This window comes from Oncorhynchus keta, chromosome 35 (genome assembly GCF_023373465.1).
Source record: "Oncorhynchus keta strain PuntledgeMale-10-30-2019 chromosome 35, Oket_V2, whole genome shotgun sequence".
Taxonomy (NCBI): domain Eukaryota; kingdom Metazoa; phylum Chordata; class Actinopteri; order Salmoniformes; family Salmonidae; genus Oncorhynchus; species Oncorhynchus keta.
Window position 1 is genome coordinate 3,043,546 of NC_068455.1, and position 69,796 is coordinate 3,113,341.

The following is a 69,796-nucleotide window of genomic DNA, read 5'->3' on the forward strand; positions in this document are numbered from 1 at the left end:
GGCTGGGACACAGCCAGTAGATTAAGGGTGGGACACAGCCAGTTGATTATGGGTGGGACACAGCCAGAGGATCAGTGTGTCCCCCAAGGGATGGTTGAGCCAGTGGTTGAGCTATATGGGCAGAAAGCTTCAATTCTTGTTTATCTAACTGCACTGTCCAATTAACAGTAGCTTTTACAGTGAAATAATAACATGCTATTGTTTGAGGAGAGTGCACAATTATGAACTTGAAAATGCATCAATTAACCAATTAGGCATGTTTGGTCAGACTTGATACAACATTTTGAATAGTAATGCAATAGATCATTGGATCAGTCTAAAACTGCACATACACTACTGCCATCTAGACACCAAAATCTAAATGGCCCCTTAAACTGATAAAATACACGATGGCCTTTCTCTGGCATTTCAAGGATGATGGAACAAAAAAATTCTTTTTTTCTTTGCATTATCTTTTACCAGATCTAATGTGTTATATTCTCCAACATTCATTTCACATTTCCACAAACTTCAAAGTGTTTCATTTCAAATGGTACCAAGCATATGCATATCCTTGCTTCTGTTCCTGAGCTACAGGCAGTTAGATTTGGGTATGTAATTTTAGGAGATAATTGGGGGAAGAAAAGGGGTTTGATGAAGAGGTGAGCAAGGGGCTGGCAGGTCGGATGTCGTTCCTCCATGTCTCTGGCCCACACTCCAGTACACTAGGTGGCGGTCATGCAACATAACGTTGGCCAACCGCCGATAGACCCCACCGAAGTAGAATAACTATTCGCCGATGCCGAACTTCTGCCACCGAAAGGTAAGACAGTTGCATATTTCTCACTGTCACAATATCCAGCATTGTTTTTTTTACATTTCTCCATCGTTGAATGGAGTGCAATTGTCGACACGGTATTTCCTGTATTTGGTCAGAAAGCTGAACGAGGAAAGAATTACAGAGAAAAGAACGCCACAGTAGTCAGTCACTGGGATACATACTGTAACGACCCTGGGTTTATTTTTAGCGGAGGATATCGACTCGATGCTTTTGGGGCACAGTCGACTTCGGGACAGAAGGTTGAGAGTTCGCGACCTGCTCCTTACTGTTTCATGACAATTCTGCCAAATACATTATTACCTCTAAAGTATACATTGTTGCCGGGAAATCTACCCCATCTGAATTTAGGCTTTGTTTACGTTTATTATTATTATTATTATTATTTTTTATATCTTATCTTCTGAAGTGCATATCTTAAGGCACTTCCGGACTTCACGTCTGTTATAAAATGCAGTTACTTATTCATTTTCTTCAGCTCCACAGTTAACAAAAGTGCTACTGACAAAAAAACGAAATAACAACATCCAATACAGCAACAGACAACATTAAACGGTCGGCCCATCTCTGGTCTATTCAACGAACTCACTGTGAACGTGGACTGATTTATTATCCTTCAAATCTATGGTTATTATTTAGTCAGGGATATATTGAAAATGTTTCACACCATTTAGGCTGCAATGAATTATCTCTCTCTGACTGTTACCTTTATGTAACTATGCAAGTCAGTTAATTAAGAACAAATTATTATTTTCAATGCCGGCCTAGGAACAGTAGAGAAGATATCTAAATTAACTGGCTTGTTCAGGGGGCAGGACGACAGATTTTTACCGTGTCAGCTCAGGGATTCGATCTCGCAACCATTCAGGTCCAATGCTCTAACCACTAGACTACCTGCCTCCTCTACACTCTAACCACTAGACTACCTGCCTCCTCTACACTCTAACCACTAGTCTACCTGCCTCCTCTACACTCTAACCACTAGACGACCTGCCTCCCTACACTCTAACCACTAGACTACCTGCCTCCTCTACACTCTAACCACTAGACTACCTGCCTCCTCTACACTCTAACCACTAGGCTACCTGCCTCCTCTACACTCTAACCACTAGACTACCTGCCTCCTCTACACTCTAACCACTAGGCTACCTGCCTCCTCTACACTCTAACCACTAGGCTACCTGCCTCCTCTACACTCTAACCACTAGGCTACCCTGCCTCCTCTACACTCTAACCACTAGACTACCTGCCTCCTCTACACTCTAACCACTAGGCTACCTGCCTCCTCTACACTCTAACCACTAGGCTACCTGCCTCCTCTACACTCTAACCACTAGGCTACCTGCCTCCTCTACACTCTAACCACTAGGCTACCTGCCTCCTCTACACTCTAACCACTAGGCTACCTGCCTCCTCTACACTCTAACCACTAGGCTACCTGCCTCCTCTACACTCTAACCACTAGGCTACCTGCCTCCTCTACACTCTAACCACTAGACTACCTGCCTCCTCTACACTCTAACCACTAGGCTACCTGCCTCCTCTACACTCTAACCACTAGACTACCTGCCTCCTCTACACTCTAACCACTAGACTACCTGCCTCCCCTACACTCTAACCACTAGGCTACCTGCCTCCCCTACACTCTAACCACGAGGCTACCTGCCTCCTCTACACTCTAACCACTAGGCTACCTGCCTCCCCTACACTCTAACCACGAGGCTACCTGCCTCCTTTACACTCTAACCACTAGACTATCTGCCCCCTCTACACTCTAACCACTAGACTACCTGCCTCCCCTACACTCTAACCACTAGGCTACCTGCCTCCTCTACACTCTAACCACTAGGCTACCTGCCTCCTCTACACTCTAACCACTAGGCTACCTGCCTCCTTTACACTCTAACCACTAGGCTACCTGCCAACTCTACACTCTAACCACTAGGATACCTGCCACCTCTACACTCTAACCACTAGACTATCTGCCCCCTCTACACTCTAACCACTAGGCTACCTGCCAACTCTACACTCTAACCACTAGGCTACCTGGTCCTTCTGTAGCACAGTTGGTAGAGCATGGCGCTGGTAACGCCAGGATAGTGGGTTCGATTCCCGGGACCACCCATACGTAGAATGTATGCACACATGACTGTAAGTCGCTTTGGATAAAAGCGTCTGCTAAATGGCATATATTATTATTATTATTATTATCCTCTACACTCTAACCACTAGACTACCTGCCTCCTTTACACTCTAACCACTAGGCTACCTGCCTCCCCTACACTCTAACCACTAGACTACCCTACCTCCCCTACACTCTAACCACTAGGCTACCCTACCTCCCCTACACTCTAACCACTAGGCTACCCTGCCACCTCTACACTCTAACCACTAGGCTACCCTACCTCCTCTACACTCTAACCACTAGGCTACCTGCCACCTCTACACTCTAACCACTAGGCTACCTGCCCCCCTACACTCTAACCACTAGGCTACCTGCCCCCTACTCAATGTTAGTGGTGGCTGTTTAACAGTCTGATGGCCTTGAGATAGAAGCTGTTTTTCAGTCTCTCGGTCCCGGCTTTGATGCACCTGTACTGACCTCGCCTTCTGGATGATAGCGGGGTGAACAGGCAGTGGCTCGGGTGGTTGTTGTCCTTGATGATCTTTATGGCCTTCCTGTGACATCGGGTGGTGTAGGTGTCCTGGAGGGCAGGTAGTTTTGCCCGGTGATGCGTTGTGCAGACCTCACTACCCTCTGGAGAGCCTTACGGTTGTGGGCGGAGCAGTTGCCGTACCAGGCGGTGATACAGCCCGACAGGATGCTCTCGATTGTGCATCTGTAGAAGTTTGTGAGTGTTTTTGATGACCAGACAAATTTCTTCAGCCTCCTGAGGTTGAAGAGGCGCCCACTGCGCCTCCTTCACAACGCTGTCTGTGTGGGTGGACCAATTGAGTTTGTCCGTGATGTGTACGCCGAGGAACTTGGCATAATGACTGCCTTTGTTTCTCCTGACAGAGAGGCCTTTGTTTCTCCTGACAGAGAGGCCTTTGTTTCTCCTGACAGAGAGGCCTTTGTTTCTCCTAACAGAGAGGCCTTTGTTTCTCCTGACAGAGGCCTTTGTTTCTCCTGACAGAGAGGCCTTTGTTACTCCTGACAAGAGACCTTTGTTTCTCCTGACAGAGAGGCCTTTGTTTGTCCTGACAGAGAGGCCTTTGTGTCTCCTGACAGAGAGGCCTTTGTTTCTCCTGACAGAGAGGCCTTTGTTTCTCCTGACAGAGAGGCCTTTGTTTCTCCTGACAGAGAGGCCTTTGTTTCTCCTGACAGAGAGGCCTTTGTTTCTCCTGACAGAGAGGCCTTTGTTTGTCCTGACAGAGAGGCCTTTGTTTCTCCTGACAGAGAGGCCTTTGTTTCTCCTGACAGAGAGGCCTTTGTGTCTCTGACAGAGAGGCCTTTGTTTGTCCTGACAGAGAGGCCTTTGTTTCTCCTGACAGAGAGGCCTTTGTGTCTCCTGACAGAGAGGCCTTTGTTTCTCCTGACAGAGAGGCCTTTGTTTGTCCTGACAGAGAGGCCTTTTTTCTCCTGACAGAGAGGCCTTTGTTTCTCCTGACAGAGAGGCCTTTGTTTCTCCTGACAGAGAGGCCTTTGTTTGTCCTGACAGAGAGGCCTTTGTGTCTCCTGACAGAGAGGCCTTTGTTTCTCCTGACAGAGAGGTCTTTGTTTCTCCTGACAGAGAGGCCTTTGTGTCTCCTGACAGAGAGGCCTTTGTTTCTCCTGACAGAGAGGCCTTTGTGTCTCCTGACAGAGAGGCCTTTTTGTTTCTCCTGACAGAGAGGCCTTTGTTTCTCTGACAGAGAGGCCTTTGTTTGTCCTGACAGAGGCCTTTTTTCTCCTGACAGAGAGGCCTTTGTTTCTCCTGACAGAGAGGCCTTTGTTTCTCCTGACAGAGAGGCCTTTGTTTGTCCTGACAGAGGCCTTTGTGTCTCCTGACAGAGAGGCCTTTGTTTCTCCTGACAGAGAGGTCTTTGTTTCTCCTGACAGAGAGGCCTTTGTGTCTCCTGACAGAGAGGCCTTTGTGTCTCCTGACAGAGAGGTCTTTGTTTCTCCTGACAGAGAGGCCTTTGTGTCTCCTGACAGAGAGGTCTTTGTTTCTCCTGACAGAGAGGCCTTTGTTTCTCCTGACAGAGAGGCCTTTGTTTCACCTGACAGAGAGGCCTTTGTTTCTCCTGACAGAGAGGCCTTTGTTTCTCCTGACAGAGAGGCCTTTGTGTCTCCTGACAGAGAGGCCTTTGTTTCTCTTGACAGAGGCCTTTGTTTCTCCTGACAGAGAGGCCTTTGTTTCTCCTGACAGAGAGGCCTTTGTTTCTCCTGACAGAGAGGCCTTTGTTTCTCCTGACAGAGGCCTTTGTGTCTCCTGACAGAGAGGCCTTTGTTTCACCTGACAGAGAGGCCTTTGTTTCTCTTGACAGAGGCCTTTGTTTCACCTGACAGAGAGGCCTTTGTTTCTCCTGACAGAGAGGCCTTTGTGTCTCCTGACAGAGAGGCCTTTGTTTCACCTGACAGAGAGGCCTTTGTTTCTCTTGACAGAGGCCTTTGTTTCACCTGACAGAGAGGCCTTTGTTTCTCCTGACAGAGAGGCCTTTGTTTCTCCTGACAGAGAGGCCTTTGTTTCTCCTGACAGAGAGGCCTTTGTTTCTCCTGACAGAGAGGCCTTTGTGTCTCCTGACAGAGAGGCCTTTGTTTCTCCTGACAGAGGCCTTTGTTTGTCCTGACAGAGAGGTCTTTGTTTCTCCTGACAGAGAAGCCTTTGTTTCTCTTGACAGAGAGGCCTTTGTTTCTCTTGACAGAGGCCTTTGTTTCTCCTGACAGAGAGGCCTTTGTTTCTCCTGACAGAGAGGTCTTTGTTTCTCCTGACAGAGAGGCCTTTGTTTCTCCTGACAGAGAGGCCTTTGTTTCTCCTGACAGAGAGGCCTTTGTTTCTCCTGACAGAGAGGCCTTTGTTTCTCCTGACAGAGAGGCCTTTGTTTCTCCTGACAGAGAGGCCTTTGTGTCTCCTGACAGAGAGGCCTTTGTTTCTCCTGACAGAGAGGCCTTTGTTTGTCCTGACAGAGAGGTCTTTGTTTCTCCTGACAGAGAGGCCTTTGTTTCTCTTGACAGAGAGGCCTTTGTTTCTCTTGACAGAGGCCTTTGTTTCTCCTGACAGAGAGGCCTTTGTTTCTCCTGACAGAGAGGCCTTTGTTTCTCCTGACAGAGAGGCCTTTGTTTCTCCTGACAGAGGCCTTTGTTTCTCCTGACAGAGAGGCCTTTGTGTCTCCTGACAGAGAGGCCTTTGTTTCACCTGACAGAGAGGCCTTTGTTTCTCTTGACAGAGGCCTTTGTTTCACCTGACAGAGAGGCCTTTGTTTCTCCTGACAGAGAGGCCTTTGTGTCTCCTGACAGAGAGGCCTTTGTTTCACCTGACAGAGAGGCCTTTGTTTCTCTTGACAGAGGCCTTTGTTTCACCTGACAGAGAGGCCTTTGTTTCTCCTGACAGAGAGGCCTTTGTTTCTCCTGACAGAGAGGCCTTTGTTTCTCCTGACAGAGAGGCCTTTGTTTCTCCTGACAGAGAGGCCTTTGTGTCTCCTGACAGAGAGGCCTTTGTTTCTCCTGACAGAGAGGCCTTTGTTTGTCCTGACAGAGAGGTCTTTGTTTCTCTGACAGAGAGGCCTTTGTTTCTCTTGACAGAGAGGCCTTTGTTTCTCTTGACAGAGGCCTTTGTTTCTCCTGACAGAGAGGCCTTTGTTTCTCCTGACAGAGAGGCCTTTGTTTCTCCTGACAGAGAGGTCTTTGTTTCTCCTGACAGAGAGGTCTTTGTTTCTCTTGACAGAGAGGCCTTTGTTTCTCTTGACAGAGGCCTTTGTTTCTCCTGACAGAGAGGCCTTTGTTTCTCCTGACAGAGAGGTCTTTGTTTCTCCTGACAGAGAGGCCTTTGTTTCTCTTGACAGAGGCCTTTGTTTCTCCTGACAGAGAGGCCTTTGTTTCTCCTGACAGAGAGGCCTTTGTGTCTCCTGACAGAGAGGCCTTTGTTTCACCTGACAGAGAGGCCTTTGTTTCACCTGACAGAGAGGCCTTTGTTTCTCTTGACAGAGGCCTTTGTTTCTCCTGACAGAGAGGCCTTTGTTTCTCCTGACAGAGAGGTCTTTGTTTCTCCTGACAGAGAGGCCTTTGTTTCTCTAACAGAGAGGCCTTTGTTTCTCTGGCAGAGAGGCCTTTGTTTCTCCTGGCAGAGAGGCCTTTGTTTCTCCTGACAGAGAGGCCTTTGTTTCTCCTGACAGAGAGGCCTTTGTTTCTCCTGACAGAGCTCTGTCTTTGTGTCTCCTGGCAGAGAGGCCTTTGTTTCTCCTGACAGAGAGGCCGTTGTTTCTCCTGACAGAGCTCTGTCTTTGTTTCTCCTGACAGAGAGGCCTTTGTTTCTCCTGGCAGAGAGGTCTTTGTGTCTCCTGGCAGAGAGGCCTTTGTGTCTCCTGGCAGAGAGGCCTTTGTGTCTCCTGACAGAGAGGCCTTTGTTTCTCCTGGCAGAGAGGTCTTTGTGTCTCCTGACAGAGAGGCCTTTGTGTCTCCTGACAGAGCTCTGCCTTTGTTTCTCCTGACAGAGAGGCCTTTGTTTCTCCTGACAGAGCTCTGTCTTTGTGTCTCCTGGCAGAGAGGCCTTTGTGTCTCCTGACAGAGAGGCCTTTGTTTCTCCTGACAGAGAGGCCTTTGTTTCTCCTGACAGAGAGGCCTTTGTTTCTCCTGACAGAGAGGCCTTTGTTTCTCCTGACAGAGAGGCCTTTGTTTCTCCTGACAGAGAGGCCTTTGTTTCTCCTGACAGAGAGGCCTTTGTTTCTCCTGACAGAGAGGCCTTTGTTTCTCCTGACAGAGAGGCCTTTGTTTCTCCTGACAGAGAGGCCTTTGTGTCTCCTGACAGAGAGGCCTTTGTTTCTCCTGACAGAGAGGCCTTTGTTTCTCCTGACAGAGAGGCCTTTGTTTCTCCTGACAGAGAGGCCTTTGTTTCTCCTGACAGAGCTCTGTCTTTGTGTCTCCTGGCAGAGAGGCCTTTGTGTCTCCTGGCAGAGAGGCCTTTGTTTCTCCTGACAGAGAGGTCTTTGTGTCTCCTGGCAGAGAGGCCTTTGTGTCTCCTGGCAGAGAGGCCTTTGTGTCTCCTGACAGAGAGGCCTTTGTTTCTCCTGACAGAGAGGCCTTTGTGTCTCCTGACAGAGAGGCCTTTGTGTCTCCTGACAGAGAGGCCTTTGTTTCTCCTGACAGAGAGGCCTTTGTTTCTCCTGACAGAGAGGCCTTTGTTTGTCCTGACAGAGAGGCCTTTTTTCTCCTGACAGAGAGGCCTTTGTTTCTCCTGACAGAGAGGCCTTTGTTTCTCCTGACAGAGAGGCCTTTGTTTCTCCTGACAGAGAGGCCTTTGTTTCTCCTGACAAAGAGACCTTTGTTTCTCCTGACAGAGAGGTCTTTGTTTCTCCTGACAGAGAGGCCTTTGTGTCTCCTGACAGAGAGGCCTTTGTGTCTCCTGACAGAGAGGTCTTTGTTTCTCCTGACAGAGAGGCCTTTGTGTCTCCTGACAGAGAGGTCTTTGTTTCTCCTGACAGAGAGGCCTTTGTTTCTCCTGACAGAGAGGCCTTTGTTTCACCTGACAGAGAGGCCTTTGTTTCTCCTGACAGAGAGGCCTTTGTTTCTCCTGACAGAGAGGCCTTTGTTTCACCTGACAGAGAGGCCTTTGTTTCTCCTGACAGAGAGGCCTTTGTTTCTCCTGACAGAGAGGCCTTTGTGTCTCCTGACAGAGGCCTTTGTTTCTCTTGACAGAGGCCTTTGTTTCTCCTGACAGAGAGGCCTTTGTTTCTCCTGACAGAGAGGCCTTTGTTTCTCCTGACAGAGAGGCCTTTGTTTCTCCTGACAGAGAGGCCTTTGTGTCTCCTGACAGAGAGGCCTTTGTTTCTCTTGACAGAGGCCTTTGTTTCTCCTGACAGAGAGGCCTTTGTTTCTCCTGACAGAGAGGCCTTTGTGTCTCCTGACAGAGAGGCCTTTGTTTCACCTGACAGAGAGGCCTTTGTTTCTCCTGACAGAGAGGCCTTTGTTTCTCCTGACAGAGAGGCCTTTGTGTCTCCTGACAGAGAGGCCTTTGTTTCTCTTGACAGAGGCCTTTGTTTCTCCTGACAGAGAGGCCTTTGTTTCTCCTGACAGAGAGCCTTTGTGTCTCCTGACAGAGAGGCCTTTGTTTCACCTGACAGAGGTCTTTGTTTCTCTTGACAGAGAGGCCTTTGTGTCTCCTGACAGAGGTCTTTGTTTCTCCTGACAGAGAGGCCTTTGTTTGTCCTGACAGAGAGGCCTTTGTGTCTCCTGACAGAGAGGCCTTTGTTTCTCCTGACAGAGAGGCCTTTGTTTCTCCTGACAGAGAGGCCTTTGTGTCTCCTGACAGAGAGGCCTTTGTTTCTCCTGACAGAGAGGCCTTTGTTTCTCCTGACAGAGAGGCCTTTGTTTCTCTTGACAGAGGCCTTTGTTTCACCTGACAGAGAGGTCTTTGTTTCTCCTGACAGAGAGGCCTTTGTTTGTCCTGACAGAGAGGCCTTTGTGTCTCCTGACAGAGAGGCCTTTGTTTCTCCTGACAGAGAGGCCTTTGTTTCTCCTGACAGAGAGGCCTTTGTGTCTCCTGACAGAGAGGCCTTTGTTTCTCTTGACAGAGGCCTTTGTTTCTCCTGACAGAGAGGCCTTTGTTTCTCCTGACAGAGAGGCCTTTGTGTCTCCTGACAGAGAGGCCTTTGTTTCACCTGACAGAGAGGTCTTTGTTTCTCTTGACAGAGGCCTTTGTTTCACCTGACAGAGAGGCCTTTGTTTCTCCTGACAGAGAGGCCTTTGTTTCTCCTGACAGAGAGGCCTTTGTTTCTCCTGACAGAGAGGCCTTTGTTTCTCTTGACAGAGGCCTTTGTTTCACCTGACAGAGAGGCCTTTGTTTGTCCTGACAGAGAGGCCTTTGTTTCTCCTGACAGAGAGGCCTTTGTTTGTCCTGACAGAGAGGCCTTTGTTTCTCCTGACAGAGAGGCCTTTGTTTCTCTTGACAGAGGCCTTTGTTTCACCTGACAGAGGTCTTTGTTTCTCCTGACAGAGAGGCCTTTGTTTGTCCTGACAGAGAGGCCTTTGTGTCTCCTGACAGAGAGGCCTTTGTTTCTCCTGACAGAGAGGCCTTTGTTTCTCCTGACAGAGAGGTCTTTGTTTCTCTTGACAGAGAGGCCTTTGTTTCTCCTGACAGAGAGGCCTTTGTTTCTCTTGACAGAGGCCTTTGTTTCACCTGACAGAGAGGTCTTTGTTTCTCCTGACAGAGAGGCCTTTGTTTGTCCTGACAGAGAGGCCTTTGTTTCTCCTGACAGAGAGGCCTTTGTTTCTCCTGACAGAGAGGCCTTTGTGTCTCCTGACAGAGAGGCCTTTGTTTCTCCTGACAGAGAGGCCTTTGTTTGTCCTGACAGAGAGGTCTTTGTTTCTCCTGACAGAGAGGCCTTTGTGTCTCCTGACAGAAGGCCTTTGTGTCTCCTGACAGAGAGGCCTTTGTTTCTCTTGACAGAGGCCTTTGTTTCTCCTGACAGAGGCCTTTGTTTCTCCTGACAGAGAGGCCTTTGTGTCTCCTGGCAGAGAGGCCTTTGTGTCTCCTGACAGAGAGGCCTTTGTTTCACCTGACAGAGGTCTTTGTTTCTCTTGACAGAGGCCTTTGTTTCTCCTGACAGAGAGGCCTTTGTTTCTCCTGACAGAGAGGTCTTTGTTTCTCCTGACAGAGAGGCCTTTGTTTCTCTTGACAGAGGCCTTTGTTTCTCCTGACAGAGAGGCCTTTGTTTCTCCTGACAGAGAGGCCTTTGTGTCTCCTGACAGAGAGGCCTTTGTTTCACCTGACAGAGAGGCCTTTGTTTCACCTGACAGAGAGGTCTTTGTTTCTCCTGACAGAGAGGTCTTTGTTTCTCCTGACAGAGAGGCCTTTGTTTCTCCTAACAGAGAGGTCTTTGTTTCTCCTGACAGAGAGGCCTTTGTTTCTCCTAACAGAGAGGTCTTTGTTTCTCTTGACAGAGGCCTTTGTTTCTCCTGACAGAGAGGCCTTTGTTTCTCCTGACAGAGAGGTCTTTGTTTCTCCTGACAGAGGCCTTTGTTTCTCCTAACAGAGAGGCCTTTGTTTCTCCTGGCAGAGAGGCCTTTGTTTCTCCTGGCAGAGAGGCCTTTGTTTCTCCTGACAGAGGCCTTTGTTTCTCCTGACAGAGAGGCCTTTGTTTCTCCTGACAGAGCTCTGTCTTTGTGTCTCCTGGCAGAGAGGCCTTTGTTTCTCCTGACAGAGAGGCCGTTGTTTCTCCTGACAGAGCTCTGTCTTTGTTTCTCCTGACAGAGAGGCCTTTGTTTCTCCTGGCAGAGAGGTCTTTGTGTCTCCTGGCAGAGAGGCCTTTGTGTCTCCTGGCAGAGAGGCCTTTGTGTCTCCTGACAGAGAGGCCTTTGTTTCTCCTGGCAGAGAGGTCTTTGTGTCTCCTGACAGAGAGGCCTTTGTGTCTCCTGACAGAGCTCTGCCTTTGTTTCTCCTGACAGAGAGGCCTTTGTTTCTCCTGACAGAGCTCTGTCTTTGTGTCTCCTGGCAGAGAGGCCTTTGTGTCTCCTGACAGAGAGGCCTTTGTGTCTCCTGACAGAGAGGCCTTTGTGTCTCCTGACAGAGAGGCCTTTGTTTCTCCTGACAGAGAGGCCTTTGTTTCTCCTGACAGAGAGGCCTTTGTTTCTCCTGACAGAGAGGCCTTTGTTTCTCCTGACAGAGAGGCCTTTGTTTCTCCTGACAGAGAGGCCTTTGTTTCTCCTGACAGAGAGGCCTTTGTGTCTCCTGACAGAGAGGCCTTTGTTTCTCCTGACAGAGAGGCCTTTGTTTCTCCTGACAGAGAGGCCTTTGTTTCTCCTGACAGAGCTCTGTCTTTGTGTCTCCTGGCAGAGAGGCCTTTGTGTCTCCTGGCAGAGAGGCCTTTGTTTCTCCTGACAGAGAGGTCTTTGTGTCTCCTGGCAGAGAGGCCTTTGTGTCTCCTGGCAGAGAGGCCTTTGTGTCTCCTGACAGAGAGGCCTTTGTTTCTCCTGACAGAGAGGCCTTTGTGTCTCCTGACAGAGAGGCCTTTGTTTCTCCTGACAGAGAGGCCTTTGTGTCTCTGACAGAGAGGCCTTTGTGTCTCCTGACAGAGAGGCCTTTGTGTCTCCTGACAGAGAGGCCTTTGTGTCTCCTGACAGAGAGACCTTTGTTTCTCCTGACAGAGAGGCCTTTGTTTCTCCTAACAGAGAGGCCTTTGTTTCTCCTAACAGAGAGGCCTTTGTTTCTCCTAACAGAGAGGCCTTTGTTTCTCCTAACAGAGAGGCCTTTGTTTCTCCTGACAGAGAGGCCTTTGTGTCTCCTGACAGAGAGGCCTTTGTTTCTCCTGACAGAGAGGTCTTTGTGTCTCCTGACAGAGAGGCCTTTGTTTCTCCTGACAGAGAGACCTTTGTTTCTCCTGACAGAGAGGCCTTTGTTTCTCCTAACAGAGAGGCCTTTGTTTCTCCTGACAGAGAGGCCTTTGTTTCTCCTGACAGAGAGGTCTTTGTGTCTCCTGGCAGAGAGGCCTTTGTGTCTCCTGACAGAGAGGCCTTTGTGTCTCCTGACAGAGAGGCCTTTGTTTCTCCTGGCAGAGAGGTCTTTGTGTCTCCTGGCAGAGAGGCCTTTGTGTCTCCTGGCAGAGAGGCCTTTGTTTCTCCTGGCAGAGAGGCCTTTGTTTCTCCTGGCAGAGAGGCCTTTGTTTCTCCTGACAGAGAGGCCTTTGTTTCTCCTGACAGAGAGGCCTTTGTTTCTCCTGACAGAGCTCTGTCTTTGTGTCTCCTGGCAGAGAGGCCTTTGTTTCTCCTGACAGAGAGGCCTTTGTTTCTCCTGACAGAGCTCTGTCTTTGTTTCTCCTGACAGAGAGGCCTTTGTTTCTCCTGGCAGAGAGGTCTTTGTGTCTCCTGGCAGAGAGGCCTTTGTGTCTCCTGGCAGAGAGGCCTTTGTTTCTCCTGACAGAGAGGTCTTTGTTTCTCCTGACAGAGAGGTCTTTGTGTCTCCTGACAGAGAGGCCTTTGTGTCTCCTGACAGAGCTCTGCCTTTGTTTCTCCTGACAGAGAGGCCTTTGTTTCTCCTGACAGAGAGGCCTTTGTTTCTCCTGACAGAGAGGCCTTTGTTTCTCCTGACAGAGAGGCCTTTGTTTCTCCTGACAGAGAGGCCTTTGTTTCTCCTGACACAGAGGCCTTTGTTTCTCCTGACAGAGAGGCCTTTGTTTCTCCTGACAGAGAGGCCTTTGTTTCTCCTGACAGAGAGGCCTTTGTTTCTCCTGACAGAGAGGCCTTTGTTTCTCCTGACAGAGAGGCCTTTGTTTCTCCTGACAGAGAGGCCTTTGTTTCTCCTGACAGAGAGGCCTTTGTTTCTCCTGGCAGAGAGGCCTTTGTTTCTCCTGACAGAGAGGCCTTTGTTTCTCCTGACAGAGAGGCCTTTGTTTCTCCTGACAGAGAGGCCTTTGTTTCTCCTGACAGAGAGGCCTTTGTTTCTCCTGACAGAGAGGCCTTTGTTTCTCCTGGCAGAGAGGCCTTTGTTTCTCCTGACAGAGAGGCCTTTGTTTCTCCTGACAGAGAGGCCTTTGTTTCTCCTGACAGAGAGGCCTTTGTGTCTCCTGACAGAGAGGCCTTTGTTTCTCCTGACAGAGAGGCCTTTGTTTCTCCTGACAGAGAGGCCTTTGTTTCTCCTGACAGAGAGGCCTTTGTGTCTCCTGACAGAGAGGCCTTTGTGTCTCCTGACAGAGAGGCCTTTGTTTCTCCTGACAGAGAGGCCTTTGTTTCTCCTGACAGAGAGGCCTTTGTTTCTCCTGACAGAGGCCTTTGTTTCTCCTGACAGAGAGGCCTTTGTTTCTCCTGACAGAGGCCTTTGTTTCTCCTGACAGAGAGGCCTTTGTTTCTCCTGACAGAGAGGCCTTTGTTTCTCCTGACAGAGAGGCCTTTGTTTGTCCTGACAGAGCTGTCTTTGTTTCTCCTGACAGAGAATTAATTCTGTATAATTCTGTATAATACTCTATAATATTGTATTATACTCCATAATATTGTATTATACTCTATAATATTGTATTATACTCTATAATATTGTATAATACTCTATAATGCTGTATAATACTCTGTAATATTGTATAATACTCTATAATTCTGTATAATACTGTATAATACTCTATAATATTGTATTATACTCTATAATATTGTATAATACTCTATAATGCTGTATAATATTCTATAATATTGTATAATACTCTATAATTCTGTATAATACTGTATAATACTCTATAATATTGTATTATACTCTATAATATTGTATAATACTCTATAATGCTGTATAATACTCTATAATATTGTATAATACTCTATAATTCTGTATAATACTGTATAATACTCTATAATATTGTATAATACTCTATAATTCTGTATAATACTGTATAATACTCTATAATATTGTATAATACTCTATAATGCTGTATAATACTCTATAATATTGTATAATACTCTATAATTCTGTATAATACTGTATAATACTCTATAATATTGTATAATACTCTATAATTCTGTATAATACTGTATAATACTCTATAATATTGTATTATACTCTATAATGCTGTATAATACTCTATAATATTGTATAATACTCTATAATTCTGTATAATACTGTATAATACTCTATAATATTGTATTATACTCTATAATGCTGTATAATACTCTATAATATTGTATAATACTCTATAATTCTGTATAATACTGTATAATACTCTATAATATTGTATTATAATAATAATAATAATAATATATGCCATTTAGCTGACGCTTTTATCCAAAGCGACTTACAGTCATGTGTGCATACATTCTACGTATGGGTGGTCCCGGGAATCGAACCCACTACCCTGGCGTTACAAGCGCCATGCTCTACCAACTGAGCCACAGAAGGACATTATACTCTATAATGCTGTATAATACTCTATAATATTGTATAATACTCTATAATACTGTATAATACTCTATAATATTGTATAATACTCTATAATTCTGTATAATACTGTATAATACTCTATAATATTGTATAATACTCTATAATATTGTATTATACTCTATAATATTGTATTATACTCTATAATATTGTATAATACTCTATAATTCTGTATAATACTGTATAATACTCTATAATATTGTATAATACTCTATAATATTGTATTATACTCTATAATATTGTATAATACTCTATAATTCTGTATAATACTGTATAATACTCTATAATATTGTATAATACTCTATAATATTGTATAATACTCTATAATATTGTATTATACTCTATAATATTGCCCCGTTCAAAAAGCAGGAAATCCCCTTAAACTCTCAGACATTTTAAAGCTAATTTGGGTCATTGCATCATTATTCACTAATCTTTCACTTCCTTTTCCTGAACGATAGAAGTGGGAGATTCTCAGACAGCGCAGCAGTGATTATCCTGGATTCTGTTTCCACGTTCAGCGGTTCTTTTTGCCACTACTGATAATGACATTTGATTCTTGCATAATCTGACATACTATATATTTTTCCCCCTCTTTCATTTCCTTAATTTAACCAAACGGATCAGTCTGAGATCCACGTATCATCTGAGAGACCAGGTAAGGATACAGCTTCACAATGCAACCCACATCCTACGTAGATTTAGCGGGTACATTTACAGCTAATGTAAAGCTGCATCACACACTGCTGGGTCGTAGTCAAGGAACCTTTTGGACTGAGAGAACCACAATGAGAAATTAAGTGCTTTAAGTGTCATGCATTTAAATGTACTGTATCCACATGTGTTGTTGAATTGCGTTTATATTGTCAAATCTAATGTCAATAAATATGTACGTTTTTGTTGACGATTTCTTCTCTGCTCTCTCTCCTACTGTCTCGACAGCGCAGAGATGTCTTTCACACGTGATAAAATGTCTTTGCACCTGCGCAACAGAATGCCGAAGTTTGTCACAAGAGTGAAAGCCACAGAGCTCATGGCCAACCTCCCCTGCCTTACACAGTCTGACAGGGTGGGTAGCTCAAATCAAATCAAATTTATTCATGTAGCCCTTCGTACATCAGCTGATATCTCAAAGTGCTCTACAGAAACCCAGCCTAAAACCCCAAACAGCAAGCAATGCAGGTGAAGAAGCACGGTGGCTAGGAAAAACTCCCAAGAAAGGTCAAAACCTAGGAAGAAACCTAGAGAGGAACCAGGCTATGAGGGGTGGCCAGTCCTCTTCTGGCTGTGCCGGGTGGAGATTATAACAGAACAGGGACTGATTTAGACCTGGGACACCAGGTGGGTGATTCCCCTCTAATCAGGGACTGATTTAGACCTGGGACACCAGGTGGGTGATTCCCCTCTAATCAGGGACTGATTTAGACCTGGGACACCAGGTGGGTGATTCCCCTCTAATCAGGGACTGATTTAGACCTGGGACACCAGGTGGGTGATTCCCCTCTAATCAGGGACTGATTTAGACCTGGGACACCAGGTGGGTGATTCCCCTCTAATCAGGGACTGATTTAGACCTGGGACACCAGGTGGGTGATTCCCCTCTAATCAGGGACTGATTTAGACCTGGGACACCAGGTGGGTGATTCCCCTCTAATCAGGGACTGATTTAGACCTGGGACACCAGGTGGGTGAATCCCCCTCTAATCAGGGACTGATTTAGACCTGGGACACCAGGTGGGTGATTCCCCTCTAATCAGGGAATCATTTAGACCTGGGACACCAGGTAGGTGATTCCCCTCTAATCAGGGACTGATTTAGACCTGGGACACCAGGTGGGTGAATCCCCCTCTAATCAGGGACTGATTTAGACCTGGGACACCAGGTGGGTGATTCCCCTTTAATCAGGGACTGATTTAGACCTGGGACACCAGGTGGGTGATTCCCCTCTAATCAGGGACTGATTTAGACCTGGGACACCAGGTGGGTGATTCCCCTCTAATCAGGGACTGATTTAGACCTGGGACACCAGGTGGGTGATTTCCCTCTAATCAGGGAATCATTTAGACCTGGGACACCAGGTAGGTGATTCCCCTCTAATCAGGGACTGATTTAGACCTGGGACACCAGGTGGGTGAATCCCCCTCTAATCAGGGACTGATTTAGACCTGGGACACCAGGTGGGTGAATCCCCCTCTAATCAGGGACTGATTTAGACCTGGGACACCAGGTGGGTGATTCCCCTCTAATCAGGGACCGATTTAGACTTGGGACACCAGGTGGGTGATTCCCCTCTAATCAGAGATCGATTTAGACCTGGGACACCAGGTGGGTGATTCCCCTCTAATCAGGGACTGATTTAGACCTGGGACACCAGGTGGGTGAATCCCCCTCTAATCAGGGACTGATTTAGACCTGGGACACCAGGTGGGTGAATCCCCCTCTAATCAGGGACTGATTTAGACCTGGGACACCAGGTGGGTGATTCCCCTCTAATCAGGGACTGATTTAGACCTGGGACACCAGGTGGGTGAATCCCCCTCTAATCAGGGACTGATTTAGACCTGGGACACCAGGTGGGTGATTTCCCTCTAATCAGGGAATCATTTAGACCTGGGACACCAGGTAGGTGATTCCCCTCTAATCAGGGACTGATTTAGACCTGGGACACCAGGTGGGTGAATCCCCCTCTAATCAGGGACTGATTTAGACCTGGGACACCAGGTGGGTGAATCCCCCTCTAATCAGGGACTGATTTAGACCTGGGACACCAGGTGGGTGATTCCCCTTTAATCAGGGACTGATTTAGACCTGGGACAGCAGGTGGGTGATTCCCCTCTAATCAGGGACTGATTTAGACCTGGGACACCAGGTGGGTGATTCCCCTCTAATCAGGGAATCATTTAGACATAACATACATGGTAATGGTTGGTTATGGCTGTGTCTAGTCAGGTATGGGTTAGGGTTGGTTATGGCTGTGTAGTCAGGTATGGGTTAGGGTTGGTTATGGCTGTGTCTAGTCAGGTATGGGTTGGTTATGGCTGTGTCTAGTCAGGTATGGGTTAGGGTTAGTTATGGCTGTGTCTAGTCAGGTATGGGTTAGGGTTGGTTATGGCTGTGTCTAGTCAGGTATGGGTTGGTTATGGCTGTGTCTAGTCAGGTATGGGATAGGGTTAGTTATGGCTGTGTCTAGTCAGGTATGGGTTAGGGTTGGTTATGGCTGTGTCTAGTCAGGTATGGGTTAGGGTTGGTTATGGCTGTGACTAGACAGGCCATGCCAACCTAACCCATACCTGACTATACACAGCCATAACCAACCCTGTGGCTGTGTAGTCAGGTATGGGTTAGGGTTGGTTATGGCTGTGTCTAGTCAGGTATGGGTTAGGGTTGGTTATGGCTGTGTATAGTCAGGTATGGGTTAGGGTTGGTTATGGCTGTGCATAGTCAGGTATGGGTTAGGGTTGGTTATGGCTGTGTCTAGTCAGGTATGGGTTAGGGTTGGTTATGGCTGTGTATAGTCAGGTATGGGTTAGGGTTGGTTATGGCTGTGTATAGTCAGGTACACTACATGACCAAAAGTATGTGGACAATATCTGATTCCAAAATCATGGGGATTAATATGGAGTTGGTCCCCCCTTCACTGCTACAACAGCTTTCCACTAGATTTTGGAACATTACTGCAGGGTTTTGCTTCCATTCAGCCACAAAAGCATTGGTGAGGTCGGGCACTGATGTTGGGCGATTAGGCCCGGTTCGCAGTCGGCGTTCCAATTCATCCCAAAGGAGTTCGATGGGGTTGAGGTCAGGGCACTCCGCAGGCCAGTCAAGTTCTTACATATTGATCTCGACAAACCATTTCTGTATGGACTAGAGGTCGACCGATTACGATTTTTCAACGCAGATACCGATTTTTGGAAGACCACAAAAAAGCCCATACCCGGGCCTCCCGCCCAACATCAGTGCCCGACCTCACCAATGCTTTTGTGGCTGAATGGAAGCAAAACCCTGCACCAATGCGGTGGCGCAGTTCTAGTTTTTCAAATATTTTCATTCCTCATATTCATAGGAGGAGATCCAGGCCATGAGGAATTGTGTCGGTAACTCCGCTGCAATGCAGATCCTGCTGGACTATGTACAGAAGAGAATGAACTGGCCAGAAGAGTTGATATCAGCTCTGGAGGTGGTGGAGCATCAGGACCTGGCTGATGAACTGAGGGCAGAGTGGACCAAGCACAACCAGACCAGTAAGTCACCATTACATTAAATCAAACTTTATTTTAAAGTGTGTTGTAAAAATCAAATACAAAAAACAGACTTTACAGTGAAACATCACTGGACACTAGTACCTTTGTGATAAAACATCACTAGACACTAGTACCTTTGTGATAAAACATCACTAGACACTAGTACCTTTGTGATAAAACATCACTAGACACTAGTACCTTTGTGATAAAACATCACTGGACACTAGTACCTTTGTGATAAAACATCACTAGACACTAGTACCTTTGTGATAAAACATCACTAGACACTAGTACCTTTGTGATAAAACATCACTAGACACTAGTACCTTTGTGATAAAACATCACTAGACACTAGTACCTTTGTGATAAAACATCACTAGACACTAGTACCTTTGTGATAAAACATCACTAGACACTAGTACCTTTGTGATAAAACATCACTAGACACTAGTACCTTTGTGATAAAACATCACTAGACACTAGTACCTTTGTGATAAAACATCACTGGACACTAGTACCTTTGTGATAAAACATCACTAGACACTAGTACCTTTGTGATAAAACATCACTAGACACTAGTACCTTTGTCTGTGATAAAACATCACTGGACACTAGTACCTTTGTCTGTGATAAAACATCACTAGACACTAGTACCTTTGTCTGTGATAAAACATCACTAGACACTAGTACCTTTGTGATAAAACATCACTAGACATTAGTACCTTTGTGATAAAACATCACTAGACACTAGTACCTTTGTGATAAAACATCACTAGACATTAGTACCTTTGTGATAAAACATCACTAGACACTAGTACCTTTGTGATAAAACATCACTAGACACTAGTACCTTTGTGATAAAACATCACTAGACACTAGTACCTTTGTCTGTGACTCCGTTCAAAATTGTGGATATGACGAGAGGTGAAAATGACTTTTTTTGTTGGTACTGTCTGGTACTTTTTTTGTTGGCCTCTCTGAGCCCGGTTCCTCTCTAGGTTTCTTCCTAGGGTCCTGCCTTTCTAGGGAGGTTTTCCAGGCCACTGTGCCTCTGCACCAGCATTTCTCAGTCTTTGGGGTTTTAAACTGGGTATCTGTACAGCACTTTGTGAAAAACATTGATGGATAAAGGGCTTTATAAGGGTGGTGTATAAAGGGCTTTATCTTTGTGATAAAGGGCTTTATCAGGTGGTGTATAAAGGGCTTTATATCGGTGATGTATACAGGGCTTTATAGGGTTGAGATAAAACAGGGCTTCACTAGTACCTTTGGTGTATAAAGGGCTTTATATGACGGTGGTGTATAAAGGGCTTTTTTTATGGGTGGTGTATTTTTTGGGCTTTATAAGGTTCCTGTATAAAGGGCTTTATCAGGGTGATGTATAGGGAGTTTTCCAGGCCTTTGCCTCTCAGCATTTCTCAGTCTTTGGGGTTTTAAAGGGCTTTATATTTGAAAAACATTGATATAAAGGGCTTTATAAGGGTGGTGTATAAAGGGCTTTATAAGGGTGGTGTATAAAGGGCTTTATCAGGGTGATGTATAAAGGGCTTTATCAGGGTGGTGTATAAAGGGCTTTATATCGGTGGTGTATAAAGGGCTTTATCAGGGTGGTGTATAAAGGGCTTTATAAGGGTGGTGTATAAAGGGCTTTATAAGGGTGGTGTATAAAGGGCTTTATATCGGTGATGTATAAAGGGCTTTATCAGGGTGATGTATAAAGGGCTTCATAAGGGTGGTGTATAAAGGGCTTTATAAGGGTGGTGTATAAAGGGCTTTATAAGGGTGGTGTATAAAGGGCTTTATAAGGGTGGTGTATAAAGGGCTTTATAAGGGTGATGGATAAAGGGCTTTATCAGGATGATGTATAAAGGGCTTTATATCGGTGATGGATATAGGGCTTTATAAGGGTTGTGTATAAAGGGCTTTATCAGGGTTGTGTATAAAGGGCTTTATCAGGGTGGTGTATAAAGGGATTTATAAGGATGATGGAGAAAGGGCTTTATCAGGGTGATGTATAAAGGGCTTTATCGGGGTGATGTATAAAGGGCTTTATAAGGGTGGTGTATACAGGGCTTTATCAGGGTGGTGTATACAGGGCTTTATCAGGGTAGTGTGTAAAGGGCTTTTTCAGGGCGTTGTATAAAGGGCTTTATCAGGGTGGTGTATAAAGGGCTTCATAAGGGTGATGTATAAAGGGCTTTATCGGGGTGGTGTATAAAGGGCTTTATCAGGGTGGTGTATAAAGGGCTTTATAAGGGTGGTGTATAAAGGGCTTTATAAGGGTGATGTATAAAGGGCTTTATAAGGGTGATGGATAAAGGGCTTTATAAGGGTGATGGATAAAGGGCTTTATAAGGGTGATTGATAAAGGGCTTTATAAGGGTGGTGTATAAAGGGCTTTATAAGGGTGATGTATAAAGGGCTTTATAAGGGTGGTGTATAAAGGGCTTTATAAGGGTGCTGTATACAGGGCTTTATAAGGGTGGTGTATAAAAGGCTTTATATCGGTGATGTATAAAGGGCTTTATCAGGGTGATGTATAAAGGGCTTTATAAGGGTGGTGTATAAAGGGCTTTATAAGGGTGGTGTATAAAGGGCTTTATAAGGGTGGTGTATAAAGGGCTTTATAAGGGTGGTGTATAAAGGGCTTTATAAGGGTGATGGATAAAGGGCTTTATCAGGATGATGTATAAAGGGCTTTATATCGGTGATGGATATAGGGCTTTATAAGGGTTGTGTATAAAGGGCTTTATCAGGGTTGTGTATAAAGGGCTTTATCAGGGTGGTGTATAAAGGGCTTTATAAGGATGATGGAGAAAGGGCTTTATCAGGGTGATGTATAAAGGGCTTTATCGGGGTGATGTATAAAGGGCTTTATAAGGGTGGTGTATACAGGGCTTTATCAGGGATTGTGTAAAGGGCTTTATCAGGGTGGTGTATACAGGGCTTTATCAGGGTGGTGTGTAAAGGGCTTTTTCAGGGCGTTGTATAAAGGGCTTTATCAGGGTGGTGTATAAAGGGCTTCATAAGGGTGATGTATAAAGGGCTTTATCAGGGTGGTGTATAAAGGGCTTTATAAGGGTGATGTATAAAGGGCTTTATAAGGGTGATGGATAAAGGGCTTTATAAGGGTGGTGTGTAAAGGGCTTTATATTGGTGATGGATGAAGGGCTTTATAAGTGTGATGTATAAAGGGCTTTATAGGGGTGATGTATAAAGGGCTTTATAAGGGTGATGGATAAAGGGCTTTATAAGGGTGATGGATAAAGGGCTTTATAAGGGTGATGGATAAAGGGCTTTATAAGGGTGGTGTATAAAGGGCTTTATCAGGGTGGTGTATAAAGGGCTTCATAAGGGTGATGTATAAAGGGCTTTATAAGGGTGATGGATAAAGGGCTTTATAAGGGTGGTGTGTAAAGGGCTTTATATTGGTGATGGATGAAGGGCTTTATAAGTGTGATGTATAAAGGGCTTTATAGGGGTGATGTATAAAGGGCTTTATAAGGGTGATGGATAAAGGGCTTTATAAGGGTGATGGATAAAGGGCTTTATAAGGGTGATGGATAAAGGGCTTTATAAGGGTGATGGATAAAGGGCTTTATAAGGGTGGTGTATAAAGGGCTTTATAAGGGTGATGTATAAAGGGCTTTATAAGGGTGGTGTATAAAGGGCTTTATAAGGGTGGTGTATACAGGGCTTTATATGCTCCCCAGAGCCAGAATTTATTAGGGGTGGCAGGTAGCCTAGTGGTTAGAGCAACTGAAAGATTGCTAGATCGAATCCCTGAGCTGACAAGGTAAACATCTATTGTTCTGCCCCCTGAACAAGGCAGTTACCCAACTGTTTCTAGGCCGTCATTGTAAATAAGAATGTGTTCTTAAACTGACTTGCCTAGTTAAAATAATAGAATTGATTAAATGCTGTAAACGACTGGTCCACTTGATTCATCTCAGGACATTTTCCAGCAGGTTTCACCATTACGATAAATCTTAGACAGAACATGGAGGGTACATCTGTTGGGGATGTTGATGCCGGTCCTTCTGTAGCTCAGTTGGTAGAGCATGGCGCTTGTAACGCCAGGGTAGTGGGTTCGATTCCCGGGACCACCCATACGTAGAATGTATGCACACATGACTGTAAGTTGCTTTGGATAAAAGCGTCTGCTAAATGGCATATATTATTATATTATTGATGTGCCTTATTCTTATATACCATATAACTATAACTAACTATAACTATAACTAACTATAACTATAACTAATAATAACTATAACTAACTATAACTCATTTCCTTTTTAAAGTCTAATCTGCTTTTGTTTCCCCAGATCCTTCTCCTGCTGCTCCTCCTACCAGCCCACCTCTGCCCATCTCAGAGAGCTCTGATGACCCTACATCTTCTATGGTCCTCCCAGCACCACCTTCAGAGTCACTCAGCCCTGAGATTGCTGCCTGTCCAGCGGATGGTGGCCAGCCAGTAGTCCCCACGAGTTCAGTTGCTGAGGCTCCCATCGCTGGTGCCTCCCCAGAGCCAGTTCCACAGGCTCTGGAAGCAGCAGTAAAACCTGTCACAGCCACCCAGGCAGCACCTTTGCCTGCCACAGTGGTCTCTGAACCACAGCCTCCACTCTCTCACTCTGATAACGCTGCCTTCTCTCAGCCTGGTCCTGTAGCAACGGGATCTCTGGAGGATAACCCATCTCATATAGTCCTGTCTGAAACCACTCTCACCTTGCCAGTGTCAGACCTAAACCCAGCCCTGTCCCAGACTGAATGCACCCCCACTGCTGCTGCCTCTGCCTCGGTCCAGGCCCCTGAGAAAGGTCCTGTTCAGGACGCCACGCCCACTGCTGCTGCCTCTGCCTCGGTCCAGGCCCCTGAGAAAGGTCCTGTTCAGGACGCCACGCCCACTGCTGCTGCCTCTGCCTCGGTCCAGGCCCCTGAGAAAGGTCCTGTTCAGGACGCCACGCCCACCACTGCTGCCTCTGCCTCGGTCCAGGCCCCTGAGAAAGGTCCTGTTCAGGACGCCACGCCCACTGCTGCTGCCTCTGCCTCGGTCCAGGCCCCTGAGAAAGGTCCTGTTCAGGACGCCACGCCCACTGCTGCTGCCTCTGCCTCGGTCCAGGCCCCTGAGAAAGGTCCTGTTCAGGACGCCACGCCCACCACTGCTGCCTCTGCCTCGGTCCAGGCCCCTGAGAAAGGTCCTGTTCAGGACGCCACGCCCACTGCTGCTGCCTCTGCCTCGGTCCAGGCCCCTGAGAAAGGTCCTGTTCAGGACGCCACTCCACCAACAGCCAAAGTGATCTCCTTCCACCAGAGGCCAGTAGAGGCCTCTGATCCAACTGCAACTCAGGTGAATAGTATTTCTTGTTAGATTTTGTATGTTTACTGACTAGATAGAGTTAAATTCAGTTTATCTTACTAATGAAAGGAAATCTGTTGACCACATCTACATTTTTGAATTTTCAGCGAAGAGTTGAAAACATTGACGAGAAGCGGGAACTTAAAGCTATCTCTCCTCCAGGTGACTGCAGACGACCAGCACGCCGAGCCGCCTCAGAGCGAGAGCCATCACTTCTCCCCGGTCACGACACCAGCCTCGTCCCCAGTGCATACCTCCGTGGATGAGGATAACTGGGAGCTCAGCAAGCCTGACGTTCTCCTCAGTGAGAACCAGCCATACTCAGGAGGCTCATGGCTTCTGCAGATGGATAGCCGGTCAGTGTTGGACCCAGAGCCGGCTGCTGTGACGAGTCCTGCTGCTGGGACCTGTCCTGCTGCTGCGACCTGTCCTGTGACCTGTCCTGTGACCTGTCCTGCTGCTGTGACCTGTCCTGTGACCTGTCCTGCTCCTGTGACCTGTCCTGCTGCTGTGACCTGTCCTGTGACCTGTCCTGTGACCCGTCCTGTGACCTGTCCTGCTGCTGTGACCTGTCCTGTGACCTGTCCTGTGACCTGTCCTGTGACCTGTCCTGTGACCTGTCCTGCTGCTGTGATCTGTCCTACTGTGGTCCCAGACCACTTGTCTAGTGTTCCAGGCCCTCTGACTAGTGTAACGCCTCTGCCATGTCAGGAGCACGTGTCCCATAACGAGCCTGAGGAGGACACGTACCAGGAGGTGCTGATCAATGTAATTCATGTGTCTGAGGACGCGTACATCCAGAATCAGGAAGGCCAAACACAGAGCATGCTGGGTAATAAGGATGCAGGTGTGTCTGAAACCCTCCCACCAGTTCAGAACCACAACAGCCGATCGCGGATCACACCTCTCTCTGGATCTACGGAACTTGACCTGTCGTCTGGTCCGAACCGGCACGACCGAGCTGAGGACATTCTGGGGAAAGCAGTTAGTAAGTCTGACGACTCTCGGGATCTGATTATGATCGTTAACGGCCAAGCCGCCAGCCCCTCAACCACACATCCTGATCCTCCGCCTCCAGCCACTTCTCCTTCTGTCACCATCGCCAATGACAACTGTCCTCTCCCGGAGGCTGTGGAGGCAGAGGTCATGGAGGCAGAGGTCATGGAGGCAGAGGTCATGGAGGCAGAGGTCATGGAGGCAGAGGTCATGGAGGCAGAGGTCATGCTCAAGGCCATGATGGCTAGCGTTGTCCCTGAGCTGAAGCAGAAACAGGAGGGGGAGGGAGCCAGAAGAGGAGGGGGATACCACTTCCTGGGGGATACCACTTCCTGGGGGATACCACTTCCTGGGGGATACCACTTCCTGGGGGCTGCTGTCCTGGGTGTCTCGGTCCTGTTCGTAGCCTGGAGAAGGAAGAATTAAGGGTTTTGGGAAAGAAGGATGTCTGAAGTTAGAATCACAGACAGACTATCATCTCCTTGCCTCCTGATCAGCCTTATTGGAAGAGAGGTCCCTCTCCTCTGATTTTCTTCTGCAATGAGATTTGAGAAGGTGAGGAGAGAGGATGTGCAAATCAAATAGAGATTAATGGAGAAATAGCTGAACTGCTGTGAAAAGAAGAGAAGATTGTGGTTCAAGATTTTAAGACATTATTGGCCCAGTGCTTTATTGTGTTGTTAGTAATGAAGGTGCTGAAATTAAGTATTTATAGGTGACCGATAGCAGCACTTATCCAAGACTTTGATCGACAGTCTAAATCAAATCAAAGTTTATTTGTCACATGCACTGAATACAACAGGTGTAGTAGACCTCACAGTGAAATGCTGAATACAACAGGTGTAGTAGACCTTACAGTGAAATGCTGAATACAACAGGTGTAGTAGACCCCACAGTGAAATGCTGAATGCAACAGGTGTAGTAGACCTCACAGTGAAATGCTGAATACAACAGGTGTAGTAGACCTTACAGTGAAATGCTGAATACAACAGGTGTAGTAGACCCCACAGTGAAATGCTGAATGCAACAGGTGTAGTAGACCTTACAGTGAAATGCTGAATACAACAGGTGTAGTAGACCTCACAGTGAAATGCTGAATACAACAGGTGTAGTAGACCTCACAGTGAAATGCTGAATACAACAGGTGTAGTAGACCTCACAGTGAAATGCTGAATACAACAGGTGTAGTAGACCTTACAGTGAAATGCTGAATACAACAGGTGTAGTAGACCTCACAGTGAAATGCTGAATACAACAGGTGTAGTAGACCTCACAGTGAAATGCTGAATACAACAGGTGTAGTAGACCTTACAGTGAAATGCTGAATACAATAGGTGTAGTAGACCTACAGTGAAATGCTGAATACAACAGGTGTAGTAGACCTCACAGTGAAATGCTGAATACAACAGGTGTAGTAGACCTCACAGTGAAATGCTGAATACAACAGGTGTAGTAGACCTTACAGTGAAATGCAGTGAAATGCTGAATACAACAGGTGTAGTAGACCTCACAGTGAAATGCTGAATACAACAGGTGTAGTAGACCTTACAGTGAAATGCTGAATACAACAGGTGTAGTAGACCTTACAGTGAAATGCTGAATACAACAGGTGTAGTAGACCTACAGTGAAATGCTGAATACAACAGGTAGTAGACCTCACAGTGAAATGCTGAATACAACAGGTGTAGTAGACCTCACAGTGAAATGCTGAATACAACAGGTGTAGTAGACCTTACAGTGAAATGCTGAATACAACAGGTGTAGTAGACCTCACAGTGAAATGCTGAATACAACAGGTGTAGTAGACCTCACAGTGAAATGCTGAATACAACAGGTGTAGTAGACCTTACAGTGAAATGCTGAATACAACAGGTGTAGTAGACCTTACAGTGAAATGCTGAATACAACAGGTGTAGTAGACCTTACAGTGAAATGCTGAATACAACAGGTGTAGTAGACCTTACAGTGAAATGCTGAATACAACAGGTGTAGTAGACCTTACAGTGAAATGCTGAATACAACAGGTGTATGTTGTGGAATAATCAGAATTAGTTGGTAACATAGGTAAGATGTTTTATATTCATCATATGTTTGTAAGTTACTTCTACATTTATACGGAGACTTGATTACACACAGGTGGATTGTATTTATCATCATTAGTCATTTAGGTCAACATTGGATCATTCAGAGATCCTCACTGAACTTCTGGAGAGAGTTTGCTGCACTGAAAGTAAAGGGGCTGAATAATTTTGCACGCCCAATTTTTCAGTTTTTGATTTGTTAAAAAAGTTTGAAATATCCAATAAATGTCGTTCCACTTCATGATTGTGTCCCACTTGTTGTTGATTCTTCACAAAAAAAATACAGTTTTATATCTTTATGTTTGAAGCCTGAAATGTGGCAAAAGGTCGCAAAGTTCAAGGGGGCCGAATACTTTCGCAAGGCACTGTATGTGTTCACTTGAAGATACCAACTTTGACTTTCCAAAACTTCAAATGTGTTGCTTTCTTAGACATTTTCATGTAGACTTCGTCACGACGTTGGCCTGAAGGGGGAGGTAAATACCTTTTTCCTCTCTCTACTCTACCGACCAATGAAAATCCATTTAGTTAACGTAGAGAGGAGTCTGGTGACATCAGAAGGTGGGAAACGGAACCATATATCGGTAATCCAACCAGTTGAAAATATGCGTTGGGACTCATATGAATATGATGTCAGTTCAGTTGATGTCTGAGACATGATTACTGATGATAGGACGAAATAAACTGTATCTCGGAATGAAACTATTTGTGAGAAGATGAAAGGACGGTTTGTCAGAAGAACACCACTCTGCTCACTCAGAGGCCCCGCCCATGTGAACAGACCTGGGTTGTAAACTATGAAACACGGCCCTCTCTCCCAATCCTATATAAACCCCTTGACGAAAATGTAACTTTCTATTCCGAGTACGTTAGGGCGACGGTCCTACGTTAAAAGGGCTCAGATAACAGCCTGTTCCAAGGACGTGAGGACTTACCATCCCCACGTTGAAAGGTCAAACACCACCTACAGAACTAAGCCAACCTCAGCAAGAACCTAACGCAATTGGCATCAAATTTCACTGTGCAGGTGATGACCAACACGCGGAAAGGATGAATTTCGACGATACCAGACAGAATATGAGCTTAAAAGTATGGCAACTTGGTATGAACTTTGAACTCTTATTCACTCCAGAAGTGAAACCTCCTAGCCGTTGAGTTAGCAGCAGTCGCTAAATGCTGGCTAGGGGAGGACGGACAGAGTATCCATTCTACCACGCTCCAGTTCACCAAGAGACATTCTTCAAAGGACAAACCGGCCTTCCATTGACGACAAATCTACCGAAGCGCAGCTCAGAATAAATATTTATTGCATTCTCCTTTTCCAAATGGGTGGTAATTTAGAATGCATAAGATACTGTATTTACAGTCTTCCCGCTCTTTCACTCAAACCCAGCCCGTTTTCTTTGTGTAACCAGCCTCTATATCGGCTCTGTTCACCAGGTCCATCAATGTATGATTAATTCTGTGTATATGTAATTCTGTGTGATTAGTTATGTATTTAGTAAATAAATAATTAAACCAAATGTTGTATTGCTGATTCAACTTGTTAGCCAGGGTTCATGAAGATATCTGAAAGTTGTAAATTCTTGGTTGAGACTAAATAAGGTGAGGATTAAATATTGACTGCTACTGATGTAAAAGATGACCAGGTCTTTAAGAGTTTATTCGGAAGATAACAGCTCTATAAACACTCTTTCGTGGTGCCCCGACTTTCTAGTTGAATTATTTACCTGAGTAGCTTAATCAGGTAATATTAATTACAGAGAAATGATTTTATAGAATAGCATGTCATATCATTTAATCCGGTATAGCCAAAGACACGACAACTTGATTGTTTGTTTTAGATCGTTGTCTTGCTGCATGACACACAGCTGTGCTTCAGCATCAGCTCACAGACGGTTGGCCTGACATTCTCCTGTAGAATTCTCTGATACAGAGCAGAATTCATGGTTCCTTCTATTAAGGCAAGTCATCCAGGTCCTGAGGCAGCAAAGCCTCCCCAAACCATCACACTACCACCACCATGCTGACCCCAAACCATCTCTACCACCACCATGCTTGACTGTTGGTATGAGGTTCTTACTGTTGAATGCAGTGTTTGGTTTTTGCCAGACATAATGGGACCCATGTCATCCAAAAGGTTGACTCCAGTTTGCCAAAAAGCACATTTACATTACATTTAAGTCATTTAGCAGACGCTCTTATCCAGAGCGACTTACAAATTGGTGCATTCACCTTATGACATCCAGTAGAATAGTCACTTTACAATAGTGCATCTAAATCTTAAAGGGGGAGGGGGGTGAGAAGGATTTTATCCTATCCTTTATTCCTTAAAGAGGTGGGGTTTCAGGTGTCTCCGGAAGGTGGTGATTGACTCCGCTGTCCTGGCGTCGTGAGGGAGTTTGTTCCACCATTGGGGGCCAGAGCAGCGAACAGTTTTGACTGGGCTGGCGGGAACTGTACTTCTCAGTGGTAGGGAGGCGAGCAGGCCAGAGGTGGATGAACGCAGTGCCCTTGTTTGGGTGTAGGGCCTGATCAGAGCCTGGAGGTACTGAGGTGCCGTTCCCCTCACAGCTCCGTAGGCAAGCACCATGGTCTTGTAGCGGATGCGAGCTTCAACTGGAAGCCAGTGGAGAGAGCGGAGGAGCGGGTGACGTGAGAGAACTTGGGAAGGTTGAACACCAGACGGGCTGCGGCGTTCTGGATGAGTTGTAGGGTTTAATGGCACAGGCAGGGAGCCCAGCCAATGAAGTTGCAGTAGTCCAGACGGGAGATGACAAGTGCCTGGATTAGGACCTGCGCCGCTTCCTGTGTGAGGCAGGGTCGTACTCTGCGGATGTTGTAGAGCATGAACCTACAGGAACGGGCATACAGGAATGGAGTTGTCAACCGTGATGGCGAGATCATGGAACGGGCAGTCCTTCCCCGGGAGGAAGAGCAGCTCCGTCTTGCCGAGGTTCAGCTTGAGGTGGTGATCCGTCATCCACACTGATATGTCTGCCAGACATGCAGAGATGCGATTCGCCACCTGGTCATCAGAAGGGGGAAAGGAGAAGATTAATTGTGTCGTCTGCATAGCAATGATAGGAGAGACCATGTGAGGTTATGACAGAGCCAAGTGACTTGGTGTATAGCGAGAATAGGAGAGGGCCTAGAACAGAGCCCTGGGGACACCAGTGGTGAGAGCGCGTGGTGAGGAGACAGATTCTCGCCACGCCACCTGGTAGGAGCGACATGTCAGGTAGGACGCAAAGCGTGGGCCGCGCCGGAGATGCCCAACTCGGAGAGGGTGGAGAGGAGGATCTGATGGTTCACAGTATCGAAGGCAGCCGATAGGTCTAGAAGGATGAGAGGAGAGAGAGTTAGCTTTAGCGGTGCGGAGCGCCTCCGTGATACAGAGAAGAGCAGTCTCAGTTGAATGACTAGTCTTGAAACCTGACTGATTTGGATCAAGAAGGTCATTCAGAGAGATAGCGGGAGAGCTGGCCAAGGACGGCACGTTCAAGAGTTTTGGAGAGAAAAGAAAGAAGGGATACTGGTCTGTAGTTGTTGACATCGGAGGGATTGAGTGTAGGTTTTTTCAGAAGGGGTGCAACTCTCGCTCTCTTGAGGACGGAAGGGACGTAGCCAGCGGTCAGGGATGAGTTGATGAGCGAGGTGAGGTAAGGGAGAAGGTCTCCGGAAATGGTCTGGAGAAGAGAGGAGGGGATAGGGTCAAGCGGGCAGGATTTAGATGCACTATTGTAAAGTGGCTGTTCCACTGGATGTCATAAGGTGTATGCACTGTCGTAGATAATCGTTACAGAAATATAATACTGTCTATAGAAATATAATACTCTCAGAAGAAACTGTTGAATTCAATGTAGACTTTAATGCAAGTTATTAAAGCCGTGCTGGTCCATGGGAAAGCCGCCGGTAGCACTGGCTCTGCTTTTATACATACATAGTATTGGTGTACATTACATATGTATACAAAGTCACTCCCCCTTAGTATCTGCTTTTGGTCACAACGATGGCAGAACTCTTTCCATGTTCTAAAAATAATGTATATACTGCATGCCCATGTTTTACATGTTAGTCATCAGTCATCCTGCCTACATCTTCATTCCTGCACCCTGCTGACCACAGCATGTTCAGCTGTCATGAATGCACGTATGGCCTTGGTTAATGTATTCCTACATAAATAGAGTATGGTCTGGGTGTCATATGGCCTGGATATCATATTCTCTTAATGTGCATGTGCTTGCTACTTCAGCCTCTCAATGGTTTGCTCCAACAGCACCAATTTGTAAGTCGCTCTGGATAAGAGCGTCTGCTAAATGACTTAAATGTAATGTAATGTTGTTGGGCGGCCGGCCGTCACAAGACGCGAGATTTCATCTGGAGAGAGAGGGGAGAAAGAGGTCAGAGCACAGGGTAGGGCAGTGTGAGCAGAACCAGCGGTGCCGTTTGACTTAGCAAACGAGGATCGGATGTCGTCGACCTTCTTTTCAAAAATGGTTGACGAAGTCATCTGCAGAGAGGGAGGGGGGGGGGGAGGAGGATTCAGGAGTGAGGAGAAGGTGGCAAAGAGCTTCCTAGGGTTAGAGGCAGATGCTTGGAATTTCGAGTGGTAGAAAATGGCTTTAGCAGCAGAGACAGAGGAGGAAAATGTAGAGAGGAGGGAGTGAAAGGATGCCAGGTCCGCAGGGAGGCGAGTTTTCCTCCATTTCCGCTCAGCTGCCCGGAGCCCTGTTCTGTGAGCTCGCAATGAGTCGTCTAGCCATGGGGCGGGAGGGGAGGACCGCGCCGGCCTGGAGGATAGGGGACATAGAGAGTCAAAGGATGCAGAAAGGGAGGAGAGGAGGGTTGAGGAGGCAGAATCAGGAGATAGGTTGGAGAAGGTATGAGCAGAGGGAAGAGATGATAGGATGGAAGAGGAGAGAGTAGCGGGGGAGAGAGAGCGAAGGTTGGGACGGCGCGATACCATCCGAGTAGGGGCAGTGTGGGAGGTGTTAGATGACAGCGAGAGGGAAAAGGATACAAGGTAGTGGTCGGAGACTTGGAGGAGTTGCAATGAGGTTAGTGGAAGAACAGCATCTAGTAAAGATGAGGTCGAGCGTATTGCCTGCCTTGTGAGTAGGGGCGGAAGGTGAGAGGGTGAGGTCAAAGAGGAGAGGAGTGGAAAGAAGGAGGCAGAGAGGAATGAGTCAAAGGTAGACGTGGGGGAGGTTAAAGTCGCCCAGCACTGTGAGAGGTGACCCGTCCTCAGGAAAGGAGCTTATCAAGGTATCAAGCTCATTGATGAACTCTCCGAGGAACCTGGAGGGCGATAAATGATAAGGATGTTAAGCTTGAAAGGGCTGGTAACTGTGACAGCATGGAATTCAAAGGAGGCGATAGACAGATGGGTGAGGGAGAAAGAGAGAATGACCACTTGGGAGAGATGAGGATCCCGGTGCCACCACCCCGCTGACCAGAAGCTCTCGGGGTGTGCGAGAACACGTGGGCGGACGAGGAGAGAGCAGTAGGAGTAGCAGTGTTATCTGTGGTGATCCATGTTTCCGTCAGTGCCAAGAAGTCGAGGACTGGAGGGAGGCATAGGCTGAGATGAACTCTGCCTTGTTGGCCGCAGATCGGCAGTTCCAGAGGCTACCGGAGACCTGGAACTCCACATGGGTCGTGCGCGCTGGGACCACCAGATTAGGGTGGCCGCGGCCACGCGGTGTGGAGCGTTTGTATGGTCTGTGCAGAGAGGAGAGAACAGGGATAGACAGACACATAGTTGACAGGCTACAGCAGAGGCTACGCTAATGCAAAGGAGATTGGAATGACAAGTGGACTACACGTCTCGAATGTTCAGAAAGTTAAGCTTACGTAGTAAGAATCTTATTGACTAAAATGATTAAAATGATACAGTACTGCTGAAGTAGGCTAGCTGGCAGTAGCTGCGTTGTTGACACTACACTAATCAAGTCGTTCCGTTGAGTGTAATAGTTTCTGCAGTGCTGCTATTCGGGTTCTAGCTGGCTAGCTAGCAGTGTTGTTTACGTTACGTTGCGTTAAAAGAACGACAATAGCTGGCTAGCTAACCTAGAAAATCGCTCTGGACTACACAATTATCTTTGATACAAAGACGGCTATGTAGCTAGCTATGTAGCTAGCTACGATCAAACAAATCAAACCGTTGTACTGTAATGAAATGAAATGAAAATGTGATACTACCTGTGAGTGCGACCGGGTTGTTGAGTTCAATTCAGTAGACGTTGGCTAGCTGTTAGCTGTTAGCTGTTGGCTAGCTAGCAGAGTCTCCTACGTTAAGGACGACAAATAGCTGGCTAGCTAACCTCGGTAAATTAAGATAATCACTCCAAGAGTACACACTCTAAACTACACAATTATCTTGGATACAAAGACAGCTATGTAGCTAGCTAACACTAAACTAATCAAGTCGTTCAGTTGAGTGTAATAGTACTACAGTGCTGCTAATCAGTGGGCGTTTGCTAGCGTTTGCTAGCTGGCTAGCTGCTGGGCGAATAGCAGTGAAGGCTACGTTAGGGCGACGAAATACGATAATTATGCAATTATCTCTGATACAAGGACGGCTATGTAGCTAGCTAAGAAGAAATTGCTAAGATTAGACAAATCAACCGTTGTACTATAATGAAATGTAATGAAATGTAATGAAAAAGTTATACTACCTGCGGAGCGAAGTGCGATGCGACCGCCGCTCCAACCCGGAAGTAGCACCTGGGATGATCATCAAGTCTCTTGGAAGAATATTCTATTTCACAGATTAGTCAAAGTAAAACTGTTTGGACGACAGTGGTCCCATTATGGGGCGACAGGTAGCCTAGTGCATTGGTCCCATTATGGGGCGACAGGTAGCCTAGTGCATTGGTCCCATTATGGGGCGACAGGTAGCCTAGTGCATTGGTCCCATTATGGGGCGACAGGTAGCCTAGTGCATTGGTCCCATTATGGGGCGACAGGTAGCCTAGTGCATTGGTCCCATTATGGGGCGACGGGTAGCCTAGTGCATTGGTCCCATTATGGGGCGACAGGTAGCCTAGTGCATTGGTCCCATTATGGGGCGACAGGTAGCCTAGTGCATTGGTCCCATTATGGGGCGACAGGTAGCCTAGTGCATTGGTCCCATTATGGGGCGACAGGTAGCCTAGTGCATTGGTCCCATTATGGGGCGACAGGTAGCCTAGTGCTTTGGTCCCATTATGGGGCGACGGGTAGCCTAGTGCATTGGTCCCATTATGGGGAGACAGGTAGCCTAGTGCATTGGTCCCATTATGGGGCGACAGGTAGCCTAGTGCATTGGGCCAGTAACCGAAGGGGTGCTGGATCGAATCCCCGAGCTGACAGGGTAAAAATCTGTCGTTCTGCCGCTGAACAAGGGTCCGTCATTGTAAATAATAATAATACCTGACTTGCCTCGTTAAATAAATATGCCTGTTAATAACGAACTCTGCTTTCCACAGTAAGAATCTCATACCAACTGTCCAGCATGGTGGTGGGGATTTGTGGTACGTGACAATGCCCTAAATGTGGCCATGCTGCACATCCTAGTGAGAGGAATATCATGAAATCAAATGTTTATATAGTCCCTTCAGAATGCATTCATGACTTATTCCACATTTTTTTGTGTGACAGAAAATTAGCTATTTCTGTATTTAAGACATTTGCTGAAATGTCTAAAAATATGTTTTCTCTTTGTCATTATGGGGTGTTGTGTGTTGATGTGGAATAAGTCAAGGGGTACTTTCTGAAGGCACTGTAAATAGTCTTGTAATTACACTTATATTGTTATGCAGACACAATGTAAATGTTGGGCTCTCTCTCATTATGGGGTACGTACCAGTTGGTTAGGTACTTTTTTTTAAAACAATTTTTACCTTCACTTAACTAGGCAAGTCAGTCAAGAACAAATTCTTATATATCAATGACGGCCTAGGAACAGTGGGTTGTTCAGGGGCAGAATGACAGATTTGTCAGCTCAGGGATATGAACTTGAAACCATTTTGGTTACTAGTCCAATGCTCTAACCACTAGGCTACCCTGCCGCCCCAGGCTTTAGTGAATCTTCTAGATGGACTGTCTGTCAGCCTTCTAGATGGACTTGACCCCTCCTGTCTCAGCCTCCAGTATTTATGCTGCAGTAGTTTGTGTCGGGGGGCTAGGGTCAGTTTGTTATATCTGGAGTACTTCTCCTGTCCTATTCGGTGTCCTGTGTGAATCTAAGTGTGCGTTCTCTAATTCTCTCCTTCTTTCTTTCTCTCTCTCGGAGGACCTGAGCCCTAGGACCATGCCCCAGGACTACCTGACATGATGACTCCTTGCTGTCCCCAGTCCACCTGGCCATGCTGCTGCTCCAGTTTCAACTGACCTGAGCCCTAGGACCATGCCCCAGGACTACCTGACATGATGACTCCTTGCTGTCCCCAGTCCACCTGGCCATGCTGCTGCTCCAGTTTCAACTGTTCTGCCTTACTATTATTTGACCATGCTGGTCATTTTGAACATTTGAACATCTTGGCCATGTTCTGTTATAATCTCCACCCGGCACAGCCAGAAGAGGACTGGCCACCCCCATATGCTCTCTCTAATTCTCTCTTTCTTTCTCTCTCTCGGAGGACCTAGGACCGTCGACCTGACATGATGACTCCTTGCTGTCCCCAGTCCACCCCAGTTTCAACTGTTCTACCTTGTTATTATTCAACCATGCTGGTCATTTATGAACATTTGAACATCTTGGCCATGTTCTGTTATAATCTCCACCCGGCACAGCCAGAAGAGGACTGGCCACCCCACATAGCCTGGTGCCTCTCTAGGTTTCTTCCTAGGTTTTGGCCTTTCTAGGGAGTTTTTCCTAGCCACTGTGCTTCTACACCTGCATTGCTTGCTGTTTGGGGTTTTAGGCTGGGTTTCTGTACAGCACTTTGAGATATCAGCTGATGTACGAAGGGCTACATAAATAAAATTTGATTTGATTTGATATTGTGGGGTGGCAGGTAGCCTAGTGGTTAGAGCGTTGGGCCAGTAACCAAAAGGTTTCTAGATCAAATCCCTGAGCTGACAAGGTAAACAATCTCTTATTTTGGCAGTTAACCCACTGTTCCTACGCTATCGTTGTAAATAAGAATTTGTTCTTGACCTACTTGCCTAGTTAAACTAAAAGAAGTGCCAAAGCATATGGTAACATTGCCAGAACAAGTGAAATGAACAGTAAACATTACACAAAAGTTCCAAAGGAATAGAGACATTTCAACTGTCATATACAGTGTTGTAACGATGTGCAAAATAGTTCAACTGCAAAAGCCTCCACTTTTGCCAGCAAACCCTTCTGTGTCATAGGTAACTGTGTGTGTGTGTGTGCTGCACTGCAAAGGTGCTATCACTTCACTGAGAGATGCAGCCTGATTACTAGAAATAGACTTAGATTTCGACATTTGAAAATGTCCTGATGTCGATATATATGTCTTCCTCGTGGTTCACAAAAAAAAGAAAATAAATAAATAAATATGCATTGTATTTACAATGAGTGTTCGTTCTTCAATGGTTGCCCTTTTCTTGTGGCAACGGGTCTGAAATCTTTCTGCTGTGATGTCACACTGTGTTATTTCACCCAATAGATATGGGAGTTTCATTATCTATTCTATAAACTATGTCTAAACAGTGAGAAATTCACCAATTTCCTCTCAAGAGGTTGTGAAAATAAATGTACATTTTAAATGTATCTTTACGAGGGTTGCAGGTAACCTAGTGGTTGGGCCAATAACTGAAAGGTTGCTGGTTCGAATCCCCGAGCTGACTAGGTGTAAAATTTATCTGTGCCCTTGAGCAAGGTACTTAACCCGAATTGCTCCTGTAAGTTGCTCTGCATAAGAGTGTCTGCTAAATCAGTGGTTCCTAGCACTCCTGGGGGTACTTGGCCTATCTTATAGGGGGTACTTGATGAGACCATAGCCTTTCGGTAAAACGCACACGAGGGGAAAGCAAAATTCAGTTTGGTGGTACATTAACTGAAAACGGTTGGTAAACCACTGTGCTAAATGACCTAAATGTAAACACTCTTGGTGCTGTACACCCCACCTTCTATTGAACGCGGAACCAATATTGTCCAATGACATGACTAGAACGGTCATGGCTAGAAGGGATCCAGCTTTTGTAAAAACAAAAAATAAAATGTCACATTTTAACTTTTCGAATGATCGTAACAGGATAATTAGGTTAATGTTATGAAAATGGGTTAGAGTTAGATTAAATACAACAGCAACAAAAAAATATGATACTTTTTGACGTTAATTTGATCAAAAACTAGATCCCTTTAACCGACTGGGACATGTTGTTGAAGGGACGTTTAGGTTAGAAGGAATTGGCTCAGAGCTCCTGTCACTCTTCAGCATCATCTTGTTGTGAAAACGAAATGACATAAAAACAACTAACTAAATTATAGCTAAAACAGATCCATTTTCATTTAGCTATCTTGTCAGCTTGAGATATTATCTCAGTCGTAACGCAGAATTCAATACTAATTGTATATCAAGACGTCATTCTTCAATTGTATTCAATGGAAAAACGGAATGGCCACCACGGCGAGAATGAACCGGAGACCTGGGAAAACGAAGAAACGGCGCCTGCTCCACCGAAACAGTCGTGTTCAAGGAGTGACGAGTCGAATATGTTTATATTAGACGGTAACAACACGGAGACGACCACGACCGGGGGTTGTGCCACTACCGACGAACGACGCACATCCACATCCAACTATTCGTCGAGGCAAAAGATTGACTCCCTGGGAAAAATCAGGCCACGTATGTCGAACCAGTAAATTATATTGCATTTTTTTTTTAACCTATTATGTTAATGTTAGTCTAACGGCAGCATAATAGATAATAGATGCGACCCTGTCATTTCCAGTTCTACAATGTGACTGTATGTTTCTCCAGCAGACAGACAAGATGGCGTCTCAGTGCGCACTGCCTTGGAGGAGCACCGTGTTTACACGGCGGTCTACTGTTATTCTCATATTTATTAGCGTTGTATTTGAAGAAAATCGTTCAATACGCTTTTGTGTCACGATTGCGCGACATTTTTTTTTTTAAAGAAACAGTTAACACATTTTTAATGTATATATTGTAGTGTTATTTGATGCCAAACTTTACAGATGAGTTGGGATTGCGCAGTAACCCCAGTGCTGTCAATGATAACTCATTGTGTAGTGTGTTGTTGACATTCTGATTTGCTGTTCACCCTCCCTCCTAATCACTTCCAGACCCGTCTCTATGCAGCAGCTCTATTTGTATGTACTGTTGCTGACATTTTGACTAACAAAGATTTGTTTCCTCGTCCTCTTTCTGTTTGGTCTCTGTGTCTGTACAGCCTTCCCTTGGTTTGGGATGGACATCGGTGGCACCCTGGTGAAGCTGGTCTACTTTGAGCCTAAAGATATCACAGCCGAGGAGGAGCAGGAGGAGGTAGAGAACCTGAAGAGCATTCGGCGCTACCTGACCTCCAACATAGCTTACGGTAAGAATCAAATCACATTTTATTAGTCACATATACACATGGTTAGTAGATGTCAGTGTAGCATAATGCTTGTGCTTCTAGTTCCGACCGTGCAGTAATATCTAACAAGTAATCAATGAATTCCCCAACAACTACCTAATACACACAAATCTAAAGGGGTGAATGAGAAGATGTACATATGAGTATATGGATGAGCGATGTCCGAGCAGCAGAGGCAAGGTGCAGTATATGGTATAAAATACAGTATATACATGTGATATGAGTAATGTAAGATATGTAAACATTATTAAAGTGACTAGTGATCCATTTATTAAAGTGGCCAATGATTTCAAGTCAGTATGTAGGCAGCAGCCTCTCTGTGCTAGTGGTGGCTGTTTTAACAGTCTGATGGCCTTGAGATTGAAGCTATTTTTCAGTCTCCTGGTCCCAGCTTACCTACGGTAAGACCTCACCTGGCCCAGACTATAGACCTAACACAGCCTACGGTAAGACCTCACCTGGCCCAGACTATAGACCTAACACAGCCTACAGTAAGACCTCACCTGGCCCAGACTATAGACCTAACACAGCCTACAGTAAGACCTCACCTGGCCCAGACTATAGACCTAAAACAGCCTACGGTAAGACCTCATCTGGCCCAGACTATAGACCTAAAACAGCCTACGGTAAGACCTCACCTGGCCCAGACTATAGACCTAACACAGCCTACGGTAAGACCTCACCTGGCCCAAACTATAGACCTAAAACAGCCTACGGTAAGACCTCACCTGGCCCAGACTATAGACCTAAAACAGCCTACGGTAAGACCTCACCTGGCCCAGACTATAGACCTAAAACAGCCTACGGTAAGACCTCACCTGGCCCAGACTATAGACCTAACACAGCCTACGGTAAGACCTCACCTGGCCCAGACTATAGACCTAAAACAGCCACGGTAAGACCTCACCTGGCCCAGACTATAGACCTAAAACAGCCTACGGTAAGACCTCACCTGGCCCAGACTATAGACATAAAACAGCCTACGGTAAGACCTCACCTGGCCCAGACTATAGACCTAACACAGCCTACGGTAAGACCTCACCTGGCCCAGACTATAGACCTAACACAGCCTACGGTAAGACCTCACCTGGCCCAGACTATAGACCTAACACAGCCTACGGTAAGACCTCACCTGGCCCAGACTATAGACCTAACACAGCCTACGGTAAGACCTCACCTGGCCCAGACTATAGACCTAACACAGCCTACGGTAAGACCTCACCTGGCCCAGACTATAGACCTAACACAGCCTACGGTAAGACCTCACCTGGCCCAGACTATAGACCTAACACAGCCTACGGTAAGACCTCACCTGGCCCAGACTATAGACCTAACACAGCCTACAGTAAGACCTCACCTGGCCCAGACTATAGACCTAACACAGCCTACGGTAAGACCTCACCTGGCCCAGACTATAGACCTAACACAGCCTACAGTAAGACCTCACCTGGCCCAGACTATAGACCTAACACAGCCTACGGTAAGACCTCACCTGGCCCAGACTATAGACCTAAAACAGCCTACGGTAATACCTCACCTGGCCCAGACTATAGACCTAAAACAGCCTACGGTAAGACCTCACCTGGCCCAGACTATAGACCTAACACAGCCTACGGTAAGACCTCACCTGGCCCAGACTATAGACCTAACACAGCCTACGGTAAGACCTCACCTGGCCCAGACTATAGACCTAACACAGCCTACGGTAAGACCTCACCTGGCCCAGACTATAGACCTAAAACAGCCTACGGTAAGACCTCACCTGGCCCAGACTATAGACCTAAACAGCCTACGGTAAGACCTCACCTGGCCCAGACTATAGACCTAACACAGCCTACGGTAAGACCTCACCTGGCCCAGACTATAGACCTAAAACAGCCTACGGTAAGACCTCACCTGGCCCAGACTATAGACCTAACACAGCCTACGGTAAGACCTCACCTGGCCCAGACTATAGACCTAACACAGCCTACGGTAAGACCTCACCTGGCCCAGACTATAGACCTAACACAGCCTACGGTAAGACCTCACCTGGCCCAGACTATAGACCTAAAACAGCCTACGGTAAGACCTCACCTGGCCCAGACTATAGACCTAACACAGCCTACGGTAATACCTTACCTGGCCCAGACTATAGACCTAACACAGCCTACGGTAATACCTCACCTGGCCCAGACTATAGACCTAACACAGCCTACGGTAATACCTCACCTGGCCCAGACTATAGACCTAACACAGCCTACAGTAAGACCTCACCTGGCCCAGACTATAGACCTAACACAGCCTACGGTAATACCTCACCTGGCCCAGACTATAGACCTAACACAGCCTACGGTAAGACCTCACCTGGCCCAGACTATAGACCTAACACAGCCTACGGTAAGACCTCACCTGGCCCAGACTATAGACCTAACACAGCCTACGGTAATACCTCACCTGGCCCAGACTATAGACCTAACACAGCCTACGGTAATACCTCACCTGGCCCAGACTATAGACCTAAAACAGCCTACAGTAAGACCTCACCTGGCCCAGACTATAGACCTAAAACAGCCTACGGTAAGACCTCACCTGGCCCAGACTATAGACCTAAAACAGCCTACAGTAAGACCTCACCTGGCCCAGACTATAGACCTAAAACAGCCTACAGTAAGACCTCACCTGGCCCAGACTATAGACCTAACACAGCCTACGGTAAGACCTCACATGCCATGTATTTTCAGTTGTATTGATTGTCCATTACAGGTGTACACAGGGAACATGTATCGCCTACAGAATGTTAAAACACCTCTGGAGAAAAGTTCTTATAGATGAGGTTTACATTATCAGGCTGACAGTCAGTCCATCTAGAAGGCTGACAGTCAGTCCATCTAGAAGGCTGACAGTCAGTCCATCTAGAAGGCTGACAGTCAGTCCATCTAGAAGGCTGACAGTCAGTCCATCTAGAAGGCTGACAGTCAGTCCATCTAGAAGGCTGACAGTCAGTCCATCTAGAAGGCTGACAGTCAGTCCATCTAGAAGGCTGACAGTCAGTCCATCTGGAAGGCTGACAGTCAGTCCATCTGGAAGGCTGACAGTCAGTCCATCTGGAAGGCTGACAGTCAGTCCATCTGGAAGGCTGACAGTCAGTCCATCTGGAAGGCTGACAGTCAGTCCATCTGGAAGGCTGACAGTCAGTCCATCTAGAAGGCTGACAGTCAGTCCATCTGGAAGGCTGACAGTCAGTCCATCTGGAAGGCTGACAGTCAGTCCATCTGGAAGGCTGACAGTCAGTCCATCTGGAAGGCTGACAGTCAGTCCATCTAGAAGGCTGACAGTCAGTCCATCTAGAAGGCTGACAGTCAGTCCATCTAGAAGGCTGACAGTCAGTCCATCTAGAAGGCTGACAGTCAGTCCATCTAGAAGGCTGACAGTCAGTCCATCTAGAAGGCTGACAGTCAGTCCATCTAGAAGGCTGACAGTCAGTCCATCTAGAAGGCTGACAGTCAGTCCATCTAGAAGGCTGACAGTCAGTCCATCTGGAAGGCTGACAGTCAGTCCATCTGGAAGGCTGACAGTCAGTCCATCTGGAAGGCTGACAGTCAGTCCATCTAGAAGGCTGACAGTCAGTCCATCTAGAAGGCTGACAGTCAGTCCATCTAGAAGGCTGACAGTCAGTCCATCTAGAAGGCTGACAGTCAGTCCATCTAGAAGGCTGACAGTCAGTCCATCTAGAAGGCTGACAGTCAGTCCATCTAGAAGGCTGACAGTCAGTCCATCTAGAAGGCTGTGGCAGTCCTCTTCTGACTGTCCCGGGTGGAGATTATAAGAGGACATGGCCAGTTAAGGCCAGATCATTCTTCAAGATGTTCAAACGTTTTATAGATGACCAGCAGGGTCAAAAATAATAATCACAAAATGCTGTCTGTCAAGTAGTACCGGTCACTAGTGTTGTCACATCCTCCAGTGGCCCTGCACTGTATTCCATTACCTGGGTAAGAGCTGATGTTCTATGTAGGGCTGGAACCATACCTGCAGGGTTCTACACTGCAGGGTTCTAACTCTTTCCCCTGGTGGCACTGGCGCTACGAACTATTTCACTTGGTGGCACCTAAGTTAATCAATAATGCCTGCGTCCCATAATGCACCTGCATTCCATACAGAAGCAGGCAAATAATGACTAGCCATCTTTTTAAATTAGCTGCCCTTGTGTTCTCATGCTGATTTGGATAGATTTACTGAAAAAGAAAAGGAAAGAGACTGTTAGAAATCTGTATTTATTGCTGATTTTCAAAGTGCCGTATGTTATTTTCTGCAAAGTCCTCTAGAGGGCAGAATAACTTGTTTTAAACAATACTTGATACCAAAACAATACAGACTGATTTCACCTGGTTTTTTTGTTTTTTTTTCCAGGTTTTTGCTCTCAAAACCCACTTTTTTTTCTTTTTTTTTCGTAGAACATCCAATTTAGTTAATTTTCTAAGTCCACAACAGTGCTTAAACCACATCAGGGTACCATTTGAGAAATGTAGATCATTTTAGTGTAGTAGCCTTTAATAATTCCGGAGCAGCCAGACTGTGTTTGGGTAGCAGTTTTGTGATTGAGGTTTCAAAACAAAATGGCCACTCAATTGATGCAAATAATCCTGATTCTGCCCTTTAGGCATAGGCTACTTTTTAATTTTTTTTAATGTATTTAAAAAAATAAAAAAATCCTCTAATCTTCACACAATACCCCATAATGACAGTGAAAACAGGTTTTTTTTAGAAATGTGTGCAAATGTATTAAAAATATATTTTTTAAAACAATACCTTATTTTCCGTAAGTATTCAGACCCTTTGCTATGAGACCGAAATGTCATCCATTTTAGAATAAGGCTGTGAAGTAGCCAAATGTGGGGAAAAGTCCAGGGGTCTGAATACTTTACGAAGGCTCTCTGTACAGCTCAGAAAGGCTTCACACCCCTTGACTTTTATCCACATTTTGTTGTTACAGCCTGAATTCAAAATGGACTAAAAAAATGTTTTTTTTTTATCTACACACAATATCCCTTAATGACTTAAGTGAAAATGTGTTTGAACTGTCATTTGAACATAATCAAACCTAATTTTAAAAAACAGCGACCTATTATCAAATGTTATAGGTGGCAACATTATAACTTTGATGTAAGTGTTAAAGGATTCTCCATCGGTTTGTAACAGAGCATAACTGTAAAATGTACCGTAACTCTCCAGAAGACACAGATGTTCCACGTATAGTACTTAGACTGGGGATGAGTGTTCTCTGACGACAAGGTGGTGCTGAGTGAGAGGCTGGAATGGGGATGGATGGATGGTTGGGGATGGATGGATGGGGATGGATGGATGGGGATGGGGATATGGATGGATGGATGGTTGGGGATGGATGGATGGATGGTTGGGGATGGATGGATGGATGGTTGGGGATGGATGGATGGGGATGGATGGATATGGATGGATGGATGGGGATGGATGGATGGGGATGGATGGATGGATGGGGATGGATATGGATGGATGGATGGATATGGATGGATGGATGGATATGGATGGATGGATGGATGGATGGGGATGGATGGTGATGGATGGATGGATGGATGGATGGATGGATGGGGATGGATGGGGATGGATGGGGATGGATGGATGGGGATGGATGGGGATGGATGGATGGGGATGGATGGGGATGGATGGGGATGGATGGATGGGGATGGATGGATGGGGATGGATGGATGGGGATGGATGGATGGGGATGGATGGGGATGGATGGATGGGGATGGATGGATGGGGATGGATGGGGATGGATGGATGGATGGATGGGGATGGATGGATGGATGGTGATGGTGATGGATGGATATGGATGGTGATGGATGGATATGGATGGTGATGGATATGGATGGTGATGGATGGATGGATGGGGATGGGGATGGATGGTGATGGATGGATGGATGGTGATGGTGATGGATGGTGATGGATGGATGGATGGTGATGGTGATGGATGGATGGATGGATGGTAGCCACCCTAAAGAACAATTACAATGGGAAATATCAGCTCAACATTTACAAAGCAGTTTTTATATTTTTGGCCCCTTTTTTCTTCCCAATTTCATGATCTCCAATTGGCTCATCGCTGCAACTCCCCAACGAGCTCGGGAGAGGCGAAAGTCGAGTCATTCGTCCCCCGAAACATGACCCGCCTAACCGCGCTTCTTACACCCGCTCGCTTAACCCGGAAGCCAGCAACACCAATGTGTCAACTGATGACCGAAGTCAGCTTGCAGGTGCACGGCCTGCCACAAGAGGGCGATGAGCCAAGTAAAGCCCGCCCCTGGCCAAAACCTCCCCTAACCCGGACGACGCTGGGCCAATTGTGCCCCGCCTTATGGGGCTCCCGGTCACGGCTGGTTGTGATACAGCTTGGGATCGAACCCCCGGCTGTAGTGACGCAACACCACTGCCTTAGAGCACTGTGCCACTCGGGAAGACGTGAACATTACCAGGGCCCATATTTAGCACGTTACAAACAGGTGGGACCTGATCCTTGATCAGTACTCTTACTGTAAGACGCTTGATGGCGATGAACTGGCACTGGTTTCATTCGGGGACCATGTTTACTCACCTTGTTTGGTAATGGATCCTCTCCCTGTTTGGTAATGGATCCTCTCCCTCTCCCTGTTTGGTAATGGATCCTCTCCCTGTTTGGTAATGGATCCTCTCCCTGTTTGGTAATGGACCCTCTCCCTGTTTACAGTAATGGATCCTCTCCCTGTTTGGTAATGGATCCTCCCTGTTGGTAATGGACTGTGCCCTGTTTGGTAATGGACCCTCTCCTGTTTGGTGGGATGGATCCCTCCCTGTTTGGTAATGGATCCTCTCCCTGTTTGGTAATGGAACCTCTCCCTGTTTGGTAATGGAACCTCTCCCTGTTTGGTAATGGATCCTCTCCTTGTTTGGTAATGGATCCTCTCCCTGTTTGGTAATGGATCCTCTCCCTGTTTGGTAATGGATCCTCTCCCTGTTTGGTCATGGATCCTCTCCCTGTTTGGTCATGGATCCTCTCCCTGTTTGGTCATGGATCCTCTCCCTGTTTGGTCATGGATCCTCTCCCTGTTTGGTCATGGATCCTCTCCCTGTTTGGTCATGGATCCTCTCCCTGTTTGGTCATGGATCCTCTCCCTGTTTGGTCATGGATCCTCTCCCTGTTTGGTCATGGATCCTCTCCCTGTTTGGTCATGGATCCTCTCCCTGTTTGGTCATGGATCCTCTCCCTGTTTGGTAATGGATCCTCTCCCTGTTTGGTAATGGATCCTCTCCCTGTTTGGTAATGGATCCTCTCCCTGTTTGGTAATGGATCCTCTCCATGTTTGGTAATGGATCCTCTCCCTGTTTGGTCATGGATCCTCTCCCTGTTTGGTCATGGATCCTCTCCCTGTTTGGTAATGGATCCTCTCCTTGTTTGCTAATGGATCCTCTCCTGTTTGGTAATGGATCCTCTCCCTGTTTGGTAATGGATCCTCTCCCTGTTTGGTCATGGATCCTCTCCCTGTTTGGTCATGGATCCTCTCCCTGTTTGGTCATGGATCCTCTCCCTGTTTGGTCATGGATCCTCTCCCTGTTTGGTCATGGATCCTCTCCCTGTTTGGTCATGGATCCTCTCCCTGTTTGGTAATGGATCCTCTCCCTGTTTGGTAATGGATCCTCTCCCTGTTTGGTAATGGATCCTCTCCCTGTTTGGTCATGGATCCTCTCCCTGTTTGGTCATGGATCCTCTCCCTGTTTGGTCATGGATCCTCTCCCTGTTTGGTCATGGATCCTCTCCCTGTTTGGTCATGGATCCTCTCCCTGTTTGGTAATGGATCCTCTCCCTGTTTGGTAATGGATCCTCTCCCTGTTTGGTAATGGACCCTCTCCCTGTTTGGTAATGGACCCTCTCCCTGTTTGGTAATGGACCCTCTCCCTGTTTGGTAATGGACCCTCTCCCTGTTTGGTAATGGATCCTCTCCCTGTTTGGTAATGGATCCTCTCCCTGTTTGGTCATGGATCCTCTCCCTGTTTGGTCATGGATCCTCTCCCTGTTTGGTCATGGATCCTCTCCCTGTTTGGTAATGGATCCTCTCCCTGTTTGGTAATGGATCCTCTCCCTGTTTGGTAATGGATCCTCTCCCTGTTTGGTAATGGATCCTCTCCCTGTTTGGTAATGGATCCTCTCCCTGTTTGGTAATGGATCCTCTCCCTGTTTGGTAATGGATCCTCTCCCTGTTTGGTCATGGATCCTCTCCCTGTTTGGTCATGGATCCTCTCCCTGTTTGGTAATGGATCGGAGTCCTCTCTCTGAAGGTTGCCTCCTCTTTTGCACCCTCGTGGTTGAAAGAAGATAAGATGAAACAATGAGTCTTAATCAAAATGTTTAATAATAGGATGTGTTTCTAGATAAAATAGTTGTTTCTAGTAAGGACAAGGCATATAGCTATCTTGCTAGTAAGGGCAAGGCATATAGCTAGCCTGCTAGTAAGGGCAAGACATATAGCTAGCCTGCTAGTAAGGGCAAGGCATATAGCTAGGTTGCTAGTTGACTTATTGTCTTTGAGAAGGTTGTTTACTTATGCACTACTAACTAGCTAGCTAATGCAGTAAAGCTATATTTACCATTTCATTTCAATATGACGCAAACCTCAACGAAAATCCTGGTAGTCTAGCGTCTAAGAAAGGTCACTTTTTCAAACCCCCTTTCCGACAAGGTGGAGTTTAGGGCTAATGAATGCTAGTAAGGGCAAGACATATAGCTAGCCTGCTAGTAAGGGCAAGGCATATAGCTAGCCTGCTAGTAAGGGCAAGGCATATAGCTAGGTTGCTAGTTGACTTATTGTCTTTGAGAAGGTTGTTTACTTATGCACTACTAACTAGCTAGCTAGCTAGCTAATGCAGTAAAGCTATATTTACCATTTCATTTCAATATGACGCAAACCTCAACGAAAATCCTGGTAGTCTAGCGTCTAAGAAAGGTCACTTTTTCAAACCCCCTTTCCGACAAGGTGGAGTTTAGGGCTAATGAATGTTGCTGCACGGCTATCGAGAAGGGTGCAACTGCAGACCGCAATTCGTGGGCGTTCCGTCATGTGGTCATTCCCAGGACCCCCCCCCCAGTAGAAGTAGTTAGATGCTGGAAGGCCCAGATGCTGGAAGGCCCAGATGCAGGAATGCCCAGATGCTAGAATGCAGGAATGCCCAGATGCAGGAATGCCCAGGAGCTAGAATGCCCAGATGCAGGAATGCCCAGGAGCTGGAATGCCCAGATGCTGGAATGCCCAGATGCTGGAATGCCCAGATGCTGGAATGCCCAGATGCTGGAATGCCCAGATGCTGGAATGCCCAGATGCTGGAATGCCCAGATGCTGGAATGCCCAGATGCAGGAAGGCCCTGAATTGTGGTCTGCAGTTGCACCCTTCTCGATATCTGTGTAGCAACATTCATTAACCCTAACCCTAAGCTCATGGGATCTGTATCTGAGGGTGTGTGTGTATCTGAGGGGAGGGGGTAAAAACAAAGAAGCACAATATGGACTAAGACGAGTATTCCTTCTGACGGTGAATGTGCTAGGTAAGACGGGGATCCGAGATGTTCACCTGGAGATGAAGGACCTGACGATCTGCGGACGCACGGGGAACCTCCACTTCATCCGCTTCCCCACCCAGGATCTGCCGGCCTTCCTACAGATGGCACGCAACAAACACTTCTCCAGCCTCCACACCACCCTCTGTGCCACTGGAGGCGGTGCCTACAAGTTTGAGTTCGACTTCCGCCAGGTGGGTACAGTCAACCCGGGGGAAAAGATTTGAGTTCGACTTCCGCCAGGTGGGTACAGTCAACCCGGGGGAAAAGATTTGAGTTCGACTTCCGCCAGGTGGGTACAGTCAACCCGGGGAAAAAGATTTGAGTTCGACTTCCGCCAGGTGGGTACAGTCAACCGGGGGAAAAGATTTGAGTTCCTTCCGCCAGGTGGGTACAGTCAACCCGGGGAAAAGATTTGCAGGTTCGACTTCCGCCAGGTGGGTACAGTCAACCGGGGAAAAGTGTTCGACTTCCGCCAGGTGGGTACAGTCAACCCGGGGAAAAGATTTGAGTTCGACTTCCGCCAGGTGATCAGTCAACCGGGGAAAAGATTTAGTTCTTTCAGGTGGGTACAGTCAACCCGGGGAAAAGATTTGAGTTTTCCGCCAGGTGGGTACAGTCAACCCGGGGAAAAGATTTGAGTTCGACTTCCGCCAGGTGGGTACAGTCAACCCGGGGAAAAGATTTGAGTTCGACTTCCGCCAGGTGGGTACAGTCAACCGGGGAAAAGATTTGAGTTCGACTTCCGCCAGGTGGGTACAGTCAACCCGGGAAAAGATTTGAGTTCGACTTCCGCCAGGTGGGTACAGTCAACCGGGGAAAAGATTTGAGTTCGACTTCCGCCAGGTGGGTACAGTCAACCCGGGGAAAAGATTTGAGTTCGACTTCCGCCAGGTGGGTACAGTCAACCGGGGGAAAAGATTTGAGTTCGACTTCCGCCAGGTGGGTACAGTCAACCCGGGGAAAAGATTTGAGTTCGACTTCCGCCAGGTGGGTACAGTCAACCGGGGGAAAAGATTTGAGACTTCCGCCAGGTGGGTACAGTCAACCCGGGGAAAAGATTTGAGTTCGACTTCCGCCAGGTGGGTACAGTCAAAGGGGGGGAAAGATTTGAGTTCGACTTCCGCCAGGTGGGTACAGTCAACCGGGGGAAAAGATTGAAGGGGAAAGGAGCGAACATCCTTCCTAGTTACTGTAATGTTTTGCAGGTTAGCGTTTCTCGTCCTGAATGTTGTTCTGAGGCAGCTCCTCAGTGGTCACTAACCTTGTAGAGTCCACACCCCGACGAATTAAGGCTGTTCTGAGGGCAAAAGGGGAAGGTGTTCCTAATGTTTAGTATAGTCAGTAAATGTATTAGGAAATTTAAAATATTTTTTAAATGCTGTTATATGGTGAATTGAGGAAAATGACTTCCCGTTCTCAGATGGCTGACCTTCTCTCCTCTCTTCTCTCCTCAGATGGCTGACCTCTTCTCTCCTCAGATGGCTGACCTCTTCTCTCCTCAGATGGCTGACCTCTTCTCTCCTAAGATGGCTGACCTCCTGTCCTCTCCTCTCTCCTCAGATGGCTGACCTCCTGTCCTCTCCTCAGATGGCTGACCTCCTCCTCTTCTCTCTCCTCAGATAGCTGACCTCTTCTCTCCTCTCTTCTCTCCTCAGATGGCTGACCTCTTCTCTCCTCAGATGGCTGACCTCTTCTCTCCTCAGATGGCTGACCTCTTCTCTCCTCAGATGGCTGACCTCTTCTCTCCTCAGATGGCTGACCTCTTCTCTCCTCAGATGGCTGACCTCTTCTCTCCTCAGATGGCTGACCTCCTCTCTTCTCTCCTCAGATGGCTGACCACCTCTCCTCAGATGGCTGACCTCTTCTCTCCTCAGATGGCTGACCTCTTCTCTCCTCAGATGGCTGACCTCTTCTCTCCTCAGATGGCTGACCTCTTCTCTCCTCAGATGGCTGACCTCTTCTCTCCTCAGATGGCTGACCTCTTCTCTCCTCAGATGGCTGACCTCTTCTCTCCTCAGATGGCTGACCTCTTCTCTCCTCAGATGGCTGACCTCTTCTCTCCTCAGATGGCTGACCTCCTTCTCTCCTCAGATGGCTGACCTCCTCCTCTCCTCAGATGGCTGACCTCCTCTCCTCAGATGGCTGACCTTCTCTCCTCAGATGGCTGACCTTCTCTCCTCAGATGGCTGACCTTCTCTCCTCAGATGGCTGACCTTCTTCCTCAGATGGCTGACCTTCTCTCCTCAGATGGCTGACCTCTTCTCTCCTCAGATGGCTGACCTCTTCTCTCCTCAGATGGCTGACCTCTTCTCTCCTCAGATGGCTGACCTCCTCCTCTCCTCTCTCCTCAGATGGCTGACCTTCTCTCCTTAGATGGCTGACCTTCTCTCCTCTCTCCTCAGATGGCTGACCTCTTCTCTCCTCAGATGGCTGACCTCTTCTCTCCTAAGATGGCTGACCTCCTGTCCTCTCCTCTCTCCTCAGATGGCTGACCTCCTGTCCTCTCCTCAGATGGCTGACCTCCTCCTCTCCTCTCTCCTCAGATGGCTGACCTCCTCTCTTCTCTCCTCAGATGGCTGACCTCCTCTCCTCTCTCCTCAGATGGCTGACCTCCTCTCTTCTCTCCTCAGATGGCTGACCTCCTCTCCTCAGATGGCTGACCTCCCCTCCTCTCCTCTCTCCTCAGATGGCTGACCTCCTCTCCTCTCTCCTCAGATGGCTGACCTCCTCTCCTCTCTCCTCAGATGGCTGACCTCCAGCTGCTGAAGCTAGATGAGCTGGACTGCCTGATACGGGGTGTTCTCTACATAGACTCAGTGGTGTCCAATCCTTCAGAGTGTTACTACTATGAGAACCCTACAGACCCTGAACACTGTGTCCAGAAACCCTTCACTCTGGAGAACCCTTACCCTCTACTGCTGGTCAACATCGGCTCTGGCGTCAGCATTCTGGCCGTCTACTCCAAGAACAACTACAAACGAGTAACTGGGACCAGGTAAGGTCAGCATGCGGTCACTGGGTGGTCGAGTCTGTCACCTGAGTCTATTAACCACATTCAACCCCCACCCCAAAAAAGATGTAGATGTACATTTGTGTTCTAGTTCCTGCTGTGATGTAATTTCCTGTTTGACATCACTTCACTGGTTTGTTTTGTATCATGTAGCCGAAGGGGGATAAAAGCGAAGCACTTCCTCTTCAGAGATGTTTTTCTCTACATGTTGAAAAGGGGTCAAGTTGAACCTTGAACCTGTGAAATGGTTTAGCGTTTTGAACTGAGTTTCCGACACAGCAAAAACATCAATGTACATAATTGTATTCACACCACTATTTAAGCATTCACAAAACATCTGTACATGGACCAAAAAGTGTTACAAACACTTGCTTACAGGCAACATCCTTATTGGTTATTGCCAATAAAAGGTCACAATAAGATGCACAGCGTTCGATTTGGCTGCTGGGGGCAGGTGGCAGAACCCCCAGCTCCACTAAAACCATTGACGACTAGGCCTTGGTTTATAATGGCGCCAGGGGGGTTTGCCATTTACGGCCTCCTAACCAACTGTGCTGTTTTGTACATAATGTTGCTGCTATGACCGAAAAATAACTTCCGAACAGCGATTAATCACCACGAATTGGAGAAAGATTTCTTTCTTTAATGAGTCAGACGTGAAGGAGATACTGCTTCTCCGAGCCCAAATCCCCGTCATTCACGTGAAGAAAAGACGTGGAAAATAAACTGGATGAGCTCTGTTTGAGACTATCCTACCGACAGGACATTTAAAAACTGTAATATCTTGTGTTTCACCGAGTCGTAGCTGAACGACGACATGGATAATATTAATTTGGCTGTGTTTTCTGTGGATCGGCAGGACAGAACAGCTACGTCTGGTAAGACGAGTGGTGGTGGTCTGTATCTATTTGTCAATAAAAGCTGGTTCGTGATGTCTAATATTAAGGAAGTCTCAAGGTATTGCTCGCCTGAGGTAGAGTACCTCATGATAAGCTGTAGACCACACTATCTACCAAGAGTTTTATCTATTTACCATCTGTTTTACCTTCTATCTACCAGCATGTCACAGAGGAGATTCTAGACTACCTTTACTCCACACACAGATGTGTGCAAAGCTCTCCCTCGCCCTCCATTTGGCAAATCTGACCATAATTCTATCCTCCTGACTCCTGCTTACAGGCAAAAACTCAATCAGGAAGTACCAGTGACTCGCTCAATAAGGAAGTGGTCAGATGACTTTGATGCTAAGCTACAGGACTGTTTTGGTAGCACAGACTGGAATATGTTCCTGGATTCTTCCAATGGCATTGAGGAGTACACCACCTTAGTCACCAGCTTCATTAATTCATTCAATACACCGCCTCAGTCACCGGCTTCATCAAGAAGTGCATTGACGACATCGTCTCCACAGTGACCGTACGTGCATTTCCAAACCAGAAACCATGGATTACAGGCAACATCCTCATCAAGTTAAAGGGTAGAGCTGCCGCTTTCAAGGTGCGGGACACTAATCCGAACGTTTATAAGAAATCCCGCTATGCTTTCAGACAAACCATCACAGGCAAAGCGGCAATACAGGACTAAGATTGAATCCTACGACACAGGCTCTGACGCTCGTTGGACTACAAGGGGAAACCCAGATGTGAGCCTACCAGACGAGATAAATGTCTTTTGTACTCTCTTTGAGGCAAGCAACACTGAAGCATGCATGAGAGCAGCAGCTGTTCTGAACGACTGTGTGACGATGTGAGCAAGACCTTTTAACACAGGTAAACATTCATAAGACCACGAGGCCAGATGGATTACCAGGACGTGCACTCAAAGCAATGCGCATACCAACTGGCAAGTGTCTTCACTGACATTTTCAAGTTTCTCCCAGACTGAGTCTAGCCACAGTACCTGTATTCAAGCAGACCACCATAATCCCTGATTAACCAGCCAATTCTGATATGTTAACATTCTTAAATGACCATTGACCCGTAGCTTGTTAACGGTAGCCATGAAGTGCTTTATATCAGTCAATATGGCTAGTTAACTAGCCTATTAACAGATCAGTGAATATGGCTAGTTAACAAGCTATTAACAGATCTGAATATGGCTAGTTAACAAGCCTAATAACAATGTCAATATGGCTGGTTAACAAGCTAATAACATATCAGTCAATATGGCTATGGTCATCTAGTTTATCCCCGGAAAGTTAGCTTGTTAACTAGCCACAGTGACTGATATGTTATTAGCTTGTTAACTAGCCATATTCACTGATTAACCAGCCATATTGACTGATATGTTATTAGCTTGTTAACTAGCCATATTGACTGCTCTGCTATTAGCTTGTTAACTAGCCATATTGACTGCTCTGCTATTAGCTTGTTAACTAGCCATATTGACTGCTCTGCTATTAGCTTGTTAACTAGCCATATTGACTGCTCTGCTATTAGCTTGTTAACTAGCCATATTCACTGATTAACCAGCCATATTCACTGATCTGCTATTAGCTTGTTAACTAGCCATATTCACTGATCTGCTATTAGCTTGTTAACTAGCCATATTCACTGATCTGCTATTAGCTTGTTAACTAGCCATATTCACTGATCTGCTATTAGCTTGTTAACTAGCGGGCCGCGACGTTGGCATTGAATTATCCTCAAAGTGGGCAAAGAAGGTGTTTAGTTTGTCTGGAAGCGTGACGTCGGGATTTGTTTTTGTAGTCCGTGATTTCCTGCATTTATTTTATATTTTATTTATACAGACAATTGGTATATAACCCATATAAACTATTTTTATAATTATACAACAATATTTGTGGGTGACATTATTTCCTTTGCAACATTTCTGGTACATCACATGCTTTACTTTTGTTTTCCTGCATTAGTAAAAACAGGGAATGCATCACGTATACCTCTACTGCCATTCATTCCAATTGACTCGTTTTGGATTTCTCCATTACCAAGATGGCTGCCATTTGGCCCTGGTTTGAACTTTGAGGGGTTTATGACATATAACCTCTCTCGTAATTTAATAGGATCTCTGATTATCTGCTAGCTTTTCCTCCACTGACTGATGGTTGTCCTAGCCTGAAATCCAGAACCTGTTTTGTGCTTACATTCCACTCCTTGTGTTCTGAGAAGGAATGGAATTCTAGCTAGACCAGACTGGTAGCCAGGCTATGGTTGCTCAACCAGACTGGTAGCCAGGCTATGGTTGCTCAACCAGACTGGTACCCAGGCTATGGTTGCTCAACCAGACTGGTACCCAGGCTATGGTTGCTCAACCAGACTGGTACCCAGGCTATGGGAGCTCAACCAGACTGGTACCCAGGCTATGGGAGCTCAACCAGACTGGTACCCAGGCTATGGTTGCTCAACCAGACTGGTAGCCAGGCTATGGTTGCTCAACCAGACTGGTAGCCAGGCTATGGGAGCTCAACCAGACTGGTACCCAGGCTATGGGAGCTCAACCAGACTGGTACCCAGGCTATGGGAGCTCAACCAGACTGGTACCCAGGCTATGGGAGCTCAACCAGACTGGTACCCAGGCTATGGGAGCTCAACCAGACTGGTACCCAGGCTATGGGAGCTCAACCAGACTGGTACCCAGGCTATGGTTGCTCAACCAGACTGGTACCCAGGCTATGGTTGCTCAACCAGACTGGTACCCAGGCTATGGTTGCTCAACCAGACTGGTAGCCAGGCTATGGTTGCTCAACCAGACTGGTAGCCAGGCTATGGTTGCTCAACCAGACTGGTAGCCAGGCTATGGTTGCTCAACCAGACTGGTAGCCAGGCTATGGTTGCTCAACCAGACTGGTAGCCAGGCTATGGTTGCTCAACCAGACTGGTAGCCAGGCTATGGTTGCTCAACCAGACTGGTACCCAGGCTATGGGAGCTCAACCAGACTGGTAGCCAGGCTATGGGAGCTCAACCAGACTGGTAGCCAGGCTATGGGAGCTCAACCAGACTGGTAGCCAGGCTATGGGAGTTCAACCAGACTGGTAGCCAGGCTATGGGAGTTCAACCAGACTGGTAGCCAGGCTATGGGAGCTCAACCAGACTGGTAGCCAGGCTATGGGAGCTCAACCAGACTGGTACCCAGGCTATGGGAGCTCCCCTTGCCTCTGTTTGTTGTCCTTGGGCTATGGTTGCTCACAGACTGGTACCCAGGCTATGGTCTGCTCATACCAGTCCTGGTGCTGCATGGCTATGGTTGCTCAGGACCAGACTGGAGCCAGGCTATGGTTGCTCAACCAGACTGGTAGCCAGATTTTGAATTTGCACCACCAGACTGGTAGGATTGGGAGGTTGCTCCAGACTGGTACCCAGGCTATGGTTGCTCAACCAGACTGGTACCCAGGCTATGGAGCTCAACCAGACTGGTACCCAGGCTAGGTTGCTCAACCAGACTGGTACCCAGGCTATGGTTGCTCAACCAGTCTGGTACCCAGGCTATGGTTGCTGACCAGACTGGTGGCGTCGCAGGGAGGCTATGGTTGCTCAACCAGACTGGTAGCCAGGCTATGGTTGCTCACATCTACGGAGGGGACTGGTAGCCAGGCTCCCGGCTGGGTTGCTCAACCAGACTGGTAGCCAGGCTATGGTGCACAGCTAGCAAAACCAGACTGGTAGCCAGGCTAAGGTTGCTCAACCAGACTGGTAGCCAGGCTATGCTGGCTCAACCAGACTGGTAGCCAGGCTAACTGAAGAGACTGTAGCCAGGCTATGGGAGCTCAACCAGACTGGTACCCAGGCTATGGGAGCTCAACCAGACTGATGTACCCAGGCTATGGGAGTTTCAGGACCAGACTGGTACCCAGGTTTTGGGAGCTCAACCAGACTGGTAGCCTTGGTTTGGGGAACCAGACTGGTAGCCAGTAGTTTTGGGCTCAACCAGACTGTACCCAGGCTATGGGAGCTTGGGACCAGACTATTTAGCCAGGCTTTGGGAGCTCAACCAGACTGGTAGCCAGGCATGGGAGCTCAGTTTTGGGACCAGACTGGTAGCCAGGCTGTATGGGAGCTCAACCAGACTGGTAGCCAGGCTATGGGAGCTCAACCAGACTGGTAGCCAGGCTATGGGAGTTTTCAACCAGACTGGTAGTTTTGGGGCTATGGGATTTCTGCCCAGACTGGTAGCCAGGCTATGGGAGCTCAACCAGACTGGTAGCCAGGCTATGGGAGCTCAACCAGACTGGTACCCAGGCTATGGGAGCTCCCCTTGCCTCTGTTTGTTGTCCTTGGTAGTTTTCCGGTCTGGCACATGACTGCTCGGGCCCTGTCTGTCATACTGGTCCTGTGTGCTGCATGGCTAGAGAGGCAGGAAGGGACACGGAGCGGTTTCCTTTTAGATTCTGATCTTAGGACAGATTTTGAATTTCCACCACCATTCGTTAAGGTTTAGGATTGGGAGAGGGGAAGCTGATCCTAGATCTGTACCTGTACCTAGGACCCCCCCCCCTTGGAGCCTAGGAAGGAGGAGCCTGGAACATTTTGGTGGTAGGTTACTACATGTTATAACCGTGTCCTGTGTTTCCCCATGCAGTCTGGGTGGAGGGACATTCCTGGGGCTGTGCTGTTTACTGACTGGCTGCTCCAGCTTTGAGGAGGCTCTGGAGATGGCGTCGCAGGGGGAGAGCACGCACGTGGATAAGCTAGTACGGGACATCTACGGAGGGGACTACGAGCGCTTCGGCCTCCCTGGCTGGGCTGTGGCCTCCAGGTAAAACCGTTAGCAGTACCCAGGGTGTATTCATTAGTGCACACCGTAGCAAAATGTTTTGCAACAGGTAGCCTAGCGTTTTAAGACCGTTTGGTCAATAATGGAAAGGTTGCTGGTTCGAATCTCTGAGCCGACTAACTGAAGAATCTGTCTGCCGTTGAGCAAGGCACTTAAACCTAATTGCTCTTGTAAGTCGCTCTGGAACATGATGTATTTCTGCCTTGTAGTTTTAGGAACATGATGTATTTCTGCCTTGTAGTTTTGGGAACATGATGTATTTCTGCCTTGTAGTTTTAGGAACATGATGTATTTCTGCCTTGTAGTTTTGGGAACATGATGTATTTCTGCCTTGTAGTTTTGGGAACATGATGTAGTTTTGGGAACATGATGTAGTTTTAGGAACATGATGTATTTCTGCCTTGTAGTTTTGGGAACATGATGTATTTCTGCCTTGTAGTTTTAGAAACATGATGTATTTCTGCCTTGTAGTTTTAGAAACATGATGTAGTTTTGGGAACATGATGTATTTCTGTCTTGTAGTTTTGGGAACATGATGTATTTCTGCCTTGTAGTTTTAGAAACATGATGTAGTTTTGGGAACATGATGTATTTCTGTCTTGTAGTTTTGGGAACATGATGTATTTCTGTCTTGTAGTTTTGGGAACATGATGTATTTCTGCCTTGTAGTTTTAGAAACATGATGTAGTTTTGGGAACATGATGTATTTCTGTCTTGTAGTTTTGGGAATATGATGTATTTCTGTCTTGTAGTTTTGGGAACATGATGTATTTATGTCTTGTAGTTCTGGGAACATGATGTATTTATGTCTTGTAGTTCTGGGAACATGATGTATTTCTGCCTTGTAGTTTTGGGAACATGATGTATTTCTGCCTTGTAGTTTTGGGAACATGATGTATTTCTGCCTTGTAGTTTTGGGAACATGATGTAGTTTTAGGAACATGATGTATTTCTACCTTGTAGTTTTAGAAACATGATGTATTTCTGCATTGTAGTTTTAGGAACATGATGCATTTCTGCCTTGTAGTTTTGGGAACATTATGTAGTTTTAGGAACATGATGTATTTCTGTCTTGTAGTTTTGGGAACATGATGTATTTCTGTCTTGTAGTTTTGGGAACATGATGTATTTCTGTCTTGTAGTTTTGGGAACATGATGTATTTCTGTCTTGTAGTTTTGGGAACATGATGTATTTCTGTCTTGTAGTTTTGGGAACATGATGTATTTCTGTCTTGTAGTTTGGGAACATGATGTATTTCTGCCTTGTAGTTTTGGGAACATGATGTAGTTTTAGGAACATGATGTATTTCTGTCTTGTAGTTTTGGGAACATGATGTAGTTCTGGGAACATGATGTAGTTTTGGGAACATGATGTATTTCTGTCTTGTAGTTTTGGGAACATGATGTATTTCTGTCTTGTAGTTTTGGGAACATGATGTATTTCTGTCTTGTAGTTCTGGGAACATGATGTATTTCTGTCTTGTAGTTTTGGGAACATGATGTAGTTTTGGGAACATGATGTATTTCTGCCTTGTTTTGGGAACATGATGTATTTCTGCCTTGTAGTTTTAGAAACATGATGTATTTCTGCCTTGTAGTTTTGGGAACATGATGTAGTTTTGGGAACATGATGTATTTCTGCCTTGTTTTGGGAACATGATGTATTTCTGCCTTGTAGTTTTAGAAACATGATGCATTTCTGTCTTGTAGTTTTGGGAACATGATGTATTTCTGTCTTGTAGTTTTAGAAACATGATGTATTTCTGTCTTGTAGTTTTGGGAACATGATGTATTTCTGTCTTGTAGTTTTAGAAACATGATGTATTTCTGTCTTGTAGTTTTAGAAACATGATGTATTTCTGTCTTGTAGTTTTGGGAACATTATGTAGTTTTGGGAACATTATGTAGTTTTGGGAACATTATGTAGTTTTGGGAACATGATGTATTTCTGTCTTGTAGTTTTGGGAACATGATGTAGTTTTGGGAACATGATGTATTTCTGCCTTGTAGTTTTGGGAACATGATGTATTTTTGTCTTGTAGTTTTAGAAACATGATGTATTTCTGTCTTGTAGTTTTGGGAACATGATGTAGTTTTGGGAACATTATGTAGTTTTGGGAACATGATATATTTCTGTCTTGTAGTTTTGGGAACATGATGTAGTTTTGGGAACATGATGTATTTCTGCCTTGTAGTTTTGGGAACATGATGTATTTTTCTCTTGTAGTTTTAGAAACATGATGTATTTCTGTCTTGTAGTTTTGGGAACATTATGTAGTTTTTTTATGTAGTTTTGGGAACATTATGTAGTTTTGGGAACATGATGTAGTTTTGGGAACATGATGTATTTTTGTCTTGTAGTTTTGGGAACATGATGTAGTTTTGGGAACATTATGTATTTTTGTCTTGTAGTTTTAGAAACATGATGTATTTCTGTCTTGTAGTTTTGGGAACATTATGTAGTTTTGGGAACATTATGTAGTTTTGGGAACATGATGTATTTCTGTCTTGTAGTTTTGGGAACATGATGTAGTTTTGGGAACATGATGTATTTCTGCCTTGTAGTTTTGGGAACATGATGTATTTCTGCCTTGTAGTTTTGGGAACATGATGTATTTCTGCCTTGTAGTTTTGGGAACATGATGTAGTTTTGGGAACATTATGTATTTTTGTCTTGTAGTTTTGGGAACATTATGTAGTTTTGGGAACATTATGTAGTTTTGGGAACATGATGTATTTCTGCCTTGTAGTTTTAGGAACATGATGTATTTCTGTCTTGTAGTTTTGGGAACATGATGTATTTTTGTCTTGTAGTTTTGGGAACATGATGTATTTCTGTCTTGTAGTTTTGGGAACATTATGTAGTTTTGGGAACATGATGTAGTTCTGGGAACATGATGTATTTCTGTCTTGTAGTTTTGGGAACATGATGTATTTCTGTCTTGTAGTTTTAGGAACATGATGTAGTTTTGGGAACATGATGTATTTTTGTCTTGTAGTTTTGGGAATATGATGTATTTTTGTCTTGTAGTTTTGGGAATATGATGTATTTCTGCCTTGTAGTTTTGGGAATATGATGTATTTCTGCCTTGTAGTTTTGGGAACATGATGTATTTCTGCCTTGTAGTTTTGGGAACATGATGTATTTCTGTCTTGTAGTTTTAGGAACATGATGTATTTCTGTCTTGTAGTTTTGGGAACATGGTATAGTTTTGGGAACATGATGTAGTTCTGGGAACATGATGTATTTCTGTCTTGTAGTTTTGGGAACATGGTGTATTTCTGTCTTGTAGTTTTAGGAACATGATGTATTTCTGTCTTGTAGTTTTGGGAACATGGTATAGTTTTGGGAACATGATGTAGTTCTGGGAACATGATGTATTTCTGTCTTGTAGTTTTGGGAACATGGTGTGTAAAGAGAAGCGGGAGTCCATCTCTAAAGAGGACCTAGCCAGAGCCACCCTGGTCTCCATCACCAACAACATCGGCTCCATCACCAGGATGGTTGCGCTCAACGAGGTACTTCACTACTTCACAATGCACCCTATTCCCTATATAGTGCATCACCAGGGCCCTGGTCAATAGTAGTGCACTATATCTGAACTGCCGTAGTGTATTTGTACAATTTGAAATTGTGAATAAATATAGCGGTTAAATGTAAATGTAAATAAATATAGGAAACAGGCTGCCGTTTCAGACAGGAAACGGGCTGCCGTTTCAGACAGGAAACGGCACAGGAAACGGGCTGCCGTTTCAGACAGGAAACGGCACAGGAAACGGGCTGCCGTTTCAGACAGGAAACGGGCTGCCGTTTCAGGCAGGAAACGGGCTGCCGTTTCAGGCAGGAAACGGGCTGTCGTTTCAGGTGCTGTTCGCATGTTGTGGCGGTATAGTGCTTTGAAGACGATGGAAAGACAGTGGAGACAGATAAACATCACACAGAGATGTGTTCAGGGGGAAGCTGGATGTTCAGGGGGAAGCTGGATGTTCAGGGGGAAGCTGGATGTTCAGGGGGAAGCTGGATGTTCAGGGGGAAGCTGGATGTTCAGGGGGAAGCTGGATGTTCAGGGGGAAGCTGGATGTTCAGGGGAGAGCTGGATGTTCAGGGGAGAGCTGGATGTTCAGGGGAGGGCTTGATGTTCAGGGGGAAGCTGGATGTTCAGGGGGGCCTGGATGTTCAGGGGGAAGCTGGCTGGATGTTCAGGGGGGGCTGGATGTTCAGGGGAGATGTTCAGGGGGAAGCTGGATGTTCAGGGTGAAGCTGGATGTTCAGGGGGATGTTCAGGGGGAAGCTGGATGTTCGGGGGAAGCTAGATGTTCAGGGAGGCTGGATGTTCAGGGGGAAGCTGGATGTTCAGGGGGGCTGGATGTTCAGGGGGCTGGATGTTCAGGGGGGCTGGATGTTCAGGGGGCTGGATGTTCAGGGGGCTGGATGTTCAGGGGGAAGCTGGATGTTCAAGGGGGCTGGATGTTCAGGGGGCTGGATGTTCAGGGGGAAGCTGGATGTTCAGGGGGCTGGATGTTCAGGGGAGAGCTGGATGTTCGGGGGGAAGCTGGATGTTCAGGGGGGTGCTGGATGTTCAGGGGGGTGCTGGATGTTCAGGGGGTGCTGGATGTTCAGGGGAGTGCTGGATGTTCAGGGGAGTGCTGGATGTTCAGGGGAGAGCTGGATGTTCAGGGGAGATGTTCAGGGGAGAGCTGGATGTTCAGGGGAGAGCTGGATGTTCAGGGGGAAGCTGGATGTTCAGGGGGAAGCTGGATGTTCAGGGGAGAGCTGGATGTTCTCTCTTTGCCTTCAGCCTCTTTATGATGCTGCCTTGTTGAATCTGGATCAAGCAGCATTGTACAGGGCTATGAAGGCACTGGGCTCTGCTTCAGCCAGTCTGCTTCAGCCTCTTCTTCAGCCTCTGCTTCAGCCTCTGCTTCAGCCAGTCTGCATTGCAACTTGTTTTATTTTTCATGTCTGTTATTTATTTGAGAAATTAAACTTAATCTTAAAATATTTATATGAATATCAGGTTGAAATGACCCATTTGTAATCATTCCGTTTTACAACCATGAGGTGATAAGAAAAATAAGTGTTCCTAATGACCTGTACCCTATGACCCTAATGACCTGTACCTCCCCCTGTTTTGTGTTTCTGTTCAGAACATTGAGAGGGTGGTGTTCGTAGGGAACTTCCTGAGGGTGAATACCCTGTCCATGAAGCTGCTGGCCTATGCCATGGACTACTGGTCTAAAGGCCAGCTGAAAGCCCTGTTCCTCAGACACGAGGTAAGACTGTCTACTGGTCTGAAAGCCCTGTTCCTCAGACACGAGGTAAGGTATTCAGTCAACCTGTAGTAAAGCCCTGTTCCTCAGACACGAGGTAAGGTATTCAGTCAACCTGTAGTAAAGCCCTGTTCCTCAGACACGAGGTAAGGTATTCAGTCAACCTGTAGTAAAGCCCTGTTCCTCAGACACGAGGTAAGGTATTCAGTCAACCTGTAGTAAAGCCCTGTTCCTCAGACACGAGGTAAGGTATTCAGTCAACCTGTAGTAAAGCCCTAGGGTGATGGAGTATAATATATATATTTTTAAATGTCCCTTGACGATGTCTCCGCTTGGTTCAGTCTGTACAGTACCTTCAGAAAATATTCATACACCTTGACTTTTTTCACATTTCGTTACAAGGTGATTTAATTGTAATTTTTACACAAAATACTCTGTTAAAGGTGAAGAAAATGTTTAATATTTGTCAAATAAAACACTATCTTGATTACATCAGTATTCAACCCTGAGTTAATACATATTATTATGTATTTGGGGCGGCATGGTAGCCTAATGGTTGCAAATTCAAACCCCCGAGCTGACATGGTACAAATCTGTCGTTCTGCCCCTGAACAGGCAGTTAACCCACTGTTCCTAGGCCGTCATTGAAAATAAGAATTTGTTCTTAACTGACTTGCCTAGTTAAATAAAGGTAAAATTAAAAATATATATATTAAGAATCACTTTTGGCAGCAACTATAGCTGTGAGTCTTTCTGGATAAGTCTCTTATGAGCTTTGCACTAGGGGTCGACCGATTATTCGGAATGGCCGATTTAATTAGGTCCGATTTCAAGTTTTCATAACAATCGGCATTTTTGGACACCGATTATGGCCGATTACATTGCACTCCACGAGGAGACTGCGTGGCAGGCTGACTACCTGTTATGCGAGTGCAGCAAGGAGCCAAGGTAAGGTGCTAGCTAGCATTAAACTTATCCTATAAAAAAACAATCAATTTTAACATAATCACTAGTTAATTACACATGGTTGATGATATTACGAGTTTAACTAGCTTGTCCCGCGTTGCATATAATCGATGCGGTGCCCGTTAATTTATCATCGAATCACAGCCTACTTCGCCAAACGGGTGATGATTTAACAAGCGCATTCGCAAAAATAGCACTGTCGTTGCACCAATGTGTACCTAACCATAAACATCAATGACTTTCTTAAAATCAATACACAAGTATATATTTATAAACCTGCATATTTAGTTAATATTGCCTGCTAACATGAATTTCTAACTAGGGAAATTGTGTCACTTCTTCTCTTGCGTTCTGTGCAACAGAGTCTGGGTATATGCAGCAGTTTGGTTCTAACAAAGACAGTCAACTTCGCCAAACGGGGGATGATTTAACAAAAGCGCATTTGCGGAAAAAGCACAATCGTTGCACAACTGTACCTAACCATAAACACCAATGCCTTTCTTAAAATCAATACGCAGAAGTATATATTTTTAAACCTGCATATTTAGTTAAAAGATTCATGTTGGCAGGCAATATTAAACTAGGGAAATTGTCACTTCTCTTGCGTTCATTGCACGCAGAGTCAGGGTATATGCAACAGTTTGGGCCGCTTGGCTCGTTGCAAACTAATTTGCCAGAATTGTATGTAATTATGACATAACATTGAAGGTTGTGCAGGAATATGTAGACTCATGGATGCCACCCGTTAGATAAAATACGGAACGATATATTAATGACCTAAGGCTCGTATTTCTGTGTGTTATTATGTTATAATTAAGTCTATGATTTGATATTTGATAGAGCAGTCTGACTGAGCGATGGTAGGCACCAGCAGGCAGGCTCGTAAGCATTCATTCAAACAGCACTTTTGTGCGTTTGCCAGCAGCTCTTAGCAAGCACAGCGCTGTTCATGACTTCAAGCCTATCAACTCCCGAGATGAGGCTGGTGTAACCGATGTGAAATGGCTAGCTAGTTAGCGGGGTGCGCGCTAATAGCGTTTCAGACGTCACTCGCTCTGAGACTTGGAGTAGTTATTCCCCTTGCGGAGGAGAGCGATGGGTAACGATGCTTCGAGGGTGGCTGTTGTCAATGTGTTCCTGGTTCGAGCCCAGGGAGGAGCGAGGAGAGGGACGGAAGCTATACTGTTACACTGGCAATACTAAAGTGCCTATAAGAACATCCAATAGTCAAAGGTTAATGAAATACAAATGGTATAGAGAGAAATAGTCCTATAATAACTACAACCTAAAACTTCTTACCTGGGAATATTGAAGGAACCACCAGCTTTCATATGTTCTCATGTTCTGAGCAAGGAACTGAAACGTTAGCTTTCTTACATGGCACATATTGCACTTTTACTTTCTTCTCCAACACTTTGTTTTTGCATTATTTAAACCAAATTGAACATGTTTCATTATTTATTTGAGGCTAAATTGATTTTATTGATGTATTCTATTAAGTTAGAATAAAAGTGTTCATTCAGTATTGTTGTAATTGTCGTTATTACAAATAAATAAATAAAAATTGTCCGATTTAATCGGTGTCTGCTTTTTTTTAGTCCTCCAATAATCTGTATCGGTGTTGAAAAATCATAGTCGGGTCGACCTCTAATTTGCACACCTGGATTGTATAATATTTGCGCATTATTATTTTATAAATTGGTTGTTGATCATTGCTAGACAGCCATTTTAAAATCTTGCCGTAGATTTTCAAGCTGATTTTAAGTCATTACTGTAACTAAAAAGCTGAATTTCTCCTGGTTTGAACACAGACTGAACCAGGTTTTCCTCCGGGATTTTGGCTGTGCTTAGCTCTATACTTTTCTTTCTATCCTTAAAAAAAACTCCCCAATCCTTGCCGATGACAAGGATACCCATAACATAATCAATCACATGTATTTATACAGCCCTTTATACATCAGCTGATATCTCAAAGTGCTGTACAGAAACCCAGCCTAAAACCCCAAACGGCAAGCAATGCAGGTGTAGAAGCACGTTGACTAGGAAAAACTCCCTAGAAAGGCAGGAACCTAGGAAGAAACCTAGAGAGGAACCAGGCTATGAGGGGTGGCCAGTCCTCTATTGGCTGTGATGGGTGGAGAGGAACCAGGCTATGAGGGGTGGCCAGTCCTCTATTGGCTGTGATGGGTGGAGAGGAACCAGGCTATGAGGGGTGGAAATTTATAAGAGTACATTGTTTTTCAAGATGTTCATAGATGACCAGCAGGCTCAAATAATAATCAGTGATTGGTCAGCACCTCTGTAGTATATGTCAGTTGGCTTTTCATAGCAGCAACCACTATGCTTGAAAATATTGAGTGGTACTAAGTGATGTGTTGTGTTGGATTGGCCCCAAACATAACGCTTTGTATTCAGGACACAAAGTTCATTTATTTGCCAAATTTTTTTCAGTTTTGCTTTATTGCAAAAGGGATGCATGTTTTGGAATATATTTTATTCTGTGAAGGCCTCCTTCTTATAATTTAGTTTAGTATTGTGGAGTAACTATAATGTTGTTGATCCATCCTCAGTTTTCTCTTGTCACAGCCACTAAACTCTGTAACTGTTTTAAAATCACCATTGGTCTCATGGTGAAATCCCTGAGCGGTTTCCTTCCTCTTCGGCAACTGAGTTTGGAAGGACGCCTGTATCTTTGTAGTGACTGGGTGTATTGATACATCATCCAAGGTGTAATTAATGCTCAACACTCATTGCAGACAGTCCATGGCACTTATTATGTGACTTGTTAAGCACGTTTAATTAGGCTTGCCGTAAACAAACGGGTTGAATACTTATTGACTCGAGACATTTCAGGTTTTCATTTTTTTATTAATTTGTAAAATAATTCTACAAACATAATTCCACTTTGACATTATGGGGTATTGTGTGTAGACCAGTGACACAACATCTCAATTTAATCCATTTTAGATTCAAGGCATCGATTGCTTTTTGAGTCGTAGTTATACAATTGGAAAAACATTTACAGTACATTTTACAACATATTCAGTGTGTGAAAAGGCCACTACTCTACTACCAAATCCATGTGCATAGCAACTAAAGGTGTGAAAAGGCCACTACTCTACTACCAAATCCATGTGCATAACAACTAAAGGTGTGAAAAGGCCACTACTCTACTACCAAATCCATGTGCATAACAACTAAAGGTGTGAAAAGGCCACTACTCTACTACCAAATCCATGTGCATAACAACTAAAGGTGTGAAAAGGCCACTACTCTACTACCAAATCCATGTGCATAACAACTAAAGGTGTGAAAAGGCCACTACTCTACTACCAAATCCATGTGCATAACAACTAAAGGTGTGAAAAGGCCACTACTCTACTACCAAATCCATGTGCATAACAACTAAAGGTGTCAAAAGTCCAGGGGTGTGAATACTATGAAGGCCCTGTAGATACACATACTGGTAAACGCCATGGGAAGAGGGACTAAAGTAACACAGTAAGACGAGGTAAAGCTCTTCCTTGATCAAACCTTGAGACGAGGTAAAGCTCTTCCTTGATCAATCGTTGAGACGAGGTAAAGCTCTTCCTTGATCAATCCTTGAGACGAGGTAAAGCTCTTCCTTGATCAATCCTTGAGATCAACCCGAGGTAAAGCTCTTCCTTGATCAATCCTTGAGACGAGGTAAAGCTCTTCCTTGATCAAACCTTGAGACGAGGTAAAGCTCTTCCTTGATCAAACCTTGAGACGAGGTAAAGCTCTTCCTTGATCAAACCTTGAGACGAGGTAAAGCTCTTCCTTGATCAATCGTTGAGACGAGGTAAAGCTCTTCCTTGATCAAACCTTGAGACGAGGTAAAGCTCTTCCTTGATCAAACCTTGAGACGAGGTAAAGCTCTTCCTTGATCAAACCTTGAGACGAGGTAAAGCTCTTCCTTGATCAAACCTTGAGACGAGGTAAAGCTCTTCCTTGATCAAACCTTGAGACGAGGTAAAGCTCTTCCTTGATCAATCGTTGAGACGAGGTAAAGCTCTTCCTTGATCAATCCTTGAGACGAGGTAAAGCTCTTCCTTGATCAATCCTTGAGACGAGGTAAAGCTCTTCCTTGATCAAACCTTGAGACGAGGTAAAGCTCTTCCTTGATCAATCCTTGAGACGAGGTAAAGCTCTTCCTTGATGAGAGATCTGCAGTAAACTAACATTATAGTTTTTGTTGTCGTTGTCAGGGCTACTTCGGATCAGTCGGGGCTTTGCTGGAACTCCTGGATCCATCCTGATTGCTACGGTGGCCCTGAAGGTCAAACTAGCACCTAAGACCCAAGGACTGCTCTCACCCAAAGCCAGACTCGCACTTAGACTGTTAAACCAAAGACCGTCCGTCCAGCAGGACTTTTACACTTTTATCCTCCACACTCTATTGGTGTGGTGTGCTTGCCTGTACAAGTAGCCAGCCAGGTAGGTAGGCTGTATAGTAGACAAGTAGCCTGGTCCGTCTGCATACGTTTGACAGGACTATGAATCCCACCAGGAACAACCGCCGATGTTGCCTTAACTTAACTGCTGGATAATCGCATGTCTGTTTGACATGTTTAATATAATTGCTTGATTGCTCTGTCGCCATCAGCAGCCGATGGCTCAGCTCTAGATGTTGACCTCCATAGAAGGCTCCATGGCTGGGGCCCAATGGGCATTCTACTGGCACTCGCGGCAGGGTTCATTCCAGCCAATACAGGAAGTACATTAACGTTCCGATTCTGACGTTCCGATTCTCTTCAAATGCTTTTTAATTTAGGAAAATGGGGAATTTGGTTTACTTTCTCAATTGACAGGAATTGTAATGGAATTGATCTCAACCCTGATTTACTGTTACGTTAAATTCATTTTTTATCTTTTACTATTGTTTACTGTGACGTTTTTCAGCTCAGCTGCAAAGTGATTGCTACATATTGATGGAAGAGGTTTTGATTGATAATGGCAAATGGAATATTTGTGGGTCTGTTTTGGACATAAATGTTAAGTTTTTCACCTGAATGAACTGTTACCAACGAATCTGACTCTTATTCAACTTTACATGATAGTTAAACATTTTAGTCTTTATTCTGCCTTGAGACAATCTCTCCTCTCTCTCTCCCTCTGTTTCTCGCTCTCTCTGTCTTGCTCTCTCTCTGTCTCTCTCTGTCTCTCTCTGTCTGTCTCTCGCTGTTTTGCTCTGTCTTGCTCTCTCTCTGTCTCTCGCTGTCTCTCTCTCCCTCTCTCTCTCTCTCTCTCTCTCTGTCTCTTCTCCCCCATACTAGTTTCAACTGTTGTCATTATTAGACTTTAACTACTTTTTATTCAGATCACTATGCCATCAGGTACTCTTCCTGGAGTCCATACACATAACTAAAAATACATTACAGTTTAAATAAAACACGGTAGTAGACAACACAACACTTTCAGGGATCTGGATCTGCTGTATTTGTGCAGTATAGGACTCCCCTTTGCCTCCAGAACACCCTGAATTCTTCGAGGCATGGAAACGTTGCTTAATTGGTATCAAGGGACCCTAACGTGGGAAAACATTATCCACACCATTACACCACTGCCACCACCAGCCTGTAATCATATACATGCTTTAGTCCTATCCCAAAGGCAAGTAAACGTACACAAGTTGGTTGTGTTCAGTCTCGTCAAATCAGCTGTGTATGTACAGTGCCTTGCGAAAGTATTCGGCCCCCTTGAACTTTGCGACCTTTTGCCACATTTCAGGCTTCAAACATAAAGATATAAAACTGTATTTTTTTTGCACGCCCAATTTTTCAGTTTTTGATTTGTTAAAAAAGTTTGAAATATCCAATAAATGTCGTTCCACTTCATGATTGTGTCCCACATGTTGTTGATTCTTCACAAAAAAATAAAGTTTTATATCTTTATGTTTGAAGCCTGAAATGTGGCAAAAGGCCGCAAAGTTCAAGGGGGCCGAATACTTTCGCAAGGCACTGTACTAGTGCTTCACGTTCAGCTAAATACATTCTGTTAAGTGCCTGGTATGTTGTAGTCTAGGAAAGGTAGAAATACAGACAATCGTATGAAGAAATGCTTTTTTTTTAAATCACACCTGTCTTTGACTCCAT

At 45.9% G+C, this 69,796-nt stretch overlaps 2 protein-coding genes and 5 long non-coding RNA genes across 78 annotated transcripts in view; 5 read left to right on the forward strand and 2 right to left on the reverse strand.

The window, feature by feature from the left end:
• The first annotated feature begins 736 nt into the window (after positions 1-736).
• Positions 737-27,840, forward strand: mavs (mitochondrial antiviral signaling protein). 18 transcript variants are annotated; one of them, XM_052495933.1, is made up of 6 exons: positions 15,510-15,931; positions 18,926-19,103; positions 23,429-24,453; positions 24,625-26,792; positions 27,179-27,292; positions 27,483-27,840. In XM_052495933.1, the coding sequence occupies exons 1-4, from the start codon at positions 15,812-15,814 to the stop codon at positions 25,882-25,884; spliced, it is 2,583 nt and encodes an 860-aa protein (XP_052351893.1). In that variant the 5' UTR covers positions 15,510-15,811; the 3' UTR covers positions 25,885-26,792; positions 27,179-27,292; positions 27,483-27,840. The 18 variants fall into 18 exon arrangements, with proteins under 18 accessions (XP_052351901.1, XP_052351893.1, XP_052351889.1 ...); XM_052495929.1 differs by having other exon boundaries at positions 24,625-26,336; positions 26,413-26,792; positions 27,179-27,839; XM_052495940.1 differs by having other exon boundaries at positions 23,429-24,238; positions 24,302-24,453; positions 27,179-27,839.
• Positions 16,338-17,606, reverse strand: LOC127915675 (uncharacterized). Of its 10 annotated transcripts, none has more exons than XR_008091584.1 (5): positions 17,522-17,606; positions 17,176-17,423; positions 16,929-17,077; positions 16,733-16,781; positions 16,338-16,485 (listed from the first exon to the last, which is right to left on the reverse strand). It is a non-coding gene; the product is annotated as an uncharacterized LOC127915675 (long non-coding RNA). The 10 variants fall into 10 exon arrangements; XR_008091581.1 differs by having other exon boundaries at positions 16,387-16,534; XR_008091576.1 differs by having other exon boundaries at positions 16,399-16,534; positions 16,634-16,879; positions 17,028-17,077.
• LOC127915676 (uncharacterized) lies at positions 16,470-17,593 on the forward strand. 2 transcript variants are annotated; one of them, XR_008091586.1, is made up of 4 exons: positions 16,470-16,600; positions 16,650-16,748; positions 16,945-17,093; positions 17,489-17,593. It is a non-coding gene; the product is annotated as an uncharacterized LOC127915676 (long non-coding RNA). The 2 variants fall into 2 exon arrangements; XR_008091588.1 differs by lacking the exon at positions 16,650-16,748.
• A 6,426-nt stretch (positions 27,841-34,266) lies between the features above and the next one.
• Positions 34,267-36,024, forward strand: LOC127915569 (uncharacterized). Its single transcript, XR_008091361.1, has 3 exons — positions 34,267-34,510; positions 34,583-34,726; positions 34,799-36,024. It is a non-coding gene; the product is annotated as an uncharacterized LOC127915569 (long non-coding RNA).
• A 1,676-nt stretch (positions 36,025-37,700) lies between these two features.
• pank2 (pantothenate kinase 2) overlaps positions 37,701-69,796 on the forward strand; it is a 32,193-nt gene continuing 97 nt past the window's right edge. The window contains exons 1-8 of one of the 17 annotated variants that reach the window (XM_052495946.1): positions 37,701-38,344; positions 38,913-39,059; positions 48,688-48,893; positions 51,447-51,697; positions 57,249-57,425; positions 60,839-60,962; positions 62,592-62,717; positions 67,910-69,796. The exon at positions 67,910-69,796 is cut by the window's right edge and continues 97 nt beyond it. In XM_052495946.1, coding sequence (XP_052351906.1) covers positions 38,101-38,344; positions 38,913-39,059; positions 48,688-48,893; positions 51,447-51,697; positions 57,249-57,425; positions 60,839-60,962; positions 62,592-62,717; positions 67,910-67,960 — 1,326 coding nt within the window. In that variant the 5' untranslated portion in view covers positions 37,701-38,100 and the 3' untranslated portion in view covers positions 67,961-69,796. Of the gene's footprint in view, positions 38,345-38,912; positions 39,060-48,687; positions 48,894-48,927; positions 48,943-48,976; positions 48,992-49,025; positions 49,041-49,120; positions 49,137-49,167; positions 49,179-49,211; positions 49,227-49,339; positions 49,357-49,387; positions 49,405-49,436; positions 49,452-49,483; positions 49,499-49,530; positions 49,546-49,576; positions 49,594-49,622; positions 49,642-49,672; positions 49,690-49,758; positions 49,782-49,814; positions 49,830-51,446; positions 51,698-57,248; positions 57,426-60,838; positions 60,963-62,591; positions 62,718-67,909 lie in introns of those variants that run through there. The other 16 variants (XM_052495954.1, XM_052495955.1, XM_052495956.1 and 13 more) reach the window with 16 other exon arrangements.
• Positions 49,995-51,568, reverse strand: LOC127915678 (uncharacterized). 15 transcript variants are annotated; one of them, XR_008091605.1, is made up of 6 exons: positions 51,427-51,568; positions 51,284-51,363; positions 50,937-51,084; positions 50,543-50,707; positions 50,367-50,491; positions 49,995-50,213 (listed from the first exon to the last, which is right to left on the reverse strand). It is a non-coding gene; the product is annotated as an uncharacterized LOC127915678 (long non-coding RNA). The 15 variants fall into 15 exon arrangements; XR_008091598.1 differs by having other exon boundaries at positions 50,001-50,213; positions 50,543-50,731; XR_008091603.1 differs by having other exon boundaries at positions 50,003-50,189; positions 50,543-50,755.
• Positions 62,969-67,894, forward strand: LOC127915679 (uncharacterized). Of its 15 annotated transcripts, none has more exons than XR_008091612.1 (5): positions 62,969-66,727; positions 66,780-67,293; positions 67,334-67,469; positions 67,504-67,707; positions 67,742-67,894. It is a non-coding gene; the product is annotated as an uncharacterized LOC127915679 (long non-coding RNA). The 15 variants fall into 15 exon arrangements; XR_008091611.1 differs by having other exon boundaries at positions 67,504-67,673; positions 67,708-67,894; XR_008091613.1 differs by having other exon boundaries at positions 67,504-67,673.

Coding starts and splice junctions, on each gene's coding strand:
- mavs (XM_052495933.1), top strand. CDS start 15,812: ATGTCTTTCACACGTGATAAAATGTCTTTGCACCTGCGCAACAGAATG. Junction 15,932..18,925: donor GCCTTACACAGTCTGACAGG/GTGGGTAGCTCA, acceptor TCATATTCATAG/GAGGAGATCCAGGCCATGAG. Junction 24,454..24,624: donor CTGATCCAACTGCAACTCAG/GTGAATAGTATT, acceptor TCTCTCCTCCAG/GTGACTGCAGACGACCAGCA.